The sequence below is a fragment of the Lutjanus erythropterus genome, chromosome 1 (genome assembly GCF_056507025.1).
Source record: "Lutjanus erythropterus isolate fLutEry1 chromosome 1, fLutEry1.hap2, whole genome shotgun sequence".
Lineage (NCBI taxonomy): Eukaryota > Metazoa > Chordata > Actinopteri > Lutjaniformes > Lutjanidae > Lutjanus > Lutjanus erythropterus.
The window spans coordinates 36,197,207-36,262,796 of NC_139317.1; the positions used below are offsets into that span (position 1 = coordinate 36,197,207).

A 65,590-nucleotide genomic window follows, 5' to 3' on the forward strand; every position below is an offset into this window, starting at 1 on the left:
ACAAATAAGACAGAGGTCAGATTTGTTCTTTAAACAGCATGTTTTTAAACAATATGTTTCACTTGTAGCTATATAATATAAAAGACTTTTAGGCAGTGTTGCCAACTTGTGATATTTTGCGCCTTTTCAGACCCTCTTTAAAACTTTATTTTAAAAAAGCAACCATAGTGTCAATATTAGCAAACGCCATGGTTAAGTTGATGCTCTCGCTCTGAAACGTTCTTCGATTTGAGTCATGGGAGTACCAAATAAGAATAAATCTGTAAAGAACTGACATGCTGTTGACATGCTGCAAAGGGCCACATGGACTCGGCCGTAGTATATGGGGCACACACTCTATCGGGTGAGTAAGCAGGGTGGCGTAAACAGGATTTTTTTTTTTTTAATATAACCTGTATCCCCACAAAATAATACAGTATGAAATGCTATTTTGTCCTGCGATTACTGTAGGTAGGAAGATCGTTGGCTGTTAGCTGAATACATTTGCAGCTAACATTAGAGCACATAAACACACCTTTAAATCCATTCCTCACTGTTGCTCATGTGTTTCGGTTTTGGAGAGATTAAATAAGACATTACACCCTACAAACTCTACAGAGTATCACTCTCAGTTGCAGTGCAGCATAAATTCAAAGCTTAATAGGACTGCCATGCCAAAGTTATTGTACATGCAGAAAACAGCAATTAAACAAACAGTCAACTTGGGACTTAAATCAATTGACAGATAGTTAATTAAGTACTTACATAACTGCAAGAAATTCAATTTTGTCGGCCTACTGAGATAATTACCCTTTTCCAGCCACAGGACTTCTTCTAACAGTCAGTTTGCTAAAAGCCTGAAAATGGAGAAAAAGGTTGACAGAAGTTCACACCAGGAGTTGTGTTGTTTTTAGGGGGCTACAGGCTAAGAAGGATGACAGCTGAGATACCTTGTTTATGAGGACCCAGCTTTACCCGTTTTTAGGGAAGGAGGAGTCCCTGATAAACCTCTGAAGGAGAGCGAGATTAGAGGCAGCGCGTTTCCACCTCAAACGGTGCCTCTCCCTGTGTTGAGATGATAAATTCTCATTGAGTTTGCAAAGACCATTTCCCAGTGGCTGTCTTTCAGTTTATATGAACTTTTCAAACGGCTAAGGATCTGACGGAGGATCGTCACCAAGCTCGCAGGCTTTTAACACGACTCCCCTGTGTATTTTTCCCACCCCAGGACCACTGTCTTCAGAGGCACTGGGAGAATAAAGACTCAGATCGACAGAAATCAGCGGTCGCCCCCATCCTTCCCGTCCCCCTCTCTCCTCCCCCCACCTTGCCTGCCCTATCGCACATGCTCACACTCGCACACACACACACACACACACTTGCAAAATTTATGATGCATGTAAACGTTTTGATGTGTGTGCTCCATGAAAATGCGCGCACAGACAACTGCCAACAAGCATCCCCTGTAGAGTCACACACATCAGACCAGGCTCCTTAAAAAAATCCTCCATTATAATGGAGTTTTCAAAAAACAGAATAATACATTAAGTACCTTAAAGCAGAGGGTGACGTTAAACTACAAAAACATTAAGCAAGCCCGATGAAATATACATTAGAGTAACTGGATCAGAGAAGACTGTGGCTAACAATTGAGGAAGCCAGATGCTAAAACGAATACATTCGCTAACTTCAAATAACATCACTAAGGTGCCCTGACGTCTCCGTGGTCCGAGATGCTCCAGTGAAACCATGACGTCCTGCTTCGAATCTGATGGTGATCTTTATTGATATATCACCATTTCTTGTTTGTCCATGAAATTCCTTAAAAATAATTATCCCCACAATTATTGTTATGGTTATTTCTACCATGGTAGCCTATTGGCAGTCTCTATATTAAAGGACAGTTCACCCCAAAATCAAAAATACATATTTTCCTCTCTTCCTCTTGTATTGCTGTTTATCTGTTTATTCTTAGACACGCTTGCCTTCTCTTGAATATAATGGAACTAGATTGCACTCAGCTTGTGGGCAAAGATATATTTGTTAAACTCAATAGTAATGTATTTCTTCTGGAAATCATGACTCAGTTACTCAAGACAACTCACAGACCTTGTTTTGAGCAGTTTTGGAGCTACGGTAGGGCCGATGTTATAATTTACAAACCAGTTTGATATTAAGTCAAATTGTGAACTAAACTGGTAATACCGACTGTTACTACAAGGTTTTGCACGTGACTCTGCTGCCCCCGAATGGAAGATAATGACAGCTCATGGAGTTGCAAATAGGTTTTCCACAGTGACAGTAAAAAAAGATGGACGCCATGTCAAAACCAAAATATATTATATGGATTTGAGTTCTGCAGTCTTGTGCTAGTGATGTCATTGGAAGCCAGTGTCTATGCAGTTGTAATAAAGGTTTTACCAGTGCTTTCAAATTCCTGCCGATGCACCTGCCGACTCAATCACGAGCAGGGCTCAGCTCTGAACATACATCAATGCAATAAGAACCTCCTAAAATGACAGAAAACATGTTAAATAAAATATCATTTGATGTATACTTTGATTTTTTAGTTTGGCCCATGTCCCATCTGCTAACATGGAGGAGGCAGGACTTATTACCTATATTGCAACCAGCCACAAGGGGGGCGATCAAGAGGATTTGGTTTCACTTTTGTGGAGCTATCATGTTGTTCATCTTAAAAAATATGTCAGTGGTATGAACTATTTTCTTTAATACTGTTCTTCAGTAATAAGGTGAGAGACATTGCATTTTTGCCGGGGTGGGGGGCACTTTGAGCACCACAAGTAGAGTGTAGAGTGTTTTTTTAAAGATTATTTTTTTGGCTTTTTGGCTTTATTTTGGATAGGGACAGCTGAAGATATGACAAGAAAGGGGGCAGAGAGAGGGGGAATGACATGCAGCAAATGGGTCACAGGTGGGAATGGAACCAGCGACTGCTGCAGAGGACCAGCCGCCTCAGTACATGGGACAAACGCTCTACCAACTGAGCTATGGGAGCACCCGTACTTCCATTATATTAAAAAGAAGGCAGAAAATCTATGGCCAATATCTCCAAAACTCTGCAACTCACACCAAAACCATCCAGATGGATATATAGCACTGCAGGCCAGAGAAAAAAAAAGTGTACTTTTGATTTTGGGGTGAACTCTCCCTTTAAAACATCTAAGTATTAGGTTATTGCAGCACGAGATCGACCCAAACCTTCATCCACAGACCTGGGTGGGATGTAAGTGGACCAAAGAACTGGAAGATCATGGAGACAGTGGTGAACTGTGAAAAACTGATAATCAAAGCAGTGCACGAGAGGTGTTTTGGTTGCAGATAAAAATAGAATCACCAAACACATAATGCTTTGACAGGAATGAGTGATTGATGCTCAAAGTTGTAACTATGACAGACTGGCAGCCTGGAGAAAAACACTGAGGCAGAATGATTGGCTTCTCCTCTTTGAAGTTTCTGTCTGACTTACTTGTGATGGCTGGTTACATCTTCAAAAACCGTTCTGCGTTGACAGTTGTAATGACCCCAAACATTTCATCTGTCATATCTGAACAGCGCTCTGACAACTTCTAGTGAAAAGAAGATACTTCAGTGACCAAACTTCATGCCATATTCTCCTATCAATCCATAAGGAGAGAGGTTATTAATTTGCATTGGTCACAGACTTTAAGTTTGATGTAATTACCCAAAGTTATTTTGAAATTCAAGTTTTCAAAGCTACAAAACATGTTACAAACCATTTTACAAATATTTATGCGGAAGCACAAGAGATTGTGTTTTGTGTATGACGTGAGCATTAAAGGACCAGTTTGTCAATTTAGTAGCATCTAGTGGTGAACTTTTGCAACCCTTCGCCTCACCCTGTCTTTCCAAACATGTCGAACAGGCCTCTTCAATTACTTTTTTTTTAAGAAGAGACAGATTTCTAAAAAAAAAAAAAAAAAAAAGTGAAGTCCCATTTACCATTAACTAAATAATGAACCTTTGAATTTTCTTACACACAAAACAAGCATTATGTGCGAAAGTACATGAAAAACTAATGCATCTTTTTTTCCACTTTATTAGTTTTCACTATTGGGAAAGAAACATATACAAAATACTGAAAAAACAATGCACCTTTGTAATCCTATCAGATGCAGCTTGTTGTTTTAATAAACATAAGTTTGCATGCAAATGCATTTATTGTGTTGCATTTAACATATTTTTTCATTCAGTTTGACTCAGATTAATTCCCTCTGCTTAAACAGTCTGACTTGAGATGTTTTTAAAATAGATGTCTCTGCGCTTAACAACCAGTAACAATGAAGGGGCTCTTTAGCCTACCAATAAAATGATGTTTGATCTCCTAATAAAGAAGCAAACAAATGTTAGCATGTTATTTAAATAAAATCACAATCATATACTTTTACATAATCAAAGGGTCAGGTTGAAGCTGCTAAAGGACCACATTTGGCTCACAAACCGCCAGTTGAATAGGCCTGATGTAGAACATATGATGGCTGTGAAACTTGCAGAAAACATTCTGGGCTACTGTAGAAACATGGTGGGACAACATGGGAATCATGAATATCATATTGAATTTCTGCCATATTTGGTTAATAAATCCCTAATAATTCTTACACATTGGACCTTTAAATTAAATCGAGCGAAGGTTTGTTTTTAATAAATGATATCAAATGTAAGAAAAGAGAGAAGATAAGAGAATGTGCAGCTATACAACAGTCACTGGCATGTAAAAGTAAAAAGTTCAACAGGGCATGAAGTCAGAAACACAGCCCCAAGTTATTTTAGAGCAGTTCAAACTGAATTGTTCCAGGACCTTAAAAAATGTAAAATGACCATTGTGCTCTGGCTCAGCGGCATCCAAACAGCACATTTTATCTCCAATGCTGGGTTCAGTCAAACCATGTGCGAGACAGATAAACCGTTCAAAGCCTGCCTTTGTACGCCTGTTTGTATTTTTGTTTGTGTATATGTGGAGAGACCAAACATCCCAGTTCCATCCAGTCCGCAGAGTGGGAAGCGGTTTCCCATGGTTCTGCTGGGATGCCGCTTTCATGTGGAAACAGTCTCTGGGTCCCTTTAGCCCCTCTGTTGTGACAGAGGATAATGAAATTCACAACATCTGCCATTTGTTAGCCCTGTTTGGTGTAACTGATCTCCTTTTAATCCGTGGACTTCCAACGCGTGTGCAGCTCCGCAGCTGGAATGAAGCAGATGGATCCCACGGCCTCTCTGGGGCTGCAGCGGCCCGGACCGGCCCGGACCTGGCATGTATTCTACCCTTCCACTCCTCGGGCCCAAGACTCAGGAACACTGTCTTTGACCACTGCAGTCATTACCACTGTTTTCTTGTAATGAAAGCATGACCTGTTATACTCATCCTAAATTGCTCTCTACACGCTTATACATAAGGGTTCCTCCAGAAGAGCTGAGGTTCTACTCAGATACATTTGCTTGTGAAGAACCATTTTTGGACAAAAGAGTTCTGCAAAGACTGTTGAGATCCTTATAGAACAACTCTTTTGTCAATGGTTCTTTGTACTATAATATAAAAGGGCTCTCGATTGAATACCCCAGGTGAATTTGTGATAAAACCCTTAAATTATAAAAGGGTTCTTGCTAGAACCCCCTGAGTAGGTTCTAGATATAAATCTAGATGAAACGCTTGGAATATAAAGGGTTCTCAGTAGAACCCCCAAGTGCGTTCTAGATAAAATCTTTGAAATATAAAGGGGTTCTTAAAAACCCCTGGGTGGGTTCTGGGTGGAATCATTAAATCATGGAAGGGTTCTCTTTAGAACTTCTCATTCTTTCTGGATGAAACCTTTCACAGATGGTTCTTTGTATAATCTATTCAGCGAGGTTCTGGGTAGAACTGTCCACCAAAGATTCCACTTGGACCCCTTCTAAAAGTTTCTACCAGTAACCAAAAAAGGTTGGGAACAAGATTTTCTAGAAACAAAAACATATACCATTTAAATAATGTTCAAGATGTCATAGTCACAGAAAAGATCTGGACTTATTGATATTTTTATGTCAACAGCTGATAAAATGGCTGTGAGTACTATGAAAGGGGTCACTCGTGGTGATAAACAGAGAATTATCACCCAGCTTTGCAGCTGTGGAACATTTTTAGCATCTTTCAGCTCATAGTTTTGGTTGTACAACCCGCAACTTTACTGTTTCAGTTCACTGTCACTGCTCTCATCTTTCAAACAGCTCTAAGCCCACTATATGCTGGCTGCCAAGCACCAAATGGCAGAGAGAAAAATGTTAGTCACTGGTGAGCACGATGGAGAATTAAACAGTGAAGAGCCAGACATTTTCTTTAAGAGTTGGTGGAGACACTGGACATAGATTCATCAGGCACACATAAACATGTCCCATAATTAAATAAGCAACTGTTTTTCATATCAGCTTTAAAGGTGATTTTAATTGCTGCATTTACAACTTGCTTGCACTGCCCACTTGACAAAAATTTGTTGGTGTTGTATTTGAAGTTTTTTTTTTCCTTAAGAGTATCAGCTAGTAATCGCACCGGTATGTAAAGGGTGCACAGCACTATGGTTGGTATTTCTTGACACAGATCAGGAGGTAATTTGTCGGGGATGGGTTTGCTCAGATAGGAGACTCAAACATTAACAGAGTGTCAGAATCACCTCTTCATCTGAAGGCAGGAATGGCTGAAATGGTGGATTCAGTCAATCTTCATTCCTTTCAAACCTTCTGCCCCCGTCCTTTACCCTCTTCATAAAACCTGGAATGTGCTTCAAAGAATGCACACTATCTTTCCTCCATGAATAAAACATCTGTCATTCATCAGCCAGTACAATATGTGCCGATTTAACAGAGCATAACAGCTCTGCAAGGCAGCGAAGCTCCTGACTGTACAGTGTCCTACAGAGCCCAACCATAACCAAGTGTCATCGGTCTCCCTTCGGAGCTTAATCTGGTTTATTTAAACAGGATTCAGTTCAAGTCCAATGGAAATTTGAGAGCAATTTTATATTCTACAAAATACATATCTTTGTTTAAATTACTTGTCCTGTGTTCTATTTTGCGGAGGGAAAAAAAAATTTGTTTGTTTCACGATGGTGCCCCCCCAGTTTTGCAGTCATTCAACAGAATGGTGTCTGTCTATGAAGATGGAGAACCTGAGTGTTACAAATCTGTCAAAGAAGCACTAGACTGACTTTACACATTTTGCACACTCTCTACTTACTCATCATGAAGAATATATACAGCCAATGAAAACACTTGTATAATTTCTTCTGTGGCTGTGGAACAAGCTTTCTAATGTCCGAGAAAATAACTGTGATGATGTCACCAGGGTTGTTCTGCTTGGGCTCGGAGACTTCAAAAGTATAAAGGCAACTCTGCATTACAAACTGGTCACTGAGTTGTAAATACGTGAACATTTACCAAGCAGGTCTGATCAAAGATGCTGTTAGAAGTGCCATTAAGAGAAACACAGGATCCCATCCCGTTCACGCCCCAGGCTGTCAAATACTGATGCCACTTTGTCACGGCCATCTGTGTCTCATACTGATGGGCAAGGCAGGTAAGATCATAGTTTGGATTAAAATAAGTATGTAACATTACATGAGTCATAAGTGAAGTAAGTCATGTTAAGTAAGTGATGCAAATCACATTACCCACATATATATAATTTAAAACTTTAGATAACACGATTGTTGCCTCATGTACAATAATTATCTTATTTGTGCCATCATTTTAACAACTGAACAATGTGCGATTAACAATTTTAAAAAAGGCTGAATTTACAATAATTTTGGCATTTGCATAAACCCACAACAAAACCTTGTTTAAGAGCAACCAGTCATATCACCACTGCACTGATCAAGCAGCTGGTAGAACAGTGACACAGTCCGGGGCTTTTATTTTTAATGGGTAACAACAGTGGGAGTGATTGTTAGATGGCCTTAGATTGACTCTGTGTGAAGTGGCAAACAGTTGCCGTCTTGTTCACATGACAGAGCCTCCATGTAATATGGTGCACATTACAAAGCTTTGCCATTCAATGTAATATCCTGGCACCTTTCCAGTGTGATTCAGTATGTACAATTTTTGTTAAAATATAATTATTTTTAAGTCACAGCATGATATTGCTGTATTTTGCATCTGGCAACACTGGATAACATTGACCTTTGATTTCCGACAAGACACAAACTCCGGCTCTCTGGGTTAAAGACCTGTGTTTTATGACCCATCCATCCATCCATCAATCAATCCATCCACTCAACGTCTTCATAAACTTTCTCATCCTCACGTTCTCATTACAACTTTGCTGAAGTGCAATACTAAATAGCTAGAGAAACACTAGCTGGCTAAGGGAATGCCCTATTTAGTGTGTTTATACTGTACATGCATGCATGTATTGGTGTTGTGGTGTGACTGCTATGGCTCTCTAATGAGCTAACAGAGAGTGTGTCTTTAGAAATACTTCCTGCAGACTGACAGATGCACTCCATCACATCATGGGGGTACTCATCGCAGGTTAAAAGTTAAGCAGGGTTTGGTCGAGGGCTGAATTTAATATTAAGCTTACTTCGCCCCCTACCGGCGATTATGGTGGTCGCATGACGTTGCGTTAACACCGCCTCACCAGCGGGAGGCGCTGGCGGCCTGCGTCGCTCTGTGCAGTTTCCGCCACAGAGATCAGAGAGAGCAACCGGCCGGTAGCAGGTCAAAATACAAACAATGGGCAAGAAGCACAAAAAGCACAAGTCCGAAAAACACGGATATGAAGGTATTTAATTTGTAGATAGTTCAAACGCGTATCCACCTGAAATATTTGTGATTTATTTTTTACAAACAGAGGTTGGAATCCCTACTTTCGCGCTTGTTAGCCGTGTTAGCACCACCACAGTCCTACCTTCGTTGTTTAGCTAGCGTACTGCTAGGCTAGCATTTAGCGGTTTATTTCCCGCATGTATCTGTCAGTATAACACATTTCGGTGTAAATATTAACTACGAATACAAGGTCAAATTTAAGACTATAATATAATGTTAACTGAAGCTGTAACTCCGGTGTAACGCCTGTAAAGTAAGCTAGTTGCTAGCGGCTATTGTCTCTCAGCTGTCAGGGGTCTCAGCCAGCTAATAACAGATAGCCATCGTTAGCTCCATTCAAAGCTTTTTATTGACTTGATATGTGCAGAGTATGGAGAGAGACCACTGAAGCTCGTGTTGAAGGTGTCTGGAAACGAGGTGACGACGGGAAGTTCGAGTCGGGACACCTTTTACGACGAACAGCCGGCGGATTATGATAAACCAAAGGACAAGAAGAAGAAAAAGAAGAAGGATAAAGAGAGGAGCTTTGGCTCACCAGAGGATGACAGAGGAAAGAAGAAGGTGAAATCATTAAAGATCCTGTCCTCTTCTTCTAGATGGGATTGTAAGGATGTTTGAATGGATACCCTGCATGTTAGATTAATGCTTGTTTTGTAATTAGATGACAAAGAAGAAGAAAGGACAGGATACAGATGGAGATGATGAACAGAGTAGAACTCCTATCCGTTCAGAACTGGATAAGCTAGAAGGTACTCCCAAATGTCATTTTGTTCACTGTTTATGTCTACACTTTTTATATTAAATTTTCTTAATGGGATTTTGTCATTCTTTCCCACAGAAAAGGAACAGACTCCCCTTCAGGAGGCCTTGAACCAGCTAATCAGGCAGCTCCAAAGGTGCAGTGATGACCATTTATTGATATGCAGTTATTGTATATCTGCTTTTTTATTTGTGAGCAGGTGCACATTCATTAGCAAGCCTTCTCACAGTGCTTACTGTATGTCTGTATTTTCTCTGTAGGAAAGATCCCAGTGCGTTCTTCTCATTTCCAGTGACAGACCTCATTGCTCCTGGTTATTCTTCAATTATCAAACGGCCTATGGACTTCAGTACAATGAAGGACAAAGTAAAGAATGAGTGCTACCAGACATTGGATGAACTCAAGGTATTTGTCAGGGTCACATACGTGTATTTTTGTATGCTAAGTATACTCACACAGTGGGATAAGGTTGGCATCAGGGCTGATACAGGTATATTTAAATGGGCTGTAATTGGTTGAATAAAAATTGATCCTTTATTTACTGTACTCTGTCCATCTTAGCCTGTTAGAGTTGCAGCGCTAATCCAACCCACTGAGACTTGACCTAATCACTTTGTGTTGATTTCAGGGGTCACATTCTCTCAGATATCATTGACATCATATCAATAATTTAAACTGATCAACTTAATAGTTGATTTAAACCATGACCTCCGGTATTTGGATCAAGTAGTTTGTGTCAGTTTTAGTAGTCTACGGCTGTTATTTTAATGTATCAGGTACACTTTTGATCAACATCTTCGTGAATAGAAATATAGGATCTAGACCTGGGTAGTGAACTTTAATACGTTTCTTGCACTGAGCGAATTGCTTCAATTCTCTTGTGTATCGAAAAACGCCTCATCATTTGGTATGTAGGTATTGAATACCTGTTTAGTAAATCTCATCAGCATCGGTGAGCAGCTAAACACGCAGCATAGTTGTACAAAGATTTAATAATGGTAATGATTAACTGTCTTATGTTACACATTGTAGGAGCATGCAAGAAAAACAAGACAGAGAGTGGGATCATTGCTTGTTTTTGTACCACCAGCTACTTATTTGTACCAATGATCTGCACAGATTATTCCGCAAACTAATTGAGTTTATTAATTAGCCAGTGCAGCTAACCGGATAGGCAGTTGTTGAGTCTGTTTACTTATATGTCCTCTCAGATGGAAGTCCTGTCACATCCTCTCCTCACCACCACCGGGTTCTGTAACCTGGAGTTGAGACAAAGAATGTTTCTGCTGGCTAACATGGCATTGTTTACACACTGATAGGTAAAAGGAGAGAAACTCCTGAAGCTGATGGTCAGACCTGAGTTAACCTTCTCTTTAAGTGCAACTCACTGTGCCACTATTTCCCAATACCACAGATGTCATCGACACAGTCATTCCCTTCTTCTTCTTTGGATTAGGCAGACTGCTCTTGCTTGTTGATGTTCCTTTTGACAGTTGTTTGTATTTCTATGTAGTTTTATAAAGTGTAATACTGGACAGATATTCCATCATTGTCTTTATTTTAGTCCAGTTATCCAGGTTGAATAAAGTGCACAGAGTAAAAAAACATATTTCTTCAGCTCTTCCCCAGTTTTTGAACAGCTTCCTTCTTTGAAGTGTGTAATTGTACAATAATGTAATTTTCGTTTTGTTGAATGAAACTTGTATCGAAAAGAGTATCGTTCAGGAACCACTATTAAAATCAAGGTATAGACACTGTTATCAAAAAGTTTTTAATCAGGACATCCCTAAAAATAACAGCATCTTGAAAGACATTGATAATGATGGATTTAAAAAACAAAACAAAACATAACCGCACACCGCATGAGCCAGGCTGTCAAGTTTGTCATGTAGACCAGAATTTTAAACACTTGCTGCGTTTTTATTCACAAGAGCTGTCATGTTCTCAATTGTTGATGAGTTGTATTTTGTTGATGCAGGTGGATTTCAGGATCATGTGTGAAAACGCCATGATTTACAACAAACCTGAGACGATTTACCACAAAGCAGCTCGAAAGCTGTTACACTCTGGAATGAAGATCTTGAGCCAGGTATGAAAGTGAATATTCAGAAAAAGACTTCTTCAAGGAACCGTACCAACTGAACAGGATTGTCCAGTTTATTTTGATGAAAACATGTAGGTCACTCACTCCTGTGTTCATGAAGAGATTGTAGACAAATATAATTTTTGAAAATAGCATTTTAGTACTGAAAAGCATTTGGGGCATTGATTATTTTTGCTATCTTTTTAAAATTTAGAATAAAAAAAACTCTCTCTTAATATAGTAAATGTAGCAATGTTTATTTTGAAACCGTTATTCAGAAGACTGATAATTGATTATACAGTCGACACAGGTTGGTGAGATCCTTCAACAGACAAAAAATTTCATCACCTTTTAAAACTGAAATGTTGTTTCCTGTACATGTGCAAATCTCATTCTGAGACACAAGATGTCACATTTTATTAGGGATACACATGGATTTTTTTTTCAGTCAATACTGATAACTGATAATTACCTCCTTCTCGTGTCTGATACTGATAAAATAACACTTCACACTTTTGTATTTTAAAAAAAGTCCATATAACCTGTAGTTAATGCACAATGGGATAAAAAAGACTAAGATGTAGTGAACAAAAATGGATGATGTAATATTTCACGGCTCTGACTGGACCAAATCTGACTGACGTCACTATGACAACAAAAACAAAGAACAGTTCTGACGCTTCAAATCTTCATTTAGTTTTTATCGTACAGCTCATCAAAAATATACTTTGGTTTTACAGAGCATGTTGCTTAAGAATTCAAATTAAATGCTTTGACTATCTGTGAAATCAGATATTAGTATAGCAGATATTTCTAAGCTAATATATGCTGATGCAGATATTGACCAATATAGCTGGACAGACCAATATTGGTTGATAATTTCCCCCTCTCAATATTTATCGTGCATCCCTATATTTTATCTGTCTGTTTGCTATAAACGTCATGTGGAGCACTCAAACCAAGTTAATTGACTTTGCTTTTGCTGTAATGCAACAGATGGGGGCAGCAGGTACTCTCAAAATGTTCTCAGAGTGATTACATACTGCATCATCAGTATTACCAACAGGTCTTTCAGGCACATTTTCTTCTCTTTAGTTATTCTGTTGTCTTTCTTGATCCTAACATTTTAAAATTGTTTTTCACAACAGGAGAGGCTGGAGAGCCTGAAGCAGAGCATCGAGTTCATGTCTGGCCTTGACCCTGCTAACAAACAGCCAGGCAAGACTGAAGAACAAGGGGGCACCAGCCTGGACCAGAACAAAGAGAGACCCACGAGCACAGACACCAGCGAGAGATCCCAGACACCTAGCACACCCAGGTCCTTGATGTTGAATTTGTATTCATGTTTCCTTAAGTCACAGTCGAATAACACTGCAGCATAACTGCTCTTAAGATAGGAATGCTCAGATTTCATGACCGCAAGCTGTACTATGGATTCTATGGACTTGAATCCCTTGAAGCTTCATATTTTATAGAGTGAAGTCAGTTTGAGTTGGGTGATATGAGTAAAAATCTCTCATGTCAATCAAGAAATGGCCAGAAGCTGTTCCTGATCTTGAGCAAAGTATCATTCAACTACAGTACACAGTCACAGATTTTAAAAACAGAAATGCTGAAATTGTCAGCTGCATATCAACACAGGTGAGGCTGAGATGACTAATGGGCCAGAAGCAAAAAGTTGGAACAAAAAAAAAAAAAGCAGCACGTTGGTGGAAATAATTTCCCACTCTACCAGTGCACAGGGTTGGTGTCTGTGAGTTTGTTTTCCTCTGACGCTAAAGTGAATCAGTTTTCCACTGTGGAGCCGGAGCCTGAGAATGTGAGGAATGCCTCGCAGCATGTTGGGTCTTGTTTTCTCTCAAGGCTGTACATCTTTAAAATCAGTGTTGTTGCCCAGTGATGTAACAGAACCGGATGATTCAAATGAAGTGTTAGTTATGTCTTGTCGGGGGAGGAACAGCCAAAAATCCTTTACTGTCCTGCTTTTCATTCATTATTTTTTACCTTCAGTGCCACGACAGCAGACCCTACGTATAAAATCTTGATGGCGTGTACTGACGTCAACAGAACGCTTCCAGGTAGATTATCGGTGGAAAAAAAATAGAATGTAGGCGTTTAATGAACAGAAGTGCTTCCTCCCTCTGCCTGCAGTATTTTGCTGCAGTGTGAACACTTTTTTATTCTTGCTACAAAGTAAAAACCTTTTCATCCATGGTCAGTGTGTCTCATCTGCCGTCTTTCAATTGTGTTTCATTTGCAGACAGGACAAGGACTCCAAGGACGAAGCAGCAAAGGCAGAGAAAGAGCTTGAGGAAATTCGCAAGGTTATCCAAGAGTCTGGAGGGAAGCTGTCCAACAGAGCGCTGCAGTGTGATGTAAGCAAATAGGGTTAAACTCAGTATTTCTTTTTGCAAATTGACATAACCACCATTAGAGCCACTATTAAAAATATCACTACTGCTTTTTCATAAAGATGACATGAAAAGTGTCTACTTTTAAAGCGCTCCGTTGAGATAAAATCCATTCTTTACTTTTAGCCTATGAAGGGATTTGGTGTTTAAGACATTCAGAACAATTAACTTGGGGTCATGAATGTTTCTGCCTCTTCATGGGTCGTGATAGGTGGTTTACAAGTTTGTCTCCGGGTCTGTCTTGATTTTTTAAAGGGATAGTGTGGATTATTTGAAGTGGAGTTGAACAAGTATGAGCTACTTATCTGTGATTAGTGTATTACTTTACAGTAGAAGGTAGATAGGCACTGCCGTGGACGGGGTCAGCAGCAAAATGTTACCTAAAAAAATAAAATCAGTTATGTCTATGCTGTATTTAGAATATTTTCATCCCTTTAGTTCGCTTTGCCTTTTTCAGCAGGAACCCACTGTTATATAAGCCAAATATCACTTTCTCTTGCTCAACCAGACTCCATTTGCAAAAACAGTCATTTCTTCACACAGAACACAGAAGTTGTTGCCTCGGCCTGTTAGTCTGCTGGTATTATCGTGTGTCTTCAGTGAATCTGAACTAACCTTTGGTTTATATAGTGGTGGTTTCGTGTTGGAAATAGCTGTCTAACAGCAAAGTAAAGCAATGAAAATATTCTAAATATAGTGGTTATGGTTTTAGTTTTTGTATATTTTATAGTGGCTAAAATACATTTTATTGCTGGCCCTGTCCACAACAGCTTCCTACACCGATACTCCTGCTGCTTCTCCAAAGTGAAGACATGCCGACCTCGTAACACTGACTACAGACAAATACCTCATACCGTGCCTCTTCAGATAATCCAAACTATCCCTTTAACTGCAACACAGCCATCTCTCATACAGAAAATGTGATTTTAATGGCTTTATATATTTTATTTGTCAAGCAGTTGGAGTTTGCAAGGCGGAAGTCTGACGGCTCCACCACTCTGGCAATCCTCAACCCAGCAGATCCATCAGTGGGAGGTGAGTTCATCTGGAACCTTAAAAGAGTTCAGATGATTAGTCCATCAGTTGATCAACAGAAGATGAATAAGCTGTCTGTCAAAGATTTACTGGTTCCAGCTTTGAAAATGTGAAGATTTGCTGTTTTTCTCAGCCTTCCAAACAGAATATCTCTGCAGTTTGAAGTGCTGCCTGGACAAAAAAAAAACTATTTGCTGATTTCACCTTGGACTTTTTTCTCTATTTGTTTAGAAAGTTAACAGAGAAGACAAGTCCTTTATTAAAATGAATGTTAGTCGCAGATCTTACATTAATCAAGACAGTGAAGTGGGGAGAGAAGTAAAATGTCTGAGTGTTTCCTGCCGCAGATGTCGGATACTGTCCAGTGAAACTGGGCATGATGTCCAATCGTCTGCAGAGTGGTGTGAACACCCTGCAGGGCTTCAGGGAGGACAAGAGGAACAGGATTACTCAAGGTATCGTACTGCTCCAGCTTCATGTTTCTGCACATTTCTAATATCAGACCTCTCCTCTCTGCTGGTTGATCTTTCATGAGCGATCATAAGCCAATAACAACACTTCCCACAGTGTCCTACATCAACTACGGGCCATTCACATCCTACGCACCAACCTACGACTCCAGCTTCGCCAACATCAGCAAGGAGGACTCTGACCTTATATACTCTTTTTATGGCGAGGACTCCAGTCTGCAGGGCTCAGACAGGTATGTGCAGCATGACGACAAATGCACCCGAGCTCTGTGGCATTTACACACAACGTCACATGAAGCATTCCTGACTGCCCTCCAGATGTTTTTGTCTGTCGCTGAGGGCATCCAGTCAGGAGGAGTTCAGCTGTCAGTTGTAGACTGGGCCTCATTCTGACGTCAAACCATCAGTCCTTACAGTGTGGTTACATCTTCTGTCTGTTGTGTATAGTTATCCCATAGTACTCTGCTTTTAGGTTTTGTTTTTTTGTTTTTTTGCATACGTATTCATTCTGTATAAACCCGGTATTTCTGCCCAGTTGCAGATGAAGGTTAGGCTACTTTATGATATGTCAGACAGACACTATCATAATGGAGACAAAAAAGGAAATGAATGAAAAGAAACAAAACTGTGCTGAGAGTTTTCTACCATGTTTTGCTGTCATTTATGGTTGCGCTAACTTCTCTGTTCTTTCGTCTGCGTTAAACTGCTACACACAAAGATCAGTCAGCAGAACAGAGGCAGAGAAGTAGAAAAGTCATATTTTTCCTTGCTTTGTCTGCAGTTGTTTTGCACAGCCAGAGCATGCTTGTCAAGTTAATAGCAAAAACTTTGAAATTGTATATTGTTGTCATTGAAACTAGGGTTGTCTCCAACTAAAGATTTTCTTAGTTGACCAGTAGTTGTCAGTTTAAGGCATTAGTCGACTAGTCATCACAAATAGTTGTCACATATTTGATATTAATTTAAAAATTCTGGGTTATGAAGCAAACTGGCTGTTAAATACTAACAGTAAGAAGGTTCATGATCTTGAATATGTCAGAACAACCAGCAGGAGGCTGGCCATTTTGTTAGTTTCCTTTAACAGCATAACCTCACGTAACACAGAAATAAATAAAAAATATGCACAGACTTAAGTCGCTGAGTTACAAACTTGCTCCTCAACCACGTCATGCCTCCTGTCCACTCCTGAGCTCGCCATGTCTTCATCATCCCCAGAGCTCCTTTTTGTCAAATCCCCTCAGGTGCTGTATTCCCTGTCAAGCCAGGCCTCCATTGATCTCAGATGCTTTGTCTCATAGGACTGTTAACTGAGCTAACTTGCTCATGGTAGCTACAGCACCGCTAGCAGCAGAGCACTGGGGAAAAAAGGTCCTTGTTGCAACAATCCCCTAGGCCTAATGGGAACGTTCAGCTCTTGAATGGAATTTGAAGTGTTTTTTTCTTTTCGTTTCATTTCTGTTGTTTCTTGCAATTAACAAATAAATGAAAACATGGTTGACTAAGACTCTTGGCACTGAATAACAATTAAGTTAACTAATAGGGGCAGCTCAAATAGAAACAAAACTGATGGCAGCGTTTTTTTTTGTCTCTCTCACTGCACAAGTGCTTCACCCAGCGAACCTCACTGCCCTACCATCACTACATTAATATGTTGACGGACATTCAAAGCTTTGTTTGAACACTTCAATAGAATCTGAATCTTGAATGTAAAAAAGTGACATTTGGTACAACCCTAAAACACAGGAACTCAGTAAACAAAGTCTAAACACTGTACTTATGTGTCGTTTATGGTTCGTCCTGAACACAAGTATTTATCTCTCTTGAGTGCATTCATCTTTACTCTACTACATTTTAAAAATGGAATAAATGCTTGGAAGCATTCTTCTTGTGGGAGGTTGTCATCTGTTGTGCTTCGCTGTGTGAATGTTCAGCTCCAATCTGCTTGTCATTGTATGTGTTGAAGTATTGTGGCAGGAAGCAGTCATGTATTTAGTTTGACTTTATTCTGTGGTTATCGTCTGTCGTGTCCTCAGGCCTTTAATTCTTTTCATGGAGAAGCAGCACAACTCGACTGTCTCTGTCTTCAGCTGAGGTTCAGCTGTTGTTTCTGCGAGTGTCAGCAGAGTCGAGATTGACCTTTCGTTATTCTTGGCAAAGAAAGTGATTCTGATTTTTACCCCGCTGTTGCTTGAAAAACAAGAGTGGTAAATGTTTTTTGTGTGTGTGTGTCTGGCAGCTTGTCAGAATTCCTGGCCAAATCAGACGAGTACGCGTACAAACTGGCCGACAATCTTCTGGATGCAGTGACAAACGGAGAGCATTCAAAAAGCCTGAAGGAGACGGCGTCGGTAAGCACCTACTGCGACGTTTTAATTCACCCAAGTTGTATCTACTGATTTAACCAGGCCAGGATAAAAGAGTATCATTGACTGAATTTTTGTTTTCTCTGTCCAGCAGGTGGAGGAGGTGACAAATACAAGAGAGGACAGGAGTAACATGGAGGTGAGAGTCTGTACAAATCTAAAAGTCCTCAGAGATCCACAGCTTCTGTTCCTAGTGTGTCCTGCTGAACAGTCCAAGTGGAAATAGACATCAAGCTCATAATGAGACATATCAGCGTGTGCTACGTAACGCTCACGCTCATCAGAGCTGGATGCGATGTTCAGAGGACGAGCTCCAGCAGTGCCGTTGTTTGGCATACAGCACGTGTTCTTACATTACACCTCATGTGTAGGTACTTCATTTCATGTTGTCATTATAGATGGCCTCTGCAGATGGTTGCCGCGTCAACCAGCTGTGTCAACATAGCAGGGGCCTGCCTTAAGCTGTGACCCATCTACGCACGGAAAGAACATTTCCCTTCAGAACGCAGCAGCGCTGCTCGCTCAGTGCTCGCTGTTGGAGAATTTTGGAGAGGCCCCCGTGTTTTCTTTCAGTGCCCGCTGGCTGTGTGGCTGAATCGCTCCTCAGAGCAGCAGAGGAAACCAAGGTACAGGCCCCTCCATCAGGCGCACAGCAACCCCTCTGTCCTGGCTGTTTGCTGTTCTTGGCCACGCTCCAGTTTACTCTCATCCCCTGCCCGGGTGTTGCAGCTTTTCATTAGGTTTGATTTTATTGGAGCGAAGAAGCAGCGTGACTAAAGAGGCTTCAAAAGACCTGGATGTTCCCTCAATGCGTCAGCTGTCTAGTGTGGAATGCATTTCTCTAATCTGACTAAACATGTTGTGCCCCCCCACCCCCGCTCTTGTAGGTATCTGAACCCGAAGCATCCAACTGCAAGAGACTCGACTTCCTCTACTCGGTTGCAGGCCTGCAGGACGAAGTGCTCTCTGGAGGTAAAACTTCTGAGTAAATTTCATCATAGATTAGTCTATCAATTCAAAAAATATTAGGGAATCTGCATTTCCCTCAACTGTCTTAAAAGGTCTGAAATCCAATAATCTGAATTTTAGGCCTTAAATGTTAAAAATTTGTTAAATTGCTGAAATTTTTAATTAATTACAAAATTAAAATGACTATATAATGTTATTGTAAAGTAGCTTTAATTTTAGTCTTGCCTTGAGAAAAATTTGTACTGATCACGCTGTAACACCTACAAAACAAGACTGACCCAATTATGCCTAATGCAAACTGTGCTCGTACTTCTTTGCCAGTATGGATCGAAATAGGTCTTAAATTGTATTCATAAGGATCCTAAAAAGTCTTACATTTAACTGAAGTGTACAGTTTTTTTTATTAGTCAGAAAATTAATAAAATACCTTTAGACAGGCGTTTTGTACACTATCTTGGCTCAGTTGTTGAGTAGCTAGGATCAAATACCATAATTGATAAATTTGTTTTCAAATTGTTGTTAATTGATTTTCTCTTGATCAGTTAATTTAGTCTCTGCCCTAATTACATTTCATATCCTATTAATCACATTGTAGTTTTGCCTAAATGTGAGTATAACCCTGCCACATAGATGTGAACAAACATGCACACATCAGATGTCTTGTAGATCTCAGTTCACATTAAAAAACCAGGGAAGCTACTCAGAGAAGCAGCAAAACATTCTCACCTGTACAATAAGGGAATTGTTTTGATAAATAACCTTTACAACTGAAATAACTGCCTTTTCTCATCAAAGATCCCAGATCTGATCTTCCCAAGTCATAGAGCGGGGCACAGATTTGTGCCCTGGCTGCTTTATGTCTCAAAGGAATTATGTGAACAAAGAAATTCATAATTACACTGTAAATGCTGTTGGCAGTGAGGTCATTCAAAACAAAAAAAATCAAAACAGCCGTCATCTAAAGCAGTTAGATGACCCATTTAGCCATTCAGGCTCCCATTATGTTTCCTCTCAGATCTTTCAAACAGCCCATCAGAGTTTGTTCTCTGCTCTCTCAGATATGACTAACGGTGAGCCTGAGGGCTGAAAATGAAAGGCTGTATTGTGTTCAACACGTGTGACCAGGGACAGGAGGAATTACCACAAGGTAACTGGAGGAACCCAGAGGAAGCATTAACTCTGTCTGTCTGTCACAGAAGCCCTGAACTTCCAGCAGAAGTTGGATGAGACTACAAAGCTTCTGCATGACTTGCAGGAAGCGCAGAAGGAACGTCTCAGCGCCAAGCAGCCACCTAACATGATTTGCTTGCTGGCCCCGACTGTGAAGGAGCTGGAGCTGGGTAAGAGGCTTTAAGTGCATGGCCCCCTTTGTTCCTCCACTCAGGCAGTCACCACCAGCTGTAGACCTCTAACAGCTCTCTATTTACCTCTTTATCAACCATCCTGCCCAGATGTGCTTTGTCTTGTAGCTTCAGACAAGAATTCAGTCAGACAGCGATCTGAGTCAAATCACCTGACCTAATTCCTAGGGATGTATTCTTTAATCCGGGAGAATTCCCTTCATTTTGGTGGGGTATGTGTGCCAATTTGTGTCTGTGTAATATCTGTAGTACCCAGAGAAAACTGGTATGTGTTGTCCTTGTATTTTTACACCTACTAAGCTTGCTATCTCAAGCTAATTACCACTCTGAATGTTTGTACAATAAATATGAAGCTACAGCCAACACTTGGTTAGCATACCTTCACATGAAGAATGTAAACACAGGGAACAGCTAGCTCTATATCTGTCCACAGGTAATCCACCTGTAAATCACACTAATTAACAAGTATTATTTTGTTTGTTTCATCAGTACAAAAAATAAGCATAGTATCTAATTGTTGTTACTGTGAGGTTGCCAGGCAACCTGCAAAGACTTCAGGAATTTACTGCTCCTGGCTCCTGTAAAACCACAGCGTGATGTTTTTAAACTCTGAATGATTAAAGGTAAAGTGTGTAAGATTTCCAGGTGTTTATTGGCAGAATATGGCAGAGATGGAATATGATAGTATGATTTCATTAGCGTATAATCACTTGAAAATAACAGTTGGGTTTTTGTTACCTTAGAATGAGCCATTTATATCTACAGAGCATGCAGGTCCTCCTCCATGTAGGCTGCCATGTTGCACAGCCAAGTTTCTGCAGTTTTGTTGACTTTGGACAGAGCTAGGCTGTCTGTCTCTGTTTTCAGTTTTTATGCTAAGCTATACAAACAGGCTGCTAGCTTCATATTTACCGTAAAGGTATGAGAGTGGTATTAATCTTCTCATTGAACTCTGCAAGAAAGCAGATAAATATTTCCTGAAGTGTCAATCTACACCTTAAACATCACACAGAATATCCAGTAAAAAATATTTTGGCTAAAGGTGAAATCTGTTGCAAAAATCAGCAAAGTGGAGAGAGAATCTTGACTCACTTGTCAGCTATGATTGGGCCTGAATGTCTCTTCTTGCAATGCAAATAACACAAAGTCTTCAATATTTTATTGTGTTGATAAGGTTTCCTTTTGACTTTTCCTGTCTGCAGCTGAGAAGGTGACTGGGAACTTGGCTGAGCTGACTAGTCAAGTCGCCCCATGTGACGTCAGCAGCGTGTACGGCATCAGGAAGGCCATGGGCATCACTGCACCCCCAGAACCACTTGGGCGCTTCATTGACCTCACCACAGGTAAATACCTTTACTGGAAATATTAAAAGTTCTGAAATACTGGTTTTCACTATACAAACTTAACATTTCTGGTTGACATTCATTTGTCAACAACAGGCTACTTTATGATATGTCAGTTGCTAAGTTCAACAGGAACTCAGCACATCTAAAACTTTAATAATGTTCTACTTTTCAATGTTTTCAGTGCAGGATATGGCTGAACCGATGGAGACCTTGTCCAGTTCTCAGGATACAGTTCCAGTCATTGTTGTATAATTATATTCCACCCACTGTTAACAGTTGAATAACTTAAGTTTTGTACGAAAGGTGCTTTTTGTGTGACATTTGTATGCATTTCAATTAATAAACCTTTTTTTATATAAGCCGTGGCTCTTGTGAAATACTGTGTGACGAACTGCAGTCTTAGGAAACCATTTATTACATTCTGTAACTGTACAAAATTCAATGTCACATTTGTTCACATAAAGGCCAATACATCATCATTATTATTATGTAACCACAATTACAGACATGATGATGGTCTTCAAAAGATTAAGGCCACAAGACGAATCAAGTTTTCAGAGACACAGAGAGCGATCCGGATCAGTTCAGTTGATCATCTGAGCTGGAGCCAGAAAAACATTCACAGCAGGCAGTTAAGATTGTTAGATCACACAGACTGAGATACTGAGGAGAGCTCGAGTCACAGGCTTCCCTCATTGCAGCATATATGCAGACAAGCAGCAACACTTTAACATACATACAGCACATGGATTTGTCCATTTCCTCCTGAAATGTCGCAAATATCTTGTCGTATATGTAATATTAAACAGGTGTTACTCTGGCCAGACTACACAGCTGGAACCTAAAAGATGTTCACATAAAGGTTGTTACACCTGAAACTAAATTTATTGGGTCATCAAAGGTGTAGAGGATACAGTAACTTTAAGATGGGTAGCATGGACAGAAAGAGAAATTCTTTTTGTTTAGTGACTTTGTCCCAAAGAATTTAGCAAAAAAAGAGTTTTTCTGTATCTTTATCCTCTGTACAGCCTGTTCCTGATACTGAAACGGCTTGCAGATGTCATGCAGTAGAGCAGTGTGCCCATCCCTTCTCAAACAGGAAAACCAGATGGATTTCAAATTGAGATCCAAACAGAATCCATTGTTTTGTTTTTAAAGGACCAGAGGTCTTCAAAAATCACATAACTGTATTTGGCATTAGTACAATACAAACTTCTATCACAAACAACATCTAAGTTAAAGACCAAAAAAAAGTACAAAAGTGACGGATCACTGGATGTAAATGTGTTCGTGAATAGAAAAACATGGCGATTGTATGTACTGACTGTTTGTCCAACAGGGTCTAGAGTAGAAAGTGTTGACTGATTGTGATATCCACCACACAGCGAGGCAGCACTCGAGTCTTTAAACGCAGCAACATCACAGGAGCACAGCTGTATTACAGTTTGCTCTGTGGCATACAGAAGTCTATCAACTCGTGACTTGTGTACATGAGTCTCTGTGTCCAGTTCTGTCGGCTGTGGTGGCCTGGCCTCAGCTCAGCACCATACCCTGCTGCTTGCTCATGTCGGTGCACACAAAGAAGGTTTTCAGCTCCCCCTTCCCCTTCACGTTGATGAGTCCCCGACAGTTACACGAGTAGCCCAGCTTCTGCAGCACTTTGGACGTTTCCTCTGTGACCTGGAAGCAGACACAGAACGCACAACTGCAGCTTTGAAAAGTTTCCGTTTTTATGAGTTAGTCAGATTTAAAACCACGTCTATAGACCCAAAATCCACCGTGACAACTTCCCTGCGGCAGATGGACATCTGACTTCTCTTACTGAATACATGTATTCATTTTCAACTTCATTATGACACCATCATCTTGCAGCTATGACAGAGCGGTGTCATTAGCAGAGGCAAACTAATTATGTAGTGGAGGCTGAAGTAAAAGCATGAATTGCTTTGAATCCACAGATTAAGTGTGATGCACAGCAATAAACTGCAATTTCAGCAGAAGATCAAATGAAATGTTCATCTCATGGGACGTTCTTATGGCCGGCTAAGGATGGAAACAGTTTTTATTTCTCTGTCAAACACTGGATCTAAATTCGGCCATAACTGTGTTGACATTTGAAGTCACCATTTGAGGTTTAAAGGAGAAGTATGTAGCAAATGTACATCCAAAAATAAGTACTGCAGTCCAAATTGTGAGTTGGAAGATTGAATAGGTTGAATCCCTATTTAATATATGATCTATGGTTGAAGCGAGCTGTTTCCCCCACCTCCTCCTCCCCAAATGCAAAGATCAGCAAGCTACAAGAATGCTGCAGGAATGCAAGTCAAGCACAGTGTTGTAAATTGACAAGAACAAGTGATGGCAAGTAAGCTGATCATCTGTTTATAAATGTCAATTGTCTGTCAGTGTAAAGGTAAGCGTGTGATCCTGTGAACAAAGTCTAGTGCTCACAGTTGAAGTTGGAGTTCAGTCACTGCTGTCTAACTGCCAGCCAGGCTCTATTAAGATACTGCTCAATTTAATTGTTATAATATCTACTCCTAAAAGATAATTAATGATTTCTTACGACTCTTAAACACACACTCAGTCAGAAAACCTCTGCGTTAATTTGAACTCTAAATAATGTGAAACAGGCAAATTAAAAGAGTAACAGTTAATCTGTCCTGAATTAGAAATTTCAAAGGAGCACACTGCAGCTGCAGCGTTGTTGTCAAAGATGCAAATATTTCAACTTTTCCTTAATCTCTGATGTCATATCATGGTCATTTTATGATAAATTACAGTAAATATATTACAGATTTCTCATTTAAGTACACCAGATGAAATACAGTTTGCCTCTGTTGGGCTGCACTGAACATACCTGGATCTTCCCGAGCTCCCCAGTGCTCTCCATCCTGCTGGCTACATTAACTGTGTTGCCCCAAATGTCGTACTGAGGTTTCCTCGCCCCGATTACTCCAGCTATCACTGGGCCATGATTAATGCCTGTGGAAAAACGAGTTGTGATGAGTTTGTGCAATGTTCATGTGCAGGATTTACTGAGAAAAATGCATGGGAATATAACATGGGATGAAATATAAGATTCAAGACGAAAAATTAATCATCCATACAGGTCTCATGTTGTACAGTTGTTCAACTTCTAGTTCAAGAATCTATCAGAAAAGGTGAAAAGTTAGCCAGAATGAAAAACATTTTCCTTCATTAACACAATACTGGTGGTTTGCTTTCATTTTTGTCAAGGACATAACTCAGCAAAGCAATTTTTTGAGTGGACCACAACTATTCAATTCAGCCTAACAGGGTTGAAAAAGATTTGGACAATACTGTAACAAATGTTTCTCTGAGGAGCCACAGAAAAAAATACCATAAATCAACTGTATCTATCAAAACATTTGAGTGTTATACTTTGTATACCACTTTGTAAGATTTACACAAATGTATTGACAGAATATGGAAGAAATGGAATGTAATACTATTAAGTATGTTTTTATTATTGTATAATCACCTGAAAAGAAGAATAACTGTGTTTTTGTTACCTTGGAATGAGCCCATTATATCTACAGTGGACACATGTCCTTCCATGCCATGTTTTAACAGTAGCCCAAAATGGACAACTCTGACTCTAAATAGGGCTTTTCACAAGTTCCTATACACTGGGAGAGGGAGGGTGAGGCAAGCTGGTTGCAATCTGCACACTCACTGCTAGATGCCATTAAATCCTACATACTGGTCCTTTAAAAGAAGAAGCAGCATCTGTTTTGCAGTAGTTTTGCAGCTACAGCTTTATTTGTTGTGGTATGACCAGTAAGGTTAGTAATGTTTAGACCGATACTGCTGTGTAACTGCATTACTGAGTCACTTCTCTGACTTTATGACTCTTCTATATTTGTGCTACTGTTACACAACGGTTTACCTGCATTTACTATTATCCTGTAACTGTAACTTGTGGTTGCAGTGGCTGCTTTTTAGCAATGTTACACAGACTAGCTTCAAGGGCTGTTATTTAGATGAAAAGTAGAGAACAGCTTTATGCTGTTTACAAAGTGCAGTTCTACCTTGAATTTTAAAGCAAACAAGTAATTTAATAAACTGTTTATGCCTCAAAATACCAAGACATCAACAGCAGAATTAAATTAAATTTAATTTAAAAGTCTTGTGAAACTGGCAGCAGAGGAATAACTCAAGTGTGTTACCAGTCAAAGAAAAGGTCTGTGTGCCAAACTTCAGCTGCTTTTTAATAAACATGTATCACAAAAGTGGAAATTACTGGATTTTGTTTCAAAGTCACAAAGTGTTTAGACACAGTCACAGATAAGGACCAAATTCCGTGAAAGAAGTTTATAACCACTCAGTGTAAAATATCAGTGTTTATACTTCATGTTGCTTTTTATCTCTCAAGAAATGTAAATGTTTTAACAACAACTTTTATCCAAGATGTCTGCTCACAATCAGCTGTGTGGGAATAACTGTCAGGACCACAGACACAACAGACAGAGGTTAAAGTTTCTCAGACATTTGACTGGGTTCTATCTCTGTCTCATGGCCTGAGTATGACATTCACTTTGCATTATGATGCACTTCAGTTGACCATAGTGATTTATGAGTGGAAATTTGGAATAAAATCACACAGTCAACTACCAAGCAGATTCTCCACATCTGCCAGAGGTTACCGCACATTAGTTTATAAAGATGTGTTCATTGTGGCACAGAGGTTTAAGTGCAACATGACAACATAATAATAGTGTCAGTGAAGGCGACTGCTCTCATGGCAAGAATGCTACATGAATGCCGATCATGTACAGTGTAACCAAGGAAACCTGTTGAGTTATTGTGTCAGTGCTAACAGAGCTGGATACAGTGTAGCAGTGCAGCGTTCAGTCAATGAAAGGTTTCTGCTGAAGCTGCCAAGCAGCTGAGCATACTCACCCACACGCAGCCTGAAGCTATTGAAGGAATGTCTGTTGATGCCATCCAACTTGCCAATCAGAGCGATGGCAAACTCCACCATGATCCCGATCTGGGCCTGCTGCCTCTCCGTATCCTGAAAAGAACGTATCATTCAACAGCCTCATTATGACTGCTTCAAGCTTTATGTTTTGTTTTTATGACCGGCCAAAACATGCACTGATGGCAGCGAACAAAACCAATGTGACCCAGGCCTGACCCTGGTCTGAAGCAGTAGCTACTGCACCTGATTGTTCTCCTGACTGGGCGTCCCACTAAGCCCCGCAGCAGCCATGTATGTGCTGCCAATTGTCTTGATCTTCTCCACACCGCTGAATTTTGGCTTGGACAACAGCTGTTGGGTTAGAGAAGGACAGAAATAGTGATGTTTGGGAACCTCATCATCCCTCTTTTCATCATTTACAGTGTTCATTTCTTAGACATGATTATACTGTACTTTTTCAGCCCAGTCCCATTTGGAATTGGAATAAATGCGTTAACTGAACTACTGTGAACAGATTGGAGCTTTAAAGACACATCAGTCATGTATTTCAGAGAAGTGCTTGGCAACGAATTGAGGGATGAGGATGAAAGAGAGGTTTTTCTTGTCCTTCTTTGCCTTCCTGACCTCGTCAAAGTCAGCAATGATCTCGTTCAGGAGCCTCAGGCATTCCAGGCCCTCCTTGTTGATATCACACTCTGTGTAAAATTCTTTGAAATCCGGCACTGAGGCGAACATCACACACACACAGTCATAGGACTTGTAGTAGAGGTCCTGTCAGGAAAAAATATAGAAAAATATTAAATTATTGGTTTATCCAGGAGGAGACTGGGACAGTTAAGCCTCCATTAAATACTACTAGTTGTGCTGCACCAACCAATCACAGTCTGAGGCCAACAGGGAAAACAATTCACAGATGATTTACAGAATTTCCTAATGGACAGACAGCTTTACATATTAATGAAGTAGTTAACTGCTAACTGCTGCTAACTGTAGTGCTGTTAACCGAGTGGTTAGCCGTGCAGCTAGCCAACCTAGCTAACCATGGATGTATTAAAGACAGCTGCACACAGTGTCATTCCTAAGAGAGCTGCTCAGTGGTGCATGAAGCCAATTTCCATGTATGATCATTAGTATACACTTCTGCATTGTACAGCCCATAGAGCAAGTACAGTAGAGAACTCCTTCAGCTGAGCCCTCTGCTAACTTGAATGGGGATTAAATTATTTATTTGTGCGGTTCTTTTAGACTTTTCCAATGTTATCCCACCGAATGGCTCAAATTGTGATATTGAAAAGAATAATTTCATCAGTGTTGTGACATTCATACAACATTTATCCATTGTTTCACAGATACATTCACAATGTAAGTCTATAAAAAAAAATCACATGACATTGTGACTTCACAGTTTGACCACTATGTCAAACTGGCTTCAAAGCCCAGGACTCTTCCCTGGGACTTGCAGCTAACAGCACTACAGTAGCAGTAAATGCTAAATCACCTCTGTAGTGTTGGTCTCAAAGGCTGTGCTCGGTCCCGAGCCCTCACGGAAACCACTAAGCTTGGTTGCTTTGCCCGATAACAACAGCAACAGTTACCAGTAGTAAAGCTGAGGTAAAGCTATTTGTCTGAGTGTGTGTGTGAGTTAATACATACAACCTGAATACATAAGTGAAACATTTTCCTCATCCACATTTTGAAGACACCCAAACATCACAGGAAACACTGGATTTCTATCTATCTATCTATCTATCTATCTATCTATCTATGCATACATCTATTTATTTTTATTTTTTTTTGGGGATCATTTTTTGCCTTTATTTGGTACGCGACAGCTGAGGACGGGACAGGGAAGGGGCAGAGGGAGAGGGGACAACACGCAGCAAATGGACCACAGCCTCAGTACATGGGGTGTACATTCCACCAACCAGGCTATAGGGGCACAGCATGAATATATATTTTTATTTACACATCACCAACAGACACATGGGTGATGTGGATCCACTGAATTAACATATGCATTAGTTGAGTGGCTCTATCTCTATTATTATTATCATTATTATTATAATTTACCTTTCCTTCAGTGAATGATTTGAGTCATTGATCATAATATAACATGAACTATGGTTTTCTGATTTCCCATCCAGGCATCCTTCTCATTAAAGAACCTCACCTCGTTCTTTTTATTTTCCCCGACAAACAACGCTGCCACGTGGGCCGGCAGTACATTCTCCAACAGCAGCCGGTTCAGATTCTCCCTGGTCTCAATCTCGTCCTGCTCTGTGCGGTTCTTATTCTTCAGCAGGAAGTCCTGGCGGAAGCAGGACTCGTTCTGGCAGAGAGAGGCGCAGTGAGGTCAGAGCAATGAAGGAAACCATAACAGCAACTATTGTCATTGAAACTTTGCTGGATTTCTTTCAGTTTCATTGATTTATTCATTCTAGCCTCTTGTACAAACAGTTGATTACTGGGACAGACAAATATATAAAAGCGATAAATTCATGTCAGGCCAACATACATATTTGACTTTAATGACTGGAACGAGAACATGTACAGACTCCATTTACACATTTCTGTTTTTAATATGTTTACAGTTACAGGGATGTGAGGGATAAAAATGGGAAAAGAAATGAAACAAGGGCAGATGGGTGTCCTGTTGTTACCTGTTGTGAGATGATGAGCATAGTGACCAGGAACAGGGTGATGTATATGCAGCTCATCACCTGAGGGTGTTTCACCAGCCCTAATGATCTCAGGATGGCTGCATCGTCTGTGCTGTAGAACAAAGCAGAAAAATCATGGTTGGACTTCACTTCCATTTACAAATTTCATACATGTGTAAGCTGAAAATAACCAATTTAACATCTTTTTTTATGGAACTGTGAATCTCCAGCACTGACTGATGATATTTCTACACTCAGTCCCACCTGCTACAGTTCAAGTTGTTGGAGTCGTGAGTGTAGAGAACAATTCCGTATGCCACAAAGAGTGCCCTCTTGGTGCTGAGGATGATGATGTAGTATGCTGCGGAGGCTACAGTGAGGAAGAGCACTTTGAGCTCAAAGCTCACCCGGAGGAAGACTCCACATGCGATGAGCGATAGGATACAGCAGTACACGGAGTACTGAGGGAGAGAAACCCAGGGGATGGGTTTAGACCAGGGTCAAAGGACAGTTATCAACAAATCTAATGACAATTTATTTTAACATCTATTTAGCATTCATTAGCAGTATACAAACAAATCTGCCTTCAAATAGTAAAACTGCATATATGATACCAAAGTTACATCATTAAGCATCCACTAAAATCAGAGTGAAAATAATTTGGCTTTTTAGACCATTTCTAAAATAATAATAATCATATACTACTACCATTACTAATAATAATAACAATAATAAGAATATTAAAAATAGTGTACGCTAAATTTGGAACATTTTCACTGCTTTACTCTTTTGCCAGGCAGCCTCTTCCAATGGGAACTGCAGCCACCATCTAAGCTCTCTTCAAAGCCACCAGACTCCTTTGACAAGAACAATAATTTTACTTGCAGAACACAGGAGTTTCTAGACTAATGCTGTCTCAATTGGTTAGTTTGTTTGTGTTATTGAGTGACTTTGGTGTTTTAACATGTTAGTTTGAATCCAAACTAACTTCAATTGAGGCAACAGTACACAAGCAACTCTTGTGTACTACGAAGTAAAAATGTTTTTTGTCAAAGAAGTCTGGACAGATATGACCTAAGTGGCTTCAATTTCCTGTTACTGAGTTAGCTCACACTCAAATAGGTAGTTTAAGCGTGAGCAGAAAGGTTTTGTTGCACCCATTTGGTGGGACTGCTGGCATGGATTTTTTTTAAAAATGGTTTGCCAAATTAATTGCATAATTTTTTAAACAAATGTCAGAACGTAAGCCCATTATCAAAAGAGCATACAAAAATTTAGATGACAATATATTTGGATTAAAATGAATTTCAAATACTTTTTGTATGCTTACTAGTACATACACAAGACCCCAAATTACATAGTTAACTACTGTGGATTTGGGTTCCCAGTTGCTTTATGTGTTTATTAATATATTTGTCAATAAGTACCGCAGAAAAACAGTGGTAACAAAAAATAAATAACTGACAATAAAATATAGCCTGATTGTGATTACATAAACATATATATTTATATTTTATGTGACTCAAGCATTTTGATGAATCATCTGATGTTCTGGTCCATGCATTGTATCCCCCTTTGGCACTGTTGCCTTGAAAAGCCCAGAAATTCAAGTCATGGTGGTCACAAACCCAGCCTCCTAGCATCATGTCGTCTGTGGCACTCCATTAAACACATGCCGGAACTATTTGCAAATACTATTTAATCCAGTCTGATATGAAAAAACATTAAATATTTTCATTTCATTATTGTCTATCCATCTTAACAAATCCACCACTCACAGGCAGGTAGAAGAGATCTTCCTCTAATCCTTGTTCGTGGGAATGATTTGTGGGAGACAGGTCACCAATATCACTGGAACATTCTGTCACACGTGTCTGGATGAAGCACTGTGGGGGGATAAAAAGGATTTGAATGACAAGCAGCCACTGGACAGCGTGCTTTGAAGTCTGGCCTGCCAGCTATGAAGTGCAGCATGGCTAGAAATAGCCATACAGAATGACCCCTCTCTTTGCACTCAGCATGTGAGCATGGTCTCACCAGGTTGAACAATGCCAGGACAACTATGACCGTGGCAGTGATGGTGGCCAGAGGGAGGCGCACAAATGGCCTCTTTACTACCGCCTCCGACACAGCTGGCAGCCACTGGCACCTCGACAGCTTCTCTGGAAACAGCCGCTGCAGAGGAGAAAGAGAAGTGAGGAGAAAAGATGGAATCACACAGGTATGACAAGCACAGTCATCAATCTCCAGACATCATGTGAGGGTGACTCATTGCTGGCTATTTCCAGGGAGGGAATCTGTCTGAGAGGAGAAAACACTGTCTGTCATGGATGTACTGAATGTCAGGTGTCATCCACAGAGTCTGTAGGTTAGCTATAGAAAGCTACTGCACAGTGAATGCAAGGGATAACTTCTATTATGTTTCCATTCTCATGCTGGCTAATTCTGCCACAATAAAAACATGTCCACGTGTCCATTTCACCCATACCTTTATTTAGCCAAGCACTTGTGTACTGTAGTGTTTGTATTACGTTTATGGCCTCTTAATGATGTTGTTTTGCTATTATTTTAACCAGAACCAGGGCATCACTTTGGAAACAGAAGAGACAGGAATCATGAAAATATTCTTCTCAGTAAAAAAAAGAGGAAAAACATTATCTACAGATTGTATAAAGGCATTCTCAAGTCCAAGTCTCAGAATGCAGTGTATATAAAAGAGAAGTGGGAGTAGGAGGGAAATTTTAATATTTCAGAAGAACACTGGAAAAGAATATGTCAAGCACAAAGCAATTCAGCAAGCTAAACTACATGGCAAGAAGTTTGTTGGAAAAATATTGTAAGGGTTTTTATTACGTCCCTGCAAAAACAACATCGGGGGAAGTGGTGTGGATGTTGGAGACTGTGGGATAAATGACGCCAATCACTTCCATATTTTCAGCATCAGCTGGCAACAAGTTATTTAACCCTAACTGATGCAGTAAGTCTTAAACAACCATGACAGAAGACATAGCCTGTGGTCGTGGAAAAGATGTTGCTCTGTTTCAGAAGGGTGAAATTATTGGCCTGCATCAAGCAAAGAAAACAACTAAGGAGATTGATGAAACTACTCAAATTGGGGTAAGAACTGTCCAATGGATTGTTAAATATATATAGTGGTGAACCATCATCTTCGAGGAAGAAATGTGGTTGAAAAAAACATTCTAAATGATTGTGATCGGAGATCACTTAAACGTTTGGTGAAATCGTAAAAAAAATCAACAGTAGAACTCATAGCTATGTTTAATAGTGAAAGTAAGAACATTTCCACACACAGTGTAAAGAGGACTCAAGGGACTGGGACTAAACAGCTGTGTAGCCTTAAGAAAACCACTTATCAGTTGGGCTAATCAGAAAAAAGGCTCCAGTTTGCTTGGGAGTAGAAGGATTGGATTCTGGAGCAATGGAAAAAGGTCATGTGGTCCGATGAGTCCAGATTTACCCTGTTCCAGAGTGATGGGGGCATCAGGGTAAGAAGAGAGGCGGATGAAGTGATGCATCCATCATGCCTAGTGCCTACTGTACAAGCCTGTGGGGTCAGTGTTATGATCTGAGGTTGCTTCAGTTGGTCAAGTTGAGGTTCAGCAACATTATGTGCCCAAAAAATGAGGCCAGCTCACTACCTGCTCACTACCTGAATGAGCAGGTTTTTCCATCAATGAATTTTTTTGTTCCCTGATGGCACAGGCATATTCCAAGATGACAATGCCAGGATTCATCATTTTCACACATGGATAATATAATATATAATAGTATATGTAAAGAATGCAAGGGAAATAAGAAAGACAAAATAATAATTTTATGCTTGCAATCAATGATTTAACATTTTAAAAGGAACATTTTTTCAGCATTTCCTTTACAGAAATTGTTAAGCGACTCACAAACCACCTGACCCAAAAAGTATTTGAGATTTAAAGTTCAGAAATTGACCTTGTAAAAAGCAATCTTGCCACAAGCTTAGTAGCATACTGTCTGCTAAATATTTTGTTTTTTTAATTTAAAAATTCTTATCTGTGGATTGCTTGTTGGATAGAACAGTCCTAGTAATTGTGACTAAGCTTGAGGAAGACTACTGACAGATGGTGAGTGAATTTACATTTTTTCTGAGGGCTTGCTGTATTTGATGGCTTTTGTTTTGTGTGGCCTTCACACAACATAAATATAATAATCTATATAAAATCTCACATTTAATTTTCTTTTGTCTTCCAAAAAGAAATTAAATTTATCCAATAAAACTTAAAGCAAAAATCTAAGTTATACACATGTAACGTGGGTCAGGGCTGGACAAATGACAACACTTTTACACTGACCTGCCTCCTGTGAGGGTTGAGAGGTTGCAGTAAGAGGTATGACAGGTTTGCTCTGTCTGTGAGGCTTATTGTTTTCCACTTTCAACAAACCTAAACACTTGGGCCTGAAAAGTACCTGAACATTCAACCTTCAACCATCTGAATATTTAAATATTTAATGTTAGTGTATTATTTAGCACACTGACCTGTAAGTGACCTGCGAAGCAGATGGCCAGGGTCAACAGCAGCACACAGACCAATACTCCAAATGACATCCCCAACATCTGTCGACTGAGGGAGATAAAAACCAGAGTATGTCAAATATCAGTCTCCAGCCTCTCTCTTTCCTATCAGACATCAAATATCATATTCATACTGTGTTTCTTCTTCCCCTGCTGCACTGCATTCTAACTACTGACAATGCTGTGAAAGATTTTTGATAGGAAATATCAGAGGAAAATCAGGTCATACTCACTCCTTTGCGACGAACATCTGAACTAAAAAGATGCAAAGGAAGATGAAGGTGGCACAGCCAACATAGTGTTTAAACATCGGCAAATCCAGGGATCGGTACTTAGAAAGGGAAAAAAGAACACATGTGAATCTCATGTTCAGCCCCAGAATGCTTCACTGGAAATGTATGACAAAATTCATTAATAATGGAAATGTATTATATATGCTTTAAATAATCTATTTGCAGCTTTGTGTCCAACTCACCTGTTTTTCCAAATCTTTCTTTGGAAACCACAAAGCTAAACTGCCGCTCTCCTCAGACTTAGACCACTGCCTGATAGAGAGGATGGAAAGGATGAAAGAAGTGAGAAGGCAGGGAGGAAGAAAATGAGAAAGAAAGCAGGGAGGAGAGTAAGTGGAGAGAAAAATAAAATAAGACTAGACAGAATATACAATTAAAAAAATTAAAAGTCAAAGTAATCAAAGAGAGCTTTAAGTAGAGATTATTGTTGTGGGAAACATAAATGGAGCAATAATGACAGCAGGTACAAAGACTAGAGTCTACTGCCATGCTAGCAGTTGGGTGAGGCTCAGCTACAAGCTAACAAAAGCATGCTAACATGCTCAAATGGCAATGCTGATGTTAAGCACGCATGTTTACCATGTTCATGTTAATTTAGTGTGTTAGCATGGTGACTTTTCCAATTATCACTTAATACAAAGAACAGCTAGGCTGATGAGAATGTGATTAGTTTTATTTCAGTAACTACTGGACAACTTTGAATTTTTGTCTGATTATATTGCTAAATAAAAAGTCAAGGGATCACCCACAATTATTGTAATTTATCCTGCTGGGGGCATAAATGTGTGGGCCAAATTTCATGGCAATCCATCCAATAGCTGATGGGACATTTCACACGGAATCATAAATGTGAACCTCATGGTGGTGCTGGAGGAAAAATCCTCAGGGGACCATTAATGTCTCTACCAAATTTTGTGGCATATCATTTCATAATTGTTCAGATATTTCAATCCAAAAGTGTTGAACTGACCTAACAAACAACCGACAAACCTACACTGCCTCTCTGGTTAAGATTTGTTCAAATTTCACTTGATATCATTCACCTAAACTTGAGCACTTTGGGCTAGAGTATCTCGATATAAGAATGTTGTCACATTGGCATGCCTAAATTCTGTAAAACATTAGTGATGTCACAGCGGGTATTTTCTATTATGAATCAAATACCTGAAAATTGAACATTTCAGCCCATAGAGAAGAGTGTAGCAAAGATATTTCTGCATTGTGTGAGTTGGTGCATATTTTTAATGCATTTGTATTACATTATTTTAAGAGATAAAAAAAAAGGCCATTATATGCATAACATGTCATCTGACTTGTAAAAATGGACCTACTTGCTGCTGAGTTCATCTATGGTAGTGGTCATCTCATTGTGCAGCTCCTCATCAAACTTACTCTTCTGGGACTTGTTCCTGATCCGGAAAGCACAGAGACAATTAGGAAGAGGCAGACGGACAGACACTGAAACACACAAGTGGACTGGAACAGATGCTGGAAAACCAGATCAGGTCATGCAGGTCCAGTTTAGCTGTGCTTGGAGGCAACGTGGTTAATGCCATTCTGAGCATTAGTGAGAGAAGAGAAATATGGTTTGTGCCTGTGAGAGGGTTACGTAGAGGGAGTTGTGCCGGATGCAAAATGCTGTGTGTTAGATGATCTCTGTGGGATTCGGCGGGAGTGTTTCTGCCGTGCTTCTGCTTGGAAACCCCCTACTCTATCAGGAAGGAAACACTCACACAGATGCACAGACCCAGATACACACAAGCCCCAGTCAGTGATCAGTGTTAATAGGAGCATGTCAGTCCACTAACAAGGGTTACAGGGTTTCTGATGGCTTTTGAGATCTAAGCTTTCCTGTTACAAAGACGTAGCAACAAGAAAAGAACAGTATTACACCACTGCTCAGGTTAGTGTTGGACAGCAAGGCTCTTCACTAAGGCAACAGTTCTCACCCTATGGGACTGGACAGAGTCACAGAGACAGTTTTTGGGGTCTGGAACCCAATTATAAAAGAATTATTAAAACATTTGGTTCATTCTGTTATTACAGTGTATATGTAATGTGCTGTCTTTTTTTCATGATTATGAGAGATCACATTTTAGTCTGGACAAAAATTAATCAAACAATGAATCAACCATATTTAAATCATTGGGGGCCTAATGCATACTGATTGCTGCATACTCATTTGTAATTAAACACAATGATGCAAACTCAAAAATCAATATTTACAGTATGTGAAAGCTCATTTAAAGGGACAATTTGCCCCAAAATCAAAAATATATATCCTTCTCCTGGCCTGTAGTGCTATTTATCCATCTGGATTTTTTTGGTGTGAGTTGCAGAGTTTTTAAGATATAAGCCAAAGAGATGTCTGCTCGCTCTCCAATATCTGGGACTAAATGGCACTCGGTTTGTGGGGTCAAAGCAACCAAAAAATAAATTTGAAAAATCAAAAACTTTGTTGTGAGCAGTTTAATGCAGGAACTACTTTCTTTCTGCAATAGAATCTACTGGATCTAGTTTCTTTCTAGTAGAAACAAAACTCTGCCACTGATACCAAAAAATCTAGATGATAAACAGCACTACAGGTCAGGAGAAAAATATGTATTTTTGATTTTGGGGTGAACTGTCCCTTTAAAACAAGTGGATATAAGCAAGCATCAGTTTATTTTTGTTTTTAGGGGTCACAAGCCAAAAGGTTGAGAACTACTGCACTAAGGGATCTTGCAGTCCAGGAAGGCCCCACTCACTTATAGCTGCTGAATGGAGGGGTGGGCAAGGTGAACGGCTCTTCTAGAGACTCATCAAGGCTGTCAGGGCCCAACAATAAGACACAAACACAAATTCATCACAACAGAGCAGTGGGGAGTCCAAAAACAAAGGGCCACTGATGACATACATGTGAAAATCCACCTAAAACCTGTTAATAACTGGCCAGTTTCTGTCAGTCCAGTCATCTTTTATTGCATTTATCAATCTTTTATTGAGTCTCCTGGGTTTTTCTTCTATTTAGTGGTTTCAGAGTTGCACAGTAAAATATATTAACAGTCTGAACAGTATTGTTAAAACCTGTTCATCGGAGTGAAACAAAGATCTAAATTTGTTGTCCAACCAACTCTGAAAAGCAGGAAGTACTTTAGCTTCTTCTGGACATATCCATACAAGTGAATTTTCTCTGTTGCCATCAGGGTGTTGTTTGGCCTGCTTGTAAAATTAACTGCTATTCAAAAGCTTTTATTTCCTCTGCAATCTGTCTACTGAAAGTAAAGGTAAAGTTTAAGACCAACTTTAATATAATCATACAATCATACAGAGTACAGTTATATAGTCAAATTCAGTCTCTGCATTTAGCCCATCCTAGTATTATGAGCACTGGGCAGGGACCAGCTCCAGTTCTACGGCAGCACCTTGGTCAGGGGTACTGGCTGGAGAACTGACCTAGCATACATGTTTTTGATGGTGGGGGAAACCAGAACACCCAGAGGAAACCCACACAGGCATGGGAAGAACATGTTAAACTCCCCACTCATCACTGGTATATGTTTTATATTATCTTTTTATTGGGCTTTAGCAAGTTTATTTATTAGTATTATATTTAAATTTTATTTCACATTACCCCTTCATCCCTTGTATCATGATTTGTTTGTTTGTAGGTTACTACATGTTTTTTTATGTATAATGAAATGAATTGTACATATATACACTTCTGAAGAGGAGTAGCACACTTACAACTGTTAACCGCAGGAAAAAAAATATTCTGCTACATATTATGATGAGTGGGTGAACCTGATTTCACTGTTACTTCAGCCTCGGTCATGTTCACCAGCTGCTGCCTCTGCTACAGTGAACTGTGTGCATACATGAATGAAATTTACAATTTCCGAGATAACACAAACCTCTGTTCTCACGGCTAGAATGCTTGTGCTTTTAGGCACACACTTATCTCTTCTAATCACATTACTCCAGCCCACACTGTTTGTGTAGGTGAGTCCTGCCCACTAATGAGTCGCTACACTTTAAATATTTGTCCTTTTGCTTACTGCCTGTGCCAGACAGGAAAAGAGAATTAACCATTATGAGCTACAACCATAATCAATTTGTCTGTGCATTATTTGAGGCTAATGGAAGCACTCGTCATCAGGCTCACACTCCCACCACTCTGCAGGAAACTGCTGCCAATGCAGCACAGCTGTAGTGAGCAGACCCTCAGTGATGACAATTTGTTGGCAAACGTTTCATTGGCAGGTTGAGATGAACTCTAACACTCCCTCTGCTTTGGGAACATGTACTGACTAATTGACAGATAATGTTTGATTTTCAATGACACAAAAGCCATGTAACAGTAGTTAATAACAATTAATGATAGTCTGTTCACACAAAGTTTTAACTATGTGAATTCTGTTTGAGGGCAGACAGAGAATAGTATAATGCAGCAGTTCACCCAAAGATCAAACTCAATTTTTTTCCAAAAATCATGATCCGGTTAAGATAATCCACACACCTTGTTATGAGCAGTTTCACATAGGAACTACTTTCTTTCTATTTGAATGAAAGCAGTTTTGGTAGATAGAAAAATAATTTGGTAGGTAGAAAAATAAAGTAGTTACTAAATGAATCTGCTCACACCAAGATGTGTAGGCTATCTTGAGTAACCGGGCCATGATTTTGTGGAAAGAGACACTACTTTTGAATTTTACAAAATGTATTTTTTGGTGCTTTGAACACCACAAGCAGAGTGCCATTTAGTTCCATTATACCAGAGAGAAGGCAGACCTCAGATGATATCTCCAAAATTTGGCAACCCAATAATCAAAACAATATAGATGGATAAATAGCACTACAGCAAAATAAGTATATACGGGTGGATTGTCCCTTTAAATCTGATAAATATGTGCCAACTAACTACCACTAAGACTTTAAGGTTAAACAGTAATTTTCTCATTTCAGGAGCTAAGATGTGGTTTATTAGATACACCCCTACATCATCCGTAAGACAATAAACATCCTGCTTGCGCACTTTGGATAAGACCATCAACTGAATATTAAATATTTAAAACATGGATCACGCATCCACAAGTAAAAAAAAGTGTAAGACAATGTGACGCAAAAGGAAGATCTCACACAATGTCTAACATTACTCCCAATTTTCATTCCATTAAAATGTCTAAACTTCCATGAAAAGAATTCACTATAATCTCTTTGTATAGCTGAACATTGGCAATAACATAATGACCGCCAGAAAAACAATAAATGTCTTTTGATATGCTGTATTAAGGGAATATTATTAATGAAATGTGATGAAGCAATGACCAGCTCAGATTCTATGAACAGATGGGAAAGTCCTGGCAGAGAAAGCTGATGGGAAACAGTCTTCCCTCATGCAGGCCACTGGAATGACATTGAGCAACAGTATTGTTACACTGGCCGACTTCCAAGGGCAAATCTGTGTGAGCACAATCTGTTACAGTTTAATATACCTTAAAAACAATAATAGTCACTAAACGAGTTGTTCTCACCTCTCAGTGGTCTTGGAGCCAGGTGCCGGCCGTAGAGGAATGTCCTGGAAAAGACAGGAACAACATTCACCCAATAAGAATTCAGGATAATGAGAGTGCTGAAGGCCAAACCCACTGAAACTCAATTTATCAAACATTTTCATTTAAGAAATATAAGGCTGCATTCTCTTCGTCTTAAGAGTGCTGTAGTCATTCATCAGAAAACCAGAAAAACATAACAATTAAAAACAAGTTTAAAGCCTCTCATACTTGCCTAAAATGTTTAATATCTCTTCCTAAATCAAAAAAGCAAAAAGCCACACATTTTTCAAGCTCTTTCCACTGTGGGTGGAGTCACAGGGCAGCAGTGTTTTACCCAGCACACAGTGAAACGAGGTCCTCCAATAATAGCTCTTTCCATAGTTTATTTCTCATATTATTATATTATTTTGATTAACACAGCCAAGGCCATGAATTTTATCTGTAAACCATGCATTAATGTAGGCTCCAGCAGAAGAGTAGCTGTTGCCTTAACAACAACTGTAAACAACAAACATGCTCACCTTGCTGCGTGGCTTGCCATTGACAATGGTGTCTGAGGTGAAGCCCTCTCGGTTCTGAAGGTGGGCAAAAGGTTTGACGGCCCCCCAAGATTCCAGGTAACGGGTCATACGCACAGACGCCCGCATCTTCAGACCATCATTCACTCGGGGTTTGGGTGCTGTACGGCTATTTGTAGACTTAAGATACACACACACACACACACACACACACACACACACACACACACACACACACACACACACACACACACACACACACACACACACATTATTACATATACAGTACACTATGGGTGTTAAGCTAAAGCTCTAAGGCAAGAAAATTAGTGAGTATTTTCCTAAATGATCGAAGTCATTAGAGAGCACTCAGAAATAGTATACCCCCCTAAGGCTGTGCAATTCTCTTTATTTGTTGAAAAAGCAAGTATTTATAAAGTTTTTTTTAACCTGGGTCTGCACCAAGTTTTGAAGTGGTCTAGGAGAAAAAATTATGGAATGCTATCCAGTGTTGCAGAATTGCACAGAGCTGACAGGTGGATGGGTCACCTAAATTTGGTTGCGCTTGCACAATGCATGGAAGAGTTTTGAGTGCCAAATCTGGTGAACAGTAGGAGAGATTTGTAGGAACAGTGATGAAAAACATTTTTTGGCAAAAAATCAAAGTGGCAGAGAATCCATCTATGTAGTGATGGGTGTGGCTCATACTGTCAGATCTGTCCTGAACCCAAAAACTCAGAAATCCAGGGGAAAAGAAATATGCTTAAATTCCTCATGGTTTGTCTCAACAGACACTAGTAGCAACCAGTATGGTGGAGAAAATATACTCAAATTTTATAAAACTATGGTGTTGTTTTAAAACTGTATTACAATAGACTGTATTATATCAACTATTATTTATAGCATTCGACCAAAAACATTAAAAAGACCCTGCATTGTCTGCACTAAAGACATGTTATCACAGGTTTTTAAAATGATTTACATGATTAAAATTATATTTCTTTTCATATGCTTCATGAGCATACCAGCAATTATTTGTAAGAACAGGTGGTTTTTTTCCAATACTCTCTCAAATCTCTCTCCAAAGTGTGCATTTTCAAATACGATGAACAGAGAACTCACACGTGGGTCAATGACTAGATAGGTTTGGACATTGAGCTCTTTCAGGTAGGGATCCCTGAGGTGGCCATTGCCATCTTCAACTTCATAAGCTTTCTTCAGGTTCTTCAGCGTCGCCCCTGTGATGTGGACACGTCTAAAAGTGAGGGAAAGAGCCAGAGAAACAATCAAATATTTTGCATGGCACATGTAGGACATAAATTTCTCTGTAATTATTCTACTATATACCTTATACTACTTCTGGAATTATTCAGTTAATTTATGAATTTATGGCAGAGGTCATAGAGTTTGGCCCATGATGAATGATTTATGATGCTAAATGCAAAAATGGTGACATAACATTTATTGTCACCCATCATGTAGTAACAAATGTTGTGTGTACATCTATTTTGATGGTTGTGTAAGGCAATATGACACATAACTGTGTATACAGTGTATATATGAAACAAAAATACACACAAGAGATACAAAGATAGTACCACACACCCTGGAAGGCCTCCTGACTCCATGTGATTGGCCAGCGTGACATCATGTGACCACACATCAAACTGCCACTTGCGAAGGCCAATCACACCGCAGAGGACGTTGCCGGAGTGCACACCCACTCTCATGTTGATATCCACTCCTGTGGCCTCCCGTACCTGCCTGGAGGAGTTTCACAGCAATACTACAGCTCATTGTTGTTGAAGGTTGTTTCTATATGCACATTCCTTCAAGGAACACTTACAGTCTGAGGACAACATCACAACATAGTCCACTGTCTTTTCCCTTTGTGTCTACATGAAATATCAACAAAACATAATTCAATTCTAACAATATACTAAAGGAAAGTCGCTTCTGTCCTTTGCAGACGATTCAAGTCCTTTTCTCAACACCTGGTTAAAAGACATATACGACAGCAAAGTCAAAACTCACTCACACTTTCCTGCAGTTGTAATACATGCTTTAAAATAACATGCCATATTCCACATGTCCAATAACAACTGAGCAAGCTTGGTACTTCGACCAAATTCCTCTTTTCCTTGTATAAGCGACATGGGTCACATCTTAAGATAGGTAATGTTCACAAAATGCTAGCTAACTAGCTAGCTAGCTAGGTCCCCTAGCAACAGCTTTTAACCGTCTTCAAATTTTGTTCTTTTTTTTTTAAAACACAGACGAGTCTAGCCTAAAGGAGAAATCTGACCAAAAATCTGATCAAAGTACCAAGCTTGCTCAACTGTCATTGGACCAGAGTGGAAAAGGGGTGGAGCTTAGGGGTGGGCCAATTCTACACATTAATGTATAAGATTTTTCTAAGTAACAAAAAACAGTATTTTCCAAAACTAGAGACGTGACTGAGAATGACTCACTCTGCAGTGAAACATTACAGATACACTGCACTATTCTCTGAGAGGTTCCACAAATAGCTTTTAAGATGTTTATTTACATAATTCATCTCAAACTCTTTCACAGTTACATCGAGAGACACTATACACTACCGGTCAAAAGTTTTAGAACAGAGGTTAAAAAAAACATGGCAAGGTTACCCAAAACTGAAAAATAATGTACATTTCAGAATTATACAAAAAGGCCTTTTTCAGGGAACAAGAAATTATTTAACACCTTAAAGGTGTTCTGCAGCAATGGAGGTTAAGCAAGCCTTAAAAGTTGGTGCTACCAATTCCTACAGGTGTCCCAACTTTTCTTGATTCCTTACAACCCTCTCTGTCTGCATAAAAGTAGTGTTGAACACACTATGGTAGCATACCCTCACAAGCATTATTTGATCAGTATTGTACTGCAGAAAGTGGTGTGTTTCTATAAAATGGTGAGAAAAAGGCAAGTAACAATGGAAGAGAGACAGACCATCATAACACTTAAAAATGTAGGTTTTTCCTACAGAGAAATAGCAAAGAAAGTCAAGGTGTCAGTGAGTAGTTTCCTTCACCATCAAAAGGCACTCGGAAACTGGGGGAAACAAACAGGAAGAGGTCTGGCAGACCCAAAGCCACAACAGAATCACAAGACACATTTCTGAGAGTCAACAGCTTGATGGGCGGCTCACAGGACAACAACTTCAAGCACAGCTTAATAGTGGTCGTGGTAAGCAAGTCTCAGTTTCAACTGTGAGAAGACTTCGAGTTGCAGGTTTGACAAGTCGAGTTGCAGCAAGGAAGCCATTGCTAAGACGTCAGCATAAGAAAAAGAGGCTTGCCTGGGCCATGAAACACTGCCAATGGACTACTGAAGACTGGGAGAAGGTGTTATGGACTGATGAATCAAAATTTGAAATCTTCGGTTCATCACACAGGATTTTTGTACGCCATCGAGTAGGCGAAAGGATGGTTCCTCAGTGTGTGACATCAATTGTCAAACATGGAGGAGGAAGCATGATGGTCTGGGGCTGTTTTGCGGCATCCCGGGTCAGTGACTTGTACAGAGAGAGAGGGGCACCCTGAACCAACACGGCTACCACAGCATTCTGCAGTGCCATGCAGTACCCTCTGGTATGCGCCTAGTTGGTCAGGGGTTCATCCTACAGCAATATAATGACCCAAAACACAGTCCAAGCTATGCCAGAACTACCTTAGGAAAAAAGAACAAGATAGTAAGCTTGAAAACACGGAGTGGTCAACACAGTCTCCAGACTTGAACCCCATCGAGCTGGTTTGGGATGAACTGGACAGAAGAGTGACAGCAAAGCAACCTACAAGTGCCACACATTTATGGGAACTTCTGCAACAGTTGGGAAGAACTTTCTGAATAATATTTGATTTCCATTGTAGAAAAAAATGCCACGACTGTGTCCAGCTGTTATATCTGCCAATGGTGACTACTTTGATGAGTTAAAAGTTCAGAATACATTTTAGTTTATAAATTGATTCCATGATTTATTTTTTAACTTCTATTGTTTATTTGTTCTATGTTTTCATTTCAGAGTGCAATGAGACATTAAACTGCATAATTCTCAATAAAAAAAAATGGAAAAATTGGGGTGTTCTAAAACTTTTGACCGGTAGTGTATGTTTCAGTCAGGGTTGAAAATGAAGGTTGGCACAAACTCACTTGATAGCTTCACACATGTCCAGGCCCATTTTGACACAGTTCTTGGCATGTTTAGGCAGAGAGACTGGCAGCCCTGACACACAGTAGTAGCAATCTCCAAGGATCTTGATTCTCATGCATTCATTTTCCTATAAGGAAATAAGAAAGAAGAGAGGAGAAGCCATAAAAAATACAGATTTATGCAACCAGGCAACTTCTTTAAAAATCTGCTTTGTTGCATAAAATGTGGAGACGCACACAGACAGAATATGAGTGTACACATGCCCACACACGGGAGACGCTCAATACAACCGCAGTCTTGTACTACTGAGGTTTAAGTGCCTTGTTCATGGCTTGATAAGAGGAGAGTGTTTCCTTGTACAGCTGCCCAACCCAGATTTTCCCAGCCAGTTTGAGGTTTAGCTGAAATCTTCCTGTCACAACCTCATACTCTAATCTTTATATTATCACTGCTACAGTCTCTGAAGCTTAAGAGGTCAGTGTTGTTAGTAATAATAGCATAAAGAAATTCTAAATGAAGACTCACCTTGGCAATTTGGTCAAACTTGCCAAACAATTCATTGAGCATAACCACCAGCTCTTTGGGGGAACAGTCACTGGCCAATTGGGTGAAGCCAACAATGTCAGCATAGAGAATACTGAAAGCAAAAAATAATAATACAAGGAAAGTTTAGCACAAACAAACTCACATCTCCACAGAAAACATGTCTGCTCAGACATATAAAATCTTTCCCATCTAACAAACAAGATAGTTATTATTATTCAATAAATACAGGTTTTAAAGTTGTAAGGCCTGGTGGCTTATGTTTTTTGACAGGGGCCTTGCATGGGTCAGCGACAGACTGGTGGCATAATCATGGCCAGAACTGCAGAATTGAGAATTTAAAAAAACCATAAAACAGATTCACTGGGCCCTACATTAAGTCAGTGCTAAAAGCTGAGTGGAGAGTTGAAATATTACTGAATAATGTGTTGTTATAAATTTGTTATTTAGCAACACACATTTTGAAAATCATCACCTTTAGTAGAGTTTTACAAAGAATCTGACCATGTGCACTGTGTTTTTAAAAACAGAAATTAAATGGCGATTAACAAATCGCCATTTCATTGACATTTAAAATTGAAAAAATCTGCTATGTGGTTTCAACTATTATGTCTATGTTTACAACTGAACCATCCCACTGTAAATGTAAATGTAAACATCTTAAAAATAAATCCCCTGAAAATAAAATTCTTGGATGTTAAGGGCCCACTGGGGAGTCAACTTTGGTCCAGTAGGCCAGCGGGCTTGCAATACACTGGAGGAAACACAATGACTGTAGCATCCTACAAAGTCAACATACACAAAGGTTGAGTCCTGCAAAGGACCAGCAGGCTTAGCTGATAGTACCTCTCCTAAAAAGGAGACCTCACAGAGACATAAAGGGTGCTTTCAGGTTTGATTTATTACATTTCAACACAATAAATATCTGGTGAGCAACTGTAATATATCGATGTAACTTCTGTCTATAAGTAATGACTTGTGATCCACATGTCTAGACTGCTAACAGAAAAACACTAGCAGATTGTCCATGTAGTAACTTCTTCAATCAGTAAGTTAACTTTGCAAACTGATGAGGACCACCTGAATGCACCGTTAGCAATCAACCAGCATGGAATGGATTGGAGCACACTAGGGGCCATAAAGCTTACACTATTTGTGTCCTCCAAATTTGGCCCTGATTTTCTCTGCACTGCCTTGTCAGCCCATTATGACCTATTACGACCATTATGGCCCCTGCACTGGGACATAGGATTTCAGGCAGAAAGCTCCTGACCCGACTCCCATTAAACTCTAGTAGACCTGATCAGTGACTGATTAAAAAGATCTGTCTGGTTCAATGCTGAATCATAGCCTTGGCATAATTGAAGCTGCCGGTCAGCAGACCACAGAGGGACTCTGATATCTCATCTGACCTCTGAAAGACCCCGACACCACACGGAAAAACAGCTGGAAGTTTGGCAAGAGCCCAACACACACAGAGCGCCTGACCAGCACAGTTGGAACTAAAATTTTAACCACTGCAATGTAAGTCTCTGTGAACACTATGTTCATCTCAGTGAGCTACTGGACATGTTTGTTATTGTGATGAATGCTGTGCATGTAAATTACAGCACAATGGCATATATTTAATTTGAATTTGAGATGCACATTAAATGGGAACTGACATTTCTTTGCAAACTGACAGGGATAAGGATTTCACAAAATGTAAAAATATTTGACTTAAATGTAATACATAAAATCCAGCTGATTACTTTTACTTACTTTTACCTAGCTGATTAACATCACTAGCTGGGTAAAAGTTGCAGCCTGGCCCGATTACAGCTGCCTGTCTGCTGACCAGCAGAGGGACACAGATACTGCACCTGACTTGACCCTGTTCCTCTGTCTGACTGAAAACGTCCAGGTGCTACATGAGACACACAACGCAGCTAATAACTGGTCTGACTGGAGTAATTACAGGGATAGGTCAGGGGTGCAGCCTATCATTCAACACTTTTGTACTGTGGCCCTAAATGAACAAGACTGATGCCTTCCACAAAGACCTCTTGATTAGCAAAGACCAAAAATTTAATATTTAAAGTGTCTAAAAGACAAGATTGCTTTGACACCATTAACAGCCCAACCACTTTCTGCATGTTTAGCTGTTTGCATTGCCATTTCAATTTCCAGCATTGCATCTTTCAATTAAAGTTTAATTGCCCTTCAAAGTGCAAATGCTGACAAAAAATCAAAAACATTTGCATTAAAAAACTAATGATGCCAAGGAAGCCACAACTAAGCTTTCTTTTTCAGAAACACTATAATGCAGTTCCCTTATTGAGGTAAGGCAGACACTGAATCTTGCCTACATTAATCTGAAAAAATAAGCTGGAGAGCCATCTGACAAAGTTCAGTTTAAGCTGACCCAATGTCTGTCAGCACTTGCTAAATTAATGAAACCCTCGTAAAACAAAGAGCTGTAACTGGGTCACTGCTCTGAAAACAAACAGACATACTAATCTCCATCGTTACGAGAAGTAGCCACAGGGAAATCTGCTTTCTGTGTGCACTTTTTTTGCTCTATGTTTTATGAAGTGATGTTCAGATTGCAAAGTGAAATCAGATCTGATTAAAGAGACATTCCTAGTTTTGAAATATAAAAGCATAGCAAGCATAGCAAACTTAACAAAACAGACTGTTTTGTCTCCTTTCAGATTGGAAATAATATGAGGACAGCAGTAAAACAGATGCACAATAAAATCTTTTTTTTCTACAAGTCTGCAATACTGGTTATAAGTTATAACCCATCTGACGTGATTTATTTTACATTTTCACAAATTTATTCTGTGATTCTGGTCCAACAATCTCTCTTCTGTTATCAGTTGTAAGCAGTGAAGGTTCAGGCCACAGACACTTACAATTACTTTTACAATCTCACACAGGACAGTGAATTTACTTCTAATACTTTGCAGAAAATCATCAATATGTAGAAGGTTTTTTGAATGTCCTTAAAAGGTCTTGATTGGTGATCAGACATTTTTACCATCCTTTTAAGTGCACAGTTTGACCAGTACAGTGATGCTTCCACAATGAGTTGATCCTTTATAACATGATGAAAATCTATGGCTTTCCATGTATTTAAAGGTGTTTGGTGATTGTTACCTGACATTCTCGTGCCTCTTGACATATAGGCTGTGGAAGTTGTTATCTTTGACGAGTCGCTGCTGCTCTTCCTTGTCTTTACAGTCTTGTAAGCGTTCCATGATCGCCAGCTTCATCTTCATGGAGATGTAGACTGGCAGCACAGACTGCAGCAGGTTCTCCTGCACACACACACACACACACACACACACACACACACACACACACACACATAATTAGTTATATAAGTGCAATGTAGGTGAGACAGGAAATTAGTCTCATTAGATTGTCACACTCAGTATACAGTGTTCAGTGGTAAGACCCTGAAATGAAAAAAGGCAGACCTGCAAACAGCAAACACACACACACACACACACACACACACACACACACACACTCTGGACTCTCTGACCCACCTCATCAACATCTCACTCATTAACATCCTGCTATGAACTCCTGTCTCAAGAAGCCATCATATCCAAGTAATGGTAAACATGGCAAAGTGGAAAAAATATCCCAGACTCTGCCAGTATTATTAACCACAGGTCTGAGGAGTGTTCAAAGTCCAATGGCTTGATTAAGACAGAAATGAGAAGAGGCAACTTCTCAAGAAATGATTTATCCCTCTTCATAACACCTGAGCGGCATTAGGTTAGATTACCTGACCACACCGGCTAAGTCAAGGCTTGTTAAATTTATCTACGAAACGCTCTTACAGTCAGATACACACACAGTCACCACAAAGTGCTTTAGAATACACCAATGGATGAAAATAGAGATGAACGTACAAGAGAACAAATACACAACAAATTTTAACATATGTGACCAAACTATGCTTGCACCAATGTGTAGGTCTATGAGAAAGACAGAGAGATGTTTCTGTATGTATGAATAAATTAGTATTTATTTATAAGAACATACTGCTTAAGTATTAATTTCTTTTAACCTCTCTCACAATGTGTGGTGTTGCAAAGTGAATTCAAAACAATTACACTGTTTTTTTCTGACAAAAGTACATATTTTGTTTAACTGTGAACTGTGCTTGAAAATGAAATATAAATGACATATTGAAACAGGTATTCAAGTAACAAGCTTGTGAGTCACTAATATGTATTTCAGCCAATAAAGTCTGGATTTTGTCATTTCCTTTTTTCTACTCTTTCTATTATACTTGCACAAGGTAGGTCAGGTGGGATGAGGAGTGTGTGTGATTAGTTCAATGTTTTATTTCAAAGGGATTTAGTTCTGGGCTTCAGCCAAGCCACTTAAAGACATTCATAGTCTTGTTATGAAGCCATTCTGGTGCTCATTTGGCTGTATACTCCGGGTCATTGTCCTGTTGGATTACAGGTTGTCCTCAAAATAATATACTAGAAATAACTCCTGCAGAGTCTCCAGTATCCATCCACCCCCACTCCTTTGTCATGATACTACCAGTACCACAATTCATGGTATGCAAGGTGTTATATGGCCACTGACTTGTGCCCATTTTTGGTCTGACACAGTGCTTTGCCTTAGAGCAAAAGTTCAGAGTATTTTAATCAGACCCCAGGATCTTCTGCTTTAACATGTCAGAATTTTCCAAGTGGCCCTTAGTGAACGCCAAGTGTGCTATCACGAGCCTCTTATTTCCCTTGAGTGTTTCTGGACACTCTCCAGACAGTAGAGGCATCTCAAGGACTCAAAATAATGAAATTGCACCTTAACTTAATTTGGAGGGTTACTAAGACAGTTCAATATGTTTTGACTAAAAACATTCCAGTGTTTCAGTTTTTCAATTAATTTTAAAAACAAAAATAAATATATCTAAAAATCTAAAAACTGACATTTCGAGTTAGTGCATGCAAACCAAAACCATGTAAATTTAATCTTTTTTTTTTAAATCAGGTTGTGTCTGCACAAAATGTGGGACAGGTCAAGATGGTTAAATACACATGAATTTTGTGTTTTGTGAGTTTCTGTCTGTTTATAAGAATGTGTTTTGTGTGTGTGTGTGTGTGAACTCGCTCCTCTCTGCTGCAACCTGAACTGCTCCCATTCACTGTGGCTGACCTCTTACAGGGTTCAAATGACCCGTTTAGTTTCTCCAGGTCTGAAACATAAAAACCCACCTCTCATAAAGTGGCCATTTTATAGATGAAGGTGGGCAGCTGCAGGCTGTGTCACATGATATAATGTAAGTGCCATCTACTAGTCCTTTATTTCTAAATCAATAAAATTACTTTAAATAATTACCTTGAAAAAACTGTGCTGTCACCAAATCTGTGCAGTAACACACATTTACTTGGATTTATGGGGAAGCAGTCAGTGTGGAGGTGTCAGCAGTGTTCAAGAGAATTTCATTAGTGTTGGTTTCAAAGAGGAGTGTTGACGTCACACAGTTTAAAAAGACATTTTTGACGTCTTTCACACTCTGCCAAGAAACATCAACACACTGGGCTGCTGAAATTAATGTGGGAACACAATGTGAGCTCCTCATTGGTTCCCCATTCAGAGCAGTTTTGGAGCTTCCTCCACCATGCTATTATGTCTCTGTTCTCTTTGGCAAACTCAACTTTCCAGCTCAATTCAAATACAACAGGAGGTTTAAATGTTAACGATTATATCATTCCTTTCTGTCCTGCTAGGCAACACAACAGCTTCCCTGTCAGCACGTTTTATGTCCCGCGCTAAGCAACAGTCATAACAAATGACAAAAGGGGAAAATTTGTTTTAAAAATGTCTCTGAAGTCAATGCAAGTCAGCACAGATGCATCTAATTTAAAAGGCATCACAGAGAAATCTAATTTGAGAAGGATTTGTTCGTCTCAGTGAAAACATCCATGGGAGAGTCAACATGAGGGCAGCCAAAGGCAAAGCTTAAAGATGGAATAAAACTCTAAGATTATGGCAATAAAAATTACTGATGACCTATTTTAATTATTTGTCTGTAGTGTTTCCAGTCAGTGAGGTTACTAAAATAAAATGCAGTAAAATAAAGACATTAAAATGATCATCACAGAACATACAGAACACTTTTCCTTTCACTCTAATGAAAATGTGGTATACCATCCAAATTTTCAATAAATAATAATTCTCGTAATGGATCACCACTGTATATGGGTCTAGTGTGGGCCTAATTCAACCAAATGTGTGATGGGAGGCACCCTGTAGTGATTTTACATCTGAACTTACATTTTACCTGTGAACAGAACAAGCCATTTGAGGACATCATCTTCAGTTACAAAAAAAATTGAAAGCAATTTTTCAGAATTCTTTTTACATTTTATAGACCACACAACTTAAAGAAAATAAGTGACAGATTCATTGACAATGAATATAATCACTGGTTGTAGCCCTACACAAATGTATAAAATAATCCAACATGAATCTGTTTGGTTTAAGAATACTTCCAGTGACGTAGGGAGCCAAACTTTGAAAGGTTTGGTAACATTCTGTAGACTTTCATATTTAAAGGTTTCACACAGAGTCTAACTATTCTTTGTTATCATTTGTTAGTCTTTGATAGCCAATGTGTCACACTAACCTGTTGTCTTTTTTCAATCTCCAGCTTCATCCGCATGCTCACGCACATCAGAGTGTCTTGAAAGGTCTGTCTCAGGGTTTTCTCCATCAGGACCTTATGAAACGCGCCCACCATACTGCCACAAAGAAACACCACTGCGTTGGACAGCAGCTACAGAAACAGACACAGTAGTAGATGTTAGAGCTCAAATGGAGAAACTAGTTATTGGCTTTACTTTTATTTGTTTGTTATTTTTTTGTATCAGACCATTCAAAGTGTTTTAAACAAGCAAAATGCACATTTAAGAATGAGTACAGCAGTCCAACTAGTGAGTTGGGGCTAAAGACTGTATATCAAATAGGTTGTAATCTTGTTTAATATACATCTTAATATACATCTCCACCGTCCTCCCAGGACACAGCAGAGACAGGCAGGCTGCAGGAGCCCCACAGGAGCCCAGGATGCATGCAGCATCATAAATTGATAATAACAAGCGACAATGAGTGCCCCACTGTACATTGATCAGCTGTTTCTAACTATAACAAAACCTTCCTTTATAGGAAAGCTTTTGCAAACTGCTAATACAAGTCATTTGGTTTTCCCACACTGCTCTGGCTTGGTTAATTTTTTTTTTTTTTTAAACAATTTTTATCTCTGTACTTGTGATGTGATTTTACCTTATGCATTTTTATCTCCTTGTGCTTTTATGGTGTGTTGCTTTCCTTGCTGTTTCTTTCTTTGTTTCAGCTGCTCGTATTTTTTTTTTTTTCTGTACAGCACTTTGTAACCTTGTTAAGAAAAGTGCTATATAAATAAAGTTTATTATTTATTATTATTATTATAAATTGTCTGTCAATTACAAGAATTATTTCTTATGGCTCATAAACAGACACTTACTCATTCTGCAAAAATTCAGCTTTGATTTGAACTGCATTAATGTGAAACAGACATGCAAAACAGTTATTCCGGTCCGGAATGTAAATTTCAAAGGAAGACACCGCAGCTGTTGTGTTCATGTCAAGTGAAGTATTTCAACTTAACATGTTTCCTTAATCTCTGATGACACATTATAGTCATTTTATGATTTATTACTAATTTCCCCTTTAATTTTAGCTTTATATTGTGAAAACATATTTGTTTGTTTATGTATTGATTATCTTCACCATTAAAACAACCACTTTAGATTTAAAAATGTCTATCTGCCTGTTTATGATTGTTTGAGTACCATATACAAAGTCCCCCAATACAAATTGGTCCAATATGGGGGTTTATATACCATGTCATCTTTTAAAATAACTGTCCATGTTTTATTCATGGGGATATGTTCAACATCAGTATTTCCTCCCACAGTTTCAGTGTTAGTGTCTTAAATCTTGGTTTCATTGTAAAGTTGTATTGTCTAATTATTGCCTACATTAAGTCTAGTCTAGTCAGTGTTTGGTTAATCTTCATAATAAAGTATATTTTCACAAAAAACTGAACTGCAACTTCATACATAAGATTGCTTTGGCCTTCGGCAGCATTTCTACCACAGCACAGTTTTCATCTGACTGGTTTTACCTGGTTGGCAAGGTAAGGAGGTGGTATATTGTGAATGGTGAGGCGCAGTGTGAGGACCATGATGTGGGACAGTGAAGAGATGACGCTCAGCACCACAGCGTACCACAACTGGAAGGGCAGCATCGTGTACACGGTGAAGATGATGAAGAGGAAGAAAGGCACCTGGGAACATGAAGGGTCCATTATTTCAAGATTCTGAGTAATCACACATCTCATAAAACTTGGAGAATACTTACACAAAGAGGAGATATATGTTGTTTGGCATAAGGAATACCTACCATATAACACACATTATAAACATATTATCTGCAAATTATAGCAAATTATAGACAAACTAGAGGATTTGACTAACCAATGCAAGTTTTTAAATGATTTGTCATGCAGATATTAGAAATGTATGATTTCCATGGCTGTAAGTTTGTGTGACCCGGGAGGATCATACTATAAAAATCACTTGCAACAAAAATATAACCTTAATATGAACCCTGCTAGTGGAAGGTGAGGTTACCTGGTCCCAAGGCTGAATGATGGGGCCGCTGAAGATGAAGGTGTAGCCCATGGTGAGGTGTGTGGCCCACACGATCAGGCCCAGCAGACGCCTCCACCTCTGAGAGAGCATCTCTGTATACACCAGTACAAACACGGCCAGAAACACACACAGGCTGCCACTCACCACGCTCACAAAGGCGCAGTGTTGCACTGCACTCTGCTCCGGCAGCAAGGGAGGAAGAGAAAAATAAACACACTTTTAATTACAGTAATACATCATGTCTTAGTCATAGGATATATCTTTCAGTCAGTTCATTCGAGGGTTTAATTTGTTACAATTGCTTTTCCTGTAGATTCCCTGTGTTTAATGAGTCCTATTGTTTGTGAGCTCTTTACTATGAACTGTTGACATGCATTTGATTTTGTATTTTGCATGCACAGGATTTTTTTTATATATTTATTTTACTTAATTTTTATTTAACCAGGAAGGATCCAGTTAAGATTCAAAATCTCTTTTTAGAGGGAGTCCTGGACAAGACAGGCAACAGTACAAAATAAGAACAAATGATTAAAACAGTTACAAAACAAAACAAACAGTGTTACAATAAACAACACACCAAAGAATAAAAGTGCAGTACAAGCCATGTATCCAAAATATCAGTTTAAACATTAACACCTCAATGATTCTGTCTCCATATTTTTCAAAATGGATTTAAAAGTTTTCAATTCATTTTCATTTCATTTCCGTTCAGTATAAACATTTGGTACAGAGAATATCTAAAATATGTTGTCCAAAAAGAGTAGAGTCCATCACGCTTTTGTGAAATTCTCTTAATGTACATAGAAAGGGTGGGAGCAGCACAAGAATGGCCTGACATTATGCAATGGTATTTCATAAGATACTACTAGTATTAGAAGTAAGACTTTCAACAGTATCTAACAATACAGTAGTAACAATACTTTTTCAATACCACAAGTATAAAAACAATACAATGCTAACATTTCCTATTATCAAAAGTACTAAAACTATTAAAAAAAAAAAAAAAAGATTCAAGTGCTCATTCAAGACCTCAGTTCAGCTCCGGCGTCAAAAATTACTGACTGAAACAGCGTGCAGGATGTTTGCTTTACACTATAAGCTACACCCTCAAACAAGTGCATCAGTTTTAATCAACACCTTTATGAGTTTCAACAGAAGGCAAAACCAAAATAATGGGCCTCAGCAAATTGATATCCTGCCACGTGTTTGCAATTTTTTTGTATGATGAGCAAGATATTTTGTCGACCCCTCTGTGTACATAATTGAATACTGTTAAATTAATATAATGCCTGCACACTTGCTTATCCTCTTTAATCAGTAGTTTATTGCTTGTACGGCTAATTAATCTGCTCTCTGAAAGTAAACCTGAGGTTTTAGATAAACATAAGATGCTCCTGAGAGTCATTGATATTCAGCCAGAGCATTGGGGCTTAGGAGTTCTTCCTTCACATCTGTTTCTGCATCATGTCCTGTTTGCTCCAGGCCACCATCTTCCTGATTGAGTTACTGTACAGTGAGAAGCAAGCACGAGGGAAAAATATTCTGTATTTGTGTTAAAGGAAACACTTTTGCATGCATGTGTCTTTGTTTGTGTGAATATCTGTGTGTGTGAGTTATGCATGGAAATACAAACAATGAAGCAACATGTTTGTCCAAATGTACACACGTGTGTGTGATTGTCTTGACATGAGTGGGAGAGAAAGTAGTATCGGAGGTAGAGCACAAGAGGAAACAAGGGGTTAAAAGAGCGCTAAAGAGTGAGACAGACACACAAAGTCAGTGTTAATAGATCTCTGCTCACTGAAGGCCATCTCTGCATTGTATGTTGAGCTTTCTGGTTACCATGGCAGCATTGGAAAAGGCCAGATCTCAACTAAAGCACTTTCTACTCCCTATGTAGCTGTGAGTCTTGACAAAACCTTTTTGTAGGCGGAAAAAGAACAATTATTCTATATGAATAGGAACTGAAACCACATGAACAGACACAGCTGTAATGTCTGAAGCTGGTACAACAAGGACTAAAAAACTCCCATGAAACCAGATGGACTCTTCTATAGTATTTGCACACTTTTCATTTATGATTCCCACTTATGACATTACTTTTATTTCTTGATGTCAATATAGTCTTTACTCATAAAAACATTCTTTACATAAATATTACATAAAACAGTAATATTTACATTGTGCTGTTTTCTGTATGTCCATTATTCCTTTACACTAAATGTGGAAATGCTCCTGTGGTTTCTGCCAGAATGTAGGGCTGCATGATATGGGAAAAAGACAAAAAACACTGTGATTACTGTGATAGACAGTGATTTCAATGGTAGAATATACTATGTGCTATTTTTGCATCACAATTTTCATTTTCACTGAAAAATACTATTAAACCAAGATGATGTGACATTTGTTGGGGTCTGCACCAAACAAATGTTTGTTTTTTTTTTGTAACTGGAGAATAAGATTTGAAGGTAAGGACATCTCTACAGTACTACAGGATTTTACTGTAATGCTGTTTTGTCACACATTTTTCCTTTATCAAAAACTGCAGGGTTCCATGATTTAGATTGGCCATATTGCAATTACGATAATATTTTTGATTAACTGTGCAGCCCTACCGGTATGATGTTCCTGCAGTAATACTGCAAATTCCTAATAGTTTGAAACACTGTAACATATGTAATTCATGTCAGTTAGTACTAAACAGGCAAGTGAAAAAAGCTGGGATGGATGTATCTAATGAGCTAAACAGTGAAGAATGCCTCAGCTAACAGATCATTACAGTTATAAGCAATTATAGTAAACAAAGGCAGGTGTCAAAGCCACAGTAGCTGAAAAATGAAAAACTGAAAGAAGAAATTACATCTTGTATGAAATATATACTCCACAGTCATCCTCTCACAGAAACATACAGACTCACTATATTTAGATACAGTTTTGAGAACCAAAACAAAAGGCTGCTTAATACCAACTCTCCATTCAATCCTGGCCTGTGATTGGGGCCACGAGTGGCACTTGGAACATCGGCAGAGTCGGTTTTCCTCTCAGCATTGCTCTTCATCCGGTGCCAATTGGAAAGGAGTTATATAAGTTGACAGTGACTTTCTGACACTGGTAGCCACCCCCTGACAGGCACCCTGCCCCTCCTTTGCATTTAACAACTGCGTTATACAAGCTCCATCCAAACATTTTCTCTGAACTCTTCTGTACCCCTGGCAACTGTGTACGTGTAGGAAGAGAGCAGGGAAGAAAGAGGAAAAAAGCAATAGAAGTGAGTGAGTGATGGCATGTTCAGGGAGTGGATGAGCGAGAAAGCAAGTGGGTGAATTTTGCAGATTTAATGTCACAATTTACATCAAGGAGTAACTAAAATGAGCAAGAACGTTGCAGGACAAACAATTTTGTGTGAGAATGTTTATGAGCAAGACATAACCCAATATGAGAGTACACACATGGGCATGTACACGAGAGGATAGAGCCATTTCAAAGGACTGTGCGAGAGTTAAAGATCTATGTAGGCAAGCACAATGACGAGAGAACGGCAGCGTGCCAGAGAGTCAGCAGCAACACAATAGAAGGAAGGTTAAGATGGTTTTTCCAACATGGGAAAGTAATATAATCTCTGGTGACAGAAGCTGTCAGTTCACTATATGAACTGCTGGTCTGACTGACTGCTCTGCTACCTGCCATAATGCCAAAATCAACAGCATGCCGCCGATCAGCCCAAGTCAATGAATACCTGCCTTTTCCTGTCACAGTCAGAGCCATGATTACACTCTCGACAATTTGACAACTACATTGTTTTAACCACCATTTTCTCTCAGTCCTTTCTGGAGTCATTTTCTTCTATTCAGTTTTCAAACAAAGCTTATAAAGATGATTTTGGTTATTAGTGCAGCAGGGTAGTGTATTTAGCAGACAGACTATTCTTCAGTGAATAGGCTTGTGCTCAAGTCTTAACGTCAGCAGGCATATCCATTCTGTTGAAGTATTTCCAAGCAAAACTGAAGCCCCACCAGCTCCAGGGCTACTGTTCTGTAGCTCACCTTGGCCTCTAACCCCTCCGTAGAGAAAGGTGAGACAATTTCCTGACAGAGAACAGCATCATTAGCATTATTAAACACGTCCCTGATGTTGTCTGAAAGATGCATTTCTAGCCAGTCCTCTTTTCTAATCTAGGGAAAGCAACTGAAATATGCACTGGCTATTTTTGAGTCTATTTCAGAGATATCCTCCTTCACATTCAAACAGTTACACAATCACTCACTCATTCACACTTCTGGGCAGCTGCACTGGTAGTGAAGGGGAGTTAAGTGCTTTATTCAAGTAGCTGTCGAGGGAGAGGAGAGAGTTTTTCATTTGTCAGATTTACACAGCCAATCTAGAGATTCAGACTGACCATCCATCCACATCCTGCTTCTCTAAACATTGGGCTACTGCTGCTGTCCTAATGTGCCACATTAGTCCCTGTACACTATTCAACTCATTGAATCCTCTCTCCATCATCAAAGTGACAGTCAAATGCTATCAGGCTGTGAAGTCATTCGCAGGGTGTTTTGATACAGCTAAATTTCTGATGTATATACTTTTGTACACTGTATTTCAATACAGTGGGACAATATCATGGTCATTTACTATTTGCATTTCACGTTCCAAGTAATTTCTGTGCTATGGTCTGTGCAATTCTCACAATATAAGCTGCACATCAAAGCTTTGTAAGTATCTTGGCCACAATAAAAAAAAAAATCTAAGGTATCTGTATCAAGATTGTTTATATTATGTATTTATGTAATAATAAAACTAATGGCTATTATATCTTTATTATATTTTTTAAACTTCAATATATCAATATCAGTATTGATTTCAAAAGTCAGCCAGGCTACAATTAACCAATTAATAGCAGACATGGTGGCTGGAAAATGTTGTTTTCTTATCTAGAGCAGCTTAGCTGATAATTCTATAGGTGATCTTTAATTTGCTTATCTGGCATAATTTCCTCAATTAGCTGTCAAAAGCATACAACATGCCAGGAGAGAGAAAAAGAGAGGTTCACTGTTAATGTAACCACGGTCTGGGTTATAATTACCAGGGCTGGTATGTAAATATAACATTCAGGCTGTCATTGTTATAAGCTTGAGGAGAAATATGAATATAGCTTTACAGGTCCAGTAGGGGTGTGTATCTCACTGACTGAGATGATTCGATACGTATCTTGATACATGTTCAACGATACAATATATTTTATAAATCTTTAAGTGGCCAACAATTTGGTTCGATACGATTCAGCTGTCACGATACGATACAATACAATACGATACGATGCAATACAAGACAATGCAGTGTGTCAGTCTTTACATTTTGATTTAACTAATGCTACATTTGTAGAGTGCCGTAAGTTGCCAAAAAGTCCTGATAGTTTTACTAAATATAGTAACAGTAGAGACAGAGAGAAGGAGACATTACAGTGATGTTTATATCTTATTATTTGTCTCATGTGTAAATGAGATAAATGAGAAAATTTAAAACTGTTTAAAATATCAGTATTTCTGCAGTAAAATGATCTGCTGCTCTGTTTCATATGAAGAGTGCTGTGGTTTTGATTAGTGTGGAGGAACAGTGAAGTGTTACCTGCTCTCACAGTGACATGACGTCTCTGTGGGTCAGACTCGTGGCTCTGTTCTCCTCTGTCCAACACATTTTGCATAAATGATCTGCAGGAGCGTTTCTCATCTTTCTTATGAAACCCAAATTTAGTCTACACTTAAGCGTTATGAAAGTTTGGTGTCAAATCATTAATTCTCTTTTAATATCTTAATATGTTAATAAACAATTGTCTTTTAGAAGGACTAGATGTCTATAATGGCTAGTAAGACCTGAAAGCAACCTGCCCAAGCCTTGAGGGTGGGGAGGAGGGGGCAGGGGCAATTAAACAAGTCACTTCAACCTATTTAATATACCATTTATGGCTCCAACTTGCTATTTGGACTGTAGTACTAATTTTTGAATGCTAGGGTCTTATTTCTCCTCTAATTACTGTGCATTACTGTAACATTCATTTGTCCATGAGGTGAAAACAGTCAAAAACTGTGTTTTGATAAAATGTCAAAACTTTTCTTTGTGCCAACTATCCTCTTGAAAGCAGGCAAAGATAACAGGAAAATGCATAGCATTATATGTGTGATTTTTGCCCTGTGAATTGCTTCCATGAAAATCTTGGGCACATAGACACAGAAAAAAGTACTCCTTTCTGGTTTGTTAATGTTATTTTTCCACTCACAGGTGTTTTGACTTACAGTTACACAGTTCACACTTTGGATTTGACACTGGCTGTTTAAAACAAGTTTAATAATAAAATTGGCTCCATTAAAATTGCTACAGCAAAGCATTAATTGTGGCTCCTGGACTTGTCCAGAGAAATTATCAAATGTGCTAACTTTAAAAGCTACAATTAATAATCTCAAGAAGGTAACCATAATTCATGTGTGGAGGTTCACAAGAACCACTGGTCCATGACCAATCACTCCACTGCCTCAACAATGGCTGCTGATTAGTGTGGTAATGATACACCTTCAGAGTTTAATGCACAGGTTAATATGTTTTCTGTACAGTGAAGAAAACACACCTTACATACCTTTTTCCATTTATTACAAAAGACCTCAATGCTTAACAATGGCTCACGGGAAAATAAAAAAAAAAAAATTCTGTGTAATATAAGTCATTCAAACATTTTCATTTGGTAACCTAAAATAGCAATACAACCAAAGTTTCTCACAGTTTTTAACAAACACATGGACATGAAGACTCACCATCTGAAGGGCAAAGAAGAGGATGAGAAGGATTCCACAGGCGAACATGGAGAGGCCCAGCAGGAGTACCAGTGGCTGATACTGGCTGTTGCAAGAGAATTTGCAGTATAGTGCATCTTGTTTCAGCTCCTGGTTGTTCAACAGGTACTTCCCCTTGGCTGGCATGGCTCACACTTCTTACAGAGACATATCATGTGTTAACAAGGAGTCCCAGTAGCAGTAGGAGTGCGTGTCTCCACAACTTTGTGTGTGTGTGTGTGTGTGTGTATGTGTGTGTGTGTGTGTGTGTGTGTGTGTGTGTGTGTGTGTGTGTGTGTGTGTGTGTGTCAGAATTTTGTTAAGAAGTAGCCCACACTTCTAGATCTGTTAGGGTCCCCTTGCTAGCTCATGATGTTCAAGTGAAACTTATGTTTTTCCTTCTGCGTGGCATCTTGAATGTTGTTGCTGCTTCTCTCACAGCTTCGTCGTAGCTCTCTCCACTAGTCGTCCTCTGTCTCTCTCTGATTCCCTCCCCTTCTCTAGTCCTTTTGTGTCTTCTATCCTCTGTCTGGTGTTGGCAGGCAGACCCGCTTCATCCTCTGCCAGCTACTGTGTTGCTCCCTTCAGTGGGTTTGAGTAATAAGCCCAGGGCTGGGAGACACAAAGGGGGAGGGGAGTTTAAGAAAGGGGAGGAGAGGGATAAGGAGGAAGAGCAGGAGGAAAACAGGAGCTGGTGAGGGCAGCAACAAAGGTCATCAGTGATCCCACCAGGCTTTGGGATGTAATGGAGCAGTGAGGTCGGAAGCTTCACTCCTTAGAGGCACATGAAGAAAAAAGACAAACAGTGTAAGGATTTCTTCTGGTTTGAACATGTTAAATTTGATATTTTTTCCATTATAAATGCAATTTAAGACATATTTCTTTCTTTCTTAATATAAGTCATATTTCACATGCAGTGGGTTTCAGATTTGTTTTTTTTCAACAGGCTTCAACCAAGCACTAAATCTACTGTTCTCAAGCCAGATGTCACCGAACTTGCAATTAACCATATTAGATGAAAGTACATTTATAGAGAATATTTTAACTTACTCCTTACAGAAATAAGTATTTTTTGATGGGAGGAGATGCCTTGACAGCCCATATACCACATTGCGACACACTAGCTGTGTGCTCTAATAAATTCTGATCAGGCTGCATAGTTTACACTAGGCTAGTGGTAACTGGCTCCATGTTGCTTTGGATTTGTTGTTGTTATAGCGTGATCAATGCAAATTATTTCCAAGAACACATTTAAAAAAAAAAAAAAAAAAAACTTAATGCAAATGCAAATTTATAAAAGTAATATTTATAACTCTAATCAATTTTTAATCCTGTCATAATAAGAATTAAGACATTTTAAGACTTAAAGCAGCATCTGCACCGAAAGCAAACACTGTGGAGGCTTTGACATCCATGCAACATTCTATCATAGTATTATATTAATATTTTTTATAGGTATACCCAACAAAAAACTGGCTCAACTGATCTGGAAAAGTACCTTCCTGTAACTTCTGAAATGGAACTGAGCCTGCCTGTAACTTCTGAGAAAGCTAGAATGTAATCGGGCATCTCATATGACTCACTGGGAGTACTGTGAGAGTGAGACATAAATATCCAGATCCTTTGATGAGCACATACTTATTCATACCTGAACTCCACAATTTCCACAGTCCAGAAAGCCCTGTCTCTGTTTACCCTGGGGTATTGGCTCAGTTCGGCCAGACCTTTCATAGAACGCAGCCATAATGATGGGCCGCACTGCTAATGAGAACTGTTGCTTTGGAGGCATTTACTGAACAATACAACATCGTGGAATGAACTTCTACACAGCCACAAGCAACACAAACCACTTTATTTGGCCCCAGCTGAACTAACACACAACATAGGTCCATAGACAAGAGGCGCACAAACCAAAGAAAACCTTAATTAACCCAAAGAAACTTAATTAACCCTATTTCATCTCACAGTGACTGCTGTGAAAAAGGTCTACTGATTGTAAATCAGAAGATGATGGTCTTTGATTACCTAATCATCATTCTCACACCGGAAATTGAAGGAAGAGCAATTTCAAAATAATGTAAGCATCTTAAGTTTAAGTACCCTCAACTGTACACATAAAGCAAAACCTGTAAAATGAACCATTTATCCTCTCTGTGTCTAAGACCAATACAACTTATTGCTTGCTGAGTGAGGGACCATGTTGTAGTTACATTACAGAGTCTAAGAGAAGATGCTGGGAAGCTTCTGTCAAACACACACACTGAGGATATTTCTTCAAACAATTAGAGTCCTTTGCTCAAGCGGCAAGCAGAACTGATAATCACAACATATAATCCATAGACACCAGAGCAGAGACAGAAAGGGCAGGAGCAGTGGAGCTGAGCTAATGGCTGCATTTTAGTGATAAATCCTACTGCTATTCCTCTGAAAATGCTGAGATTGGAAAACCTATAGCTCAAAAACTAGAGATGGAAGAATTTGCACGTAGCCTTACTGTCCAGTTCTAGCTAATAAGCGCTCCATATTTTCATTTGGAAGAGAGGAAGACACTGTCTTGAAGCTCAATGGAAACAACGTGAACTTCGCACCACTGTCAATAGAAACCTAATTTCCTCCAGTTCCTAATACTGCTGTGTGCAGTGTGTGTATGAGGCAGTGCTTCATGTTTGTACCTCACATAGCAACAGCGACAGATGCTACGTGCCATAAAAAGAGAAAAAGGACAAAACACACACACACACGCACACACGCACACACACACACACACACACACACACAAACACACACACACACCTGTGGCATTGTGTGTAAGTGAAGCCACAATACTTCCATCTTGTAGTGATAAAATGCACTGCCACAGTGAGCAGTGTCATGACTGACCCACTAGCAGTTTACAGCCACTTTTAACTTTCCCTTTCACTGCTACTGCTGGATGGAACAGCATCCAGCCGGCTTTCCCCAGCCTCACATAATACACCACAGGCAGTCTGAGGGCAGTAAAAGGAAGACGGAGAGAAGGGATGTAAAACAAACCACATCATGCTGGTGGGGGATCATGTCCTCCTGTTGCATTGATAAGAACCAGCTGACTTGTAACAAGGGAACCCTGAGTGGATGTTTACAGGCTGTTTACACTGGCAGAATCATTTATTCTACGTACCTTTAAAATGCCTTAAACCTGGGAGCAAATGTATGCAGCACTGATGTACATTTTTCAGCTCATGATTATGATAAATGCCATGATAAATGGTTGACAAAGCAGCAATAAATATGTTAGCCATATGTATGTTTTATGATTACATACAAGTGAATGTTCATTTCTGGTAGAAGGACTCATTTGATAGTCATTAAGGCATTGGCAACACCTGCATGCAAAACACAAGGAATAAAGCTGTTGAGCCTCAAGAAAAAAATGCAGGAAGAATCCAGTTTGGCATATTTAGGGATAGTTTACGCATGACACAGTGAAAACCAAAACAGGGACAGTTCAGTATGGCTGGGTTGCACCAAAAAGGATTCTTTCCAATTAAATCACTGTTCAGCTTCAAGTTTATGTTACACCATTTTTTGAACCAGCTTAAAATTAAGAAAGATTCAATTTAAACCTCAGTTTAGTTTGTAGTCTAAACCAAGATAACATTTACTTCTGTTGCACACTTCAAACTCTGATTTAAACTGTGATCCAGGATTAACTTTAAACTTGCACTTAGTTGAACATTTAAATGGCTGTCTTTGTAGTTGGATTGAGGAAAATAAGGAGATTGAGAAGAATTTCAATTTTGCAACAGAGCTCTGCTTAATTATCCCAATCATGCGACTGCTTACATGCATGAGTGCACAAAGGCAACGGACTTGCAACTTGTCCGCAGTGAATCTCAAATACTACAGGACCGATCAGCCTTATTTTTTGTGCACATTCACGACACTATGCTGAAGGACCTCTGTGATTCAGATTCCTTGAAAAATCTTGAATAAACTTGTTTTATGGCTCTACACTGGCAACAGCCATGGCCACAGCCATTATTTTTTCAGTTTATCCCATTCTTGTGAACATAATTTCTCAAGAGCGCCTTCATGGAATTTCTTCAAACTTTCAACTTACACACTAATTATGACACAATTACACATAAATATCTAATAGGATAAAATTATGACATCAAATGTAAGGCAGAAATTTTCACTGCTCTGTTTTATATGACCATTAACAGCTAACTGCTCACTCTTCTTAACTGACCACTAGAGGCCACAAGTGATCAACGACTGCTTCAGTTTGGAAATATATACGGGGTGATGTTAACGTTGGCAGAACTTTGCAAATCTCCTCTGCTTGCATCAAGCAGTTGTGGAGGCAACGCAGCAGGTTCTTTAACATATGTTTCCTGGTGGGGATCTGCACTCTACACTCTTCCAGTTTTAACTCTGGGTTTAATAATTTTCAACCTAGTTTTAGTAAACTCTGATTAGAACTAATCTTAGATTAAATGTATCTTTGTTCGTGCAACCAAGACTGTGTGAGAACAAGAAAGCTGCTATCACATCTACTGTAGACCTCAAGGGAACTACTTATCGATGGACCACAGGAAGCTGCCTCTCCTTTCTATCTACTTATCTACCTTCTTACTTAAAAGAAATTCCAAAGGAACAATGGGCCATTTCTTTCAGTGTGATGCCTCTCATGTAGGTGATTTTTTACAGTAACACTTGTTCTAATGACTAAATGTCTGGATGGATTTTTATAGTTTCTTAGAAACTCACTAGCACATTAATCATCCAGACTGACTGACAGACTGATAAGACTGAACATGACCAAGAAACAAGCTGAAATGCAATCGTGTACCAAAGCCACAAAAAAGCCTCAGTGACTGAATACAACAAGGTAAAGGTAAAGGTTAATAAAATGTTCCTAAATGGATGATCGAGGTTAAATGACTCAGGGACTTCAGTATTTAAAGTGTTTGTCAAATGTTCAAACAACCATTTGACACTGCACAAACTCTCATTTACCAGATGTTAAAGCTCCTGGCCCTGATGGTGCTTTTTATATTCCAACTTTAGAGTTGCCATGGCAGAAGAGCAGAACCATCAAACCTGTGGCTGAACTGCAGCAGTGAACTGGGAGAACAGGGAGACAGAGATGTACGCTTCAATAGAGCTGAGTCTCTCAACAAGAGAAAATGAATAGCTGAAACTGTGCAGCATGGACTGCCAG

At 39.3% G+C, this 65,590-nt stretch overlaps 2 protein-coding genes across 3 annotated transcripts; one reads left to right on the forward strand and one right to left on the reverse strand.

The window, feature by feature from the left end:
* Positions 1 to 8,621: 8,621 nt before the first annotated feature.
* On the forward strand, positions 8,622 to 21,974 carry brd7 (bromodomain containing 7). Of its 2 annotated transcripts, none has more exons than XM_084720864.1 (17): positions 8,622 to 8,773; positions 9,185 to 9,378; positions 9,479 to 9,566; positions 9,656 to 9,713; positions 9,838 to 9,982; positions 11,556 to 11,666; positions 12,809 to 12,978; positions 13,921 to 14,035; positions 15,031 to 15,106; positions 15,454 to 15,561; positions 15,674 to 15,809; positions 17,813 to 17,924; positions 18,031 to 18,078; positions 18,827 to 18,911; positions 20,105 to 20,248; positions 21,472 to 21,612; positions 21,797 to 21,974. In XM_084720864.1, the coding sequence occupies exons 1-17, from the start codon at positions 8,725 to 8,727 to the stop codon at positions 21,865 to 21,867; spliced, it is 1,851 nt and encodes a 616-aa protein (XP_084576990.1). In that variant the 5' UTR covers positions 8,622 to 8,724; the 3' UTR covers positions 21,868 to 21,974. The 2 variants fall into 2 exon arrangements, with proteins under 2 accessions (XP_084576990.1, XP_084576999.1); XM_084720873.1 differs by having other exon boundaries at positions 18,034 to 18,078.
* A 33-nt stretch (positions 21,975 to 22,007) lies between these two features.
* Positions 22,008 to 60,622, reverse strand: adcy7 (adenylate cyclase 7). Its single transcript, XM_084720886.1, has 26 exons — positions 60,364 to 60,622; positions 53,540 to 53,737; positions 53,032 to 53,193; positions 51,493 to 51,642; positions 47,988 to 48,148; positions 44,829 to 44,940; positions 44,303 to 44,430; positions 41,741 to 41,899; positions 41,258 to 41,390; positions 40,139 to 40,315; positions 39,597 to 39,640; positions 36,831 to 36,890; positions 35,415 to 35,492; positions 34,266 to 34,335; positions 34,024 to 34,121; positions 33,755 to 33,839; positions 31,261 to 31,398; positions 31,002 to 31,109; positions 29,488 to 29,684; positions 29,224 to 29,335; positions 28,734 to 28,892; positions 27,188 to 27,334; positions 26,807 to 26,914; positions 26,542 to 26,656; positions 24,476 to 24,600; positions 22,008 to 23,295 (listed from the first exon to the last, which is right to left on the reverse strand). Exons 1-26 carry the CDS (start codon positions 60,526 to 60,528, stop codon positions 23,149 to 23,151), a joined length of 3,336 nt encoding a protein of 1,111 aa, XP_084577012.1. The 5' UTR covers positions 60,529 to 60,622; the 3' UTR covers positions 22,008 to 23,148.
* Between the last annotated feature and the right edge of the window lie 4,968 nt (positions 60,623 to 65,590).

Excerpts from the sequence above, each read along its gene's own strand:
- adcy7 (XM_084720886.1), bottom strand. The coding sequence starts at position 60,528 with ATGCCAGCCAAGGGGAAGTACCTGTTGAACAACCAGGAGCTGAAACAA. Across the intron at positions 51,643-53,031 it reads CTCCTTACCTTGCCAACCAG|CTGCTGTCCAACGCAGTGGT; the intron begins GTAAAACCAGTC and ends CTGTTTCTGTAG. Across the intron at positions 26,915-27,187 it reads TCATTGCTGACTTTGACGAG|CTGTTGTCCAAGCCAAAATT; the intron begins GTCAGGAAGGCA and ends CTAACCCAACAG.
- brd7 (XM_084720864.1), top strand. The coding sequence starts at position 8,725 with ATGGGCAAGAAGCACAAAAAGCACAAGTCCGAAAAACACGGATATGAA. Across the intron at positions 8,774-9,184 it reads CGAAAAACACGGATATGAAG|AGTATGGAGAGAGACCACTG; the intron begins GTATTTAATTTG and ends TGATATGTGCAG. Across the intron at positions 15,562-15,673 it reads GAGGAACAGGATTACTCAAG|TGTCCTACATCAACTACGGG; the intron begins GTATCGTACTGC and ends CACTTCCCACAG.